This window comes from Eretmochelys imbricata, chromosome 16 (assembly GCF_965152235.1).
Source record: "Eretmochelys imbricata isolate rEreImb1 chromosome 16, rEreImb1.hap1, whole genome shotgun sequence".
NCBI lineage: Eukaryota > Metazoa > Chordata > Testudines > Cheloniidae > Eretmochelys > Eretmochelys imbricata.
Genome location: NC_135587.1, coordinates 18,615,144 through 18,686,622, shown reverse-complemented (window position 1 = coordinate 18,686,622; position 71,479 = coordinate 18,615,144). Strand labels below are relative to the sequence as shown.

Genomic DNA, 71,479 nt, shown 5'->3' with positions numbered 1-71,479 from the left:
CACTCTGTGGATGCCTTTGAAAGAGAGATGCTGTCCCGCAGCCCCATTGCTTAATTCTCAAACTGCTTTCTTCCTTAGTGAAGCAGCAGGGGTTCTGAGGAGCTCTGGTGATCCACTGATTAAAAACTAGAGAACCACTGAGCTACAGATTATTAACCTGGCCACTCTGGAAACCCTGCCCAGGCCCTGCCCTGGCTCTCAAATGAACGGAGTTTGCGGGGGTGTCAGCGTGGCCCCGTGTTTTGCCCATAGTCTGGCTGAATCAGCAGCCTGTGCTGCGTAGAAGCCCTGGGGATGCCGGGCGGGTGTCTGCACTGCCGGACCCATGTGTTGGGATCTTCGACAGCTCCCCCCCCTACAGTGTACCTCAATCATCAGCCTCTTCCCATCACCAGCAGGAGAGCCTGGAGGAGTTAAAACACCCAGCCCCATTAAATTTGGATGCCTCAAGCCCCTAAGCACTGCTAAAAACCCAACCTCCACCACAGCTGCTCTTGGCAAGAATCCACCCAAACCCTGACCGGAGCTCTGGAACCGCAAGGCCCCACGCAGGCTCCACGGCCCAGACCAGGAGCCGTGCTTTGGGCTGGGTTCTTAGACCTGCCCCCGGGCTCATTCTGCTCTCCCCGGGACCCAGGCTGATCCCTGGTGCTCTTTACAGGGTCGCTGGTTCTCAGCGCGGCTCTCCGAAGGAGCCCAGTGAATCAGCTGAAGGAGTCTCTACAGCTGTTGCTGTGAATGCATGTTGAGCATGGCCCCACACTCAGGGGAAGCATTTTCTTCCCCTCCTTGTCACTGATCCCCTCTTAGAAGCTGGAGAAAACGTTTCCTTTCCCTGCCAGCTCTGTCCCGGTTCTCCTGGGCTGGGCACTTCATTGCTGGCTAATGGAGTTGGAAAGGAACAGGATTCACTTGTCATTTACGCTCTTCTTTGGGGAGCAGTGTCAGTGGTGATGGTGTCAGGAACAGCCAGAGCTTTGTGCCTCCCTTTATGGAGATTGAAGCACAGCAGGGAAGCATTCCCCAGGTCTCTTTGGGGCACCGCCTTGTCCTTCGAAATGCTCACCTCATGCAGAGCTGAGGTGCCCAGGACAGAGAAGACCAGCGTGTTAAGGTCACTGATGAGGGCCCTGGCTTGCATGGGGACCTGGTACACAAGAGGGTTAGGATAGGGCAGCCTGCTTCATTCTGTGAGGTGTTGCAGATAGAAAAGCCACGACCCTGTCCCCCGCATCCCCTCATGTGCATAGTGTGCACCCCCAGGCGGCCTGGAGAGAGCAGCACGCTGCCAAAGTAGGGAGGGAGACGCCTTTGGCATCCCCCTATCTCCACACATGACTTCCTGTGCAATTCATTTGCTGCCACAGCTTCCCCTCTTCCCCCATATATGCCCCCTCCCTTGCTTCCTCCTCCTCCCCTCACCCCCAGTCCTCCCATTTGTCTCCCTACTGTTGAGCACAACTGTCTCTGCAGCCCCCCCATGCGATTGTGTGCAATAGGAGGGCCAGTGTGCGCAGCTGTGCCTTAATGTAACTGAGCAGGCTGCCCAAGGCTCATGAGACAATCACTACGATTGAGATATCAGCAGAACTGCAGAGGACCATCATGGCGTGGTGGGAAAGCTCTAATTAGCAACACTCCAAACTCTCAAGCATCAGCATCCCCAACTGGTGGCCAGATGGCCCAGGTAGGCATGAGCAAGACTGGATCAGCGAATGCCAATTAAGTGATCCATTCCTTCCATTCTGTCTTCTCCGCCCTGTTCATTAAACAACTGGCTTTCCTCTAACAGTGCATGAATAACAGCTGTTGCTACTGAGCCACCTATCAGGTCCGCCACCAGCCGTGCTGTTGTGAGCCAGCAAGGAATTGCAAATGACACGATTCCTGCTAGAGAGCTTGAAACTTGTCGGTTTCAGTTTCCTTCCGGCAGGGCTTTAAAAACATTGATTGCTGCCTATTCGCGTGGCATGGAATTGTAGATCCGCAGCCTGCCATTTTTAGGAATATTGGCCCTGAATCTTTTGGAATAATGCAGGCTGAATGTGGACTGAATAATACAGGCTGGAGTTCGCTTGCTACTGCTAATAATCAGCCCTGAATTCTGGCTCTACACTGTCTTGTGTCTATACAGTGACTTTTGATGGCATCACCTGGCTGGCCAGAGCACTTCCCACAGGGGGCATGGACAATAGACTTGCCTGTTCCAGCCACATGTACCTCCCCGTGCTCTGACCTTGATCTACTAGGTCGCCTTGGGCAAGTCATAGAATCATAGGACTGGAAGGGACCTCGAGAGGTCATCTAGTCCAGTCCCCTGCACTCAAGGCAGGACTAAGTATTATTGTCGTTTAATCCCTCTGCAGCCTACTCCCCCCTCTCCCCGCATCTGGACAATAACAATTTCCTCCTCAACATGGTGGGCTTGGAGGTCGTGAGAATGACGTTGTTTGGGCTGGGAGGTAAATTCCTTGCAGTCACCCTGGCAGTCCCAGTGGCTTGGCTAGGCCTAGGTGTGCGAGTACCTGCTCACTAGTGCTGTGAGCCTTTAGTGTTCACACACTGCTCACGCTTTGGTGTCACCCACTCAAGTTTGGTCCTGAGTGGGAAAAGCAGCTGTGTCGAAGTGAGACTTAATGGACAAAAAATAAACTCGACCACATTCCCCAGGGTAGACACAAGGTAGGGCCTTTAGCCCAATTTTAGAAGGCCAAGTTCGTGCCTAGACAGGTGCATGTCTCCTCGGAAAAGTGGTCTGGTTTTGGATGAGCTTAGCTAGATCCCATGAGCTGCGCCTGAGTCATATTCAGACTTTCCCCCAGTCAAGATGAGGCCACAGCTGCTGTCCAGAGCCGCACATCCTGTGTATGGTGATCATGAAAGGCAGATAGCTTTGGTTGCACTCAAACTGCATTAACGTCTTTGTCGCTCGGTGCTTTCTGTGCCTGGGGACAGGCATTGCCAGGCAGGAGATGGGATATTACCTGTAGTGAAGGTTTGCCAAACACTCTCCCTACGCCTCAAGATGAGCAGGAATATTTTAGCCTTGGAAAGGCACTGTAACACACGGTTTAAAATTATTCTAGGTTATGGTGTTTCCCAATAACACAGCTTAGCAACTCATTTTTAAATTAAAGAGAGAGGGTGTTGTTGACCCCCCAGTTATTCCTCCCCCCCCCCCCATGATCACTATAAAAAGGGAGGCCAGATACTTGTGCTGGTATTGTTTTTCCTTTCTGACTTTCACATGCAGTTTGGTGACGGTCTGTTTTCTGTTACCTGTTGGAAAGCTGCCTCTTTCCCCCACCTCAGCAGGACTCTGGATGGGAGACCTGGCCCTGTGGGCTGCTTTGGTTGAAAGCAGCCTTCACAGTTAGAAAAGCACTCATGATTCATGCTGGCCTGCCACGTTCATATCCCAGGTCTGAACTGTGACTTGCGTAGCAGGCAGCCAACTTCCCGTTATTAGGTAGAAGTCATGTTGGTCTGGTTTTCGTGGAAGTTACAGCATTTGGCTCTGAGCTTTCAGGGAGGGGCGGGGATTTGGGGCAGTGGGGTATTCTGATACTTCATTTAATTTAAAAACATGTTGGACAATATAACGAGGTAGCACTCAGGAAATAGCTCCACTTCTTTCCAATAGAGCTAGACAGAGTGCAGGAGATAAAGGTCACCTGCTGAGCTCATGGTGCCACCGCTACGGTGGAGCAGAGGACCGAGACATTCTGAGTGCCAGACGTCTGATATCACGGTTACACCACAGTCCAGAGCTTCTGTGCATAATGCCGCTTTGTACCGAAAAATACATTTTGGCACATACAGTAGCTTGGTTATTTGTTCCCAGTGCTCTGATTAGTGCCTTACTTTCATTCCTATCCTACATGGCATGCAGACAACCGCTTGTGTATGGGTTGAAGCTACATAACAACTCCTAGCCCACCTGGCATCCGTATAACAGCTCTGTTTATGGGTTAAACGACATCGTCTAAGTGTGGTAGGTTGTTATTGCTGCTGGTGGTGGGTTATTTTACGTTTAAAGTAAAATAAGCTCTGAGCTGGAGTAATCGGTAACACAGAACAACCTGTGGGTGTGATCATAAGGATATTCATTAGGAGACTACATAACATCGGAGTTATTTAAAGTTAGGCATCTAAATTACATAATTGGCCCTTTTTCAACCTACATCTCTCACATGGCTACACCGTTCGTAGAAATCCCCCTTCCTTCCAGACAACCCCACCCTGAGCCAAATATGCTTGCACTTGGGGAACTGAGCAGTAGAATTGTCTCCATCAGCACAAGCCAGTGGTTAGTGCCCAGGCTTATGAGTCGGGGGTACAGGTATAACTCCTAGCTTTGCCAAAGACTTACAGTGTGACCCTTGGGCAAGACACTGGCAGCCCAAATTTCAGAAGTGCCTAGTGATTTAGGGCACATCTGTTCTGATACACCTTTCGGCCAGATTTGCAGTGGGGCTTAGCCCCTACAGCTCTTCAAGGTCCAGATTTTCAAAAGAGCTCAGCATGCTAATGGTTAAGCATTGCTTTCATTCCTAGCCCACATAGCATGCACGCCTCAGCTATATTTAGGGGTTGAAACTACAATAATAACAAGCAGGCACTGAGCACTTCTGAAAATCAGGCTCAAGGAGTCTCAGGTAGAGCACCCCAAAAACAGTGGCCATGTCTGAAAATGTTGGCCTTAAAACAAAAACAATATGTGCCTCAGTTTCTCCACCTGGGACAGCAGCGATAACATCAAGGAGGATGCTAGGAGGGCTAGACTGTTAAAGTTTGCAGACTACTGTGAGGTTCTTGGATACCAGGCCCTTGAGAAATAGATACATAAGCAGAAAGGAAGAACTGATGAGAAACATGAAGACAGGAACAATCAGGTTTTAGGCAGCAGGGCTCTTTTCAGATATTCCCAAACTGTTTGCAGAACACGTTTTCTTTCAGGCTTTTCTGCAATTCTTTCTCCACTCCCCCTTCTTCTCTCCCTCCCCCCCAACAAAAAATGTAAATCTTCCCTTGCTGGGCCTTCATGGGAAGAGTTATGAACCAGACACAACCTTCTTCCAAGCAGCCCAGCACAATGGTGATGGTGAATGGCCTAGAGCTGGTGTGTTAGCATTGAGCTCAACTGCCCATTGGAAATGAGCTGCATGCAGACACCTGCGTAAGCCAGCAACGCTGTCGAGGGACAGCCAGCTGGGCGTGGGACTGGTAATGAAAGACACCACGCCATGACTCGGGACAAAAATCAATGGAGCAGTTCAGCTCTTGTGGCACTGTAAATTCAAATGTTTGTTTTCAGCCAGTCAGTCAGTCATGCTTGGGGCTGGCCTGTTGGGTGTCCGCGCTCCAGGCGGCTGGAATCCATCAACAGCGAATACCTGCATGCAGCAGCCAACAGCTCTGTGCCGGTGGGCTTCTCCTACGGAGGCTCAGAGAGTCCATCACGCGTCATCCTGCACTTTCTAAAACTGAATGTTGGCTTTGGCCCCGCTTCATCTGGTGCAGAATAAAGGCGCTGAGTCTAACATTGTGGGGGGGGGGGGGGCTGCATGGGTTGCAAGTCAGGGCAGATTCCAGGAACCAAACCCCACCTTGAAGTGAATGGGAGCCTGGCTTTTGTGGGCAGAGCAGAACCTGTCCCATCATGCAGTGCGACAGGCTAGCCAAGCAAAAGTCTTTGGGGACTGTATCCGCATCGAAACCTGATAGCCCTACCAGGTCATACCAGTGCAGCGGTGTTTTCTGTCACTTATCCTGTCTCCATGTACTTCACACTCAGCCCAGTTTGCTTTTATATGTCTTAGGGCTGGATGGGAGATGGAGCATTCCCCTCCCCCCAAAAAATTATTTTTTGACAACAATGAAAAAAGCTTCATTTTCCTTCTGCATTTTTCCATTACCATTGTTCAGGTGGTTATTGGAAACAGAACCTTTTTTGGTTTTTTGCACCCAAACACAGAGGAATCTCAGCCAGTTGGGCAGAAGGAGCAAAACCTCCCCCCTCCCGCCTCACCAAACAAAGCCAAGCGACTGTGTTAATAACGAACAGTAGCCGTGAAATGTACTCCTTGCTTTTGGCTGGATGCTGCTCATACTCACACCTGAGCCGCCCCATTGACCACAGCCAGACTGCCTGCCTGAGACTGATGGCAAAACTTGACTCCAGGCACCTACTTCAGTGACATCCAAGAGGAGGAGGCGGCTAAGTAGCTGCTGTTGCCTTCCTGGGTCTTGCTGTCTACAAGCACGGCGTTAACTGGCATCTGGCTCAGCACAGTGGTTGTGAAAGCCCCAGCCTCTCCCACTCACCCCTTGCCCAAGCCCTGCTTGCTGCCTTTGACACTGAATTCTCCCTCATCTTTCCCATTCAGTCCCTGTTCAGAACTGAAGGACCTGGTCCAGTGCCCATTGGGGTCAATGGCAAAACTCCCACTGACGTCAATGGGCTCAAAATGACTTTGTCTTTATTCCAGCCCTTTGGCACCTAATGGTTCCAAGGAGACTTTTTCCTCCTCTGACGCTGTGCTCTTTTTTTTTTACTGATGCTGTTTTCTTTGTGCCTGGGGTAATTTCGGTGTTTTTCACGCTGATGTTCAGAGCCATGTTGTGTATTAGCTTTGTAATGGTGGTTGTTTTTCAGCAGTCTTGGGACTTTGCTTTAGACATTCCATTTTTTAAAAATAATTGTTTTCTGTTAATCGTGACTCAGAAAATTTCCTGCTACTCCTGGGTTATTCATGGGGACCAAGCAAGAAGGCAGGTCTGTGGGGGTATAAGGAGGAAATTTGCTCTAGTGTCTGTAAGCTCCTTGGATTCTAGTTCTAACTCTGGTCCTCACTCTGCTGTGACCTTACTATCTGATTCTTTCAGCTGGTTCTTAACCCAGCCTCGGTTTCTGCTAGTGCATGATTGTTCCAACACTGAATATTATGCAAGTGTTAGCGGCTGGCCATCTGACAAGCTGAGCTGCAGGCATACACAGAGGCGGTAGCATGCCAGCCTTTTAATATTTGTGCCTGCAATTCATTGTGAGAGAAAAAATGCAGGCTAAATTATTTGCAGGTGTAAAACTGCACCACAGAACTGGAGACGTGTGTGAAAATCAGGTATTTGTACCCTCTCTGGCCCACTCTATCAATCTATAAACTAGAGCTATTTATCCTTACCTACTTTGCTGGAGCTTGTGAGGATTATTTAATATTTTCAAAGTGCTTTGATGATGAAAAGTGTGCTATACGTGGGACACAGTGTTGTTCTTTCAGCACGGACTCACCCCCTGCGGTTAGAGGGACAGTGTGATCCATGACATTTTGAACGGTGTTATTTTCTCTCTTTGCAGTGGTGTTGGTCCTAGGTTCTGAGGCAGACCAGATGAGTGGGTGAGGTAAAATATTTTATTGGATTCGTTTGTGTTGGTGGAAGGTACAAGCTTTCGCGCTTCACAGAGCTCTTCTTCAGGTCCAGAGAAGGAAATCAATCCTAACAATCTCTCCCAACTTGTATTGAGCTCAGACACACTAAATTCCTCCCACAGGCCTGAAGAGCTTTGTGAAGCTCTGTGGCACCTTCCATCAACAGAAGTTGGACCAATAAAAGACATGATCTCACCCACCTTGTCTCTCTCATATTCTCTCAGCAGGCAGGGTTTTTCCGGCATGTTTTGTACACCTGAGACTGAAATAACATCTGCCCCGATTTCAGCAGACGAGCATTGTTTATTGAGAGAAAAGACATTTTCTTCCATTTGCAAATCCATTAGTTTCTTTTCTTCCTCTTGACTGGAGCCACTCTCAAAATGTGCCAGGACGAGAGGGAACAAGAGAAGGTGTCTTCTGGAGTCTGGGAGCTCATGTGGCCTCTCTCTGGAGTTGGTTTCCGGTTGAATGGCAGCCCACTCTCTCTCCAGAATGAGCGATTGACCAAACAGACCCATGTATCCGGGCCAGAGTCAGAGCAGTTACTGTGTGTCATTAGGTGCTCTACAGTTACTAGCTACAGGAGATTCTCCTACGGCACACTTGCTCTGTGGCCTGTATTTCTGGAACAGGGATCGGGAAGTTCTATCCCGGCTGCTGCTGTGAAGCGCCAAGGTACAGCCCAGAAACAGGGATCTCTCCATGCCAGCAGTTGGACAGTGTCACAATCCCTTAAAAAGTAAAGGAGGACTTGTGGCACCTTAGAGACTAACAAATTTATTTGAGCATGAGCTTTCGTGAGCTACAGCTCACTTCATCGGATGCGTCGATGAAGTGAGCTGTAGCTCATGAAAGCTCATGCTCAAATAAATTTGTTTGTCTCTAAGGTGCCACAAGTCCTCCTTTTCTTTTTGCGAATACAGACTAACACGGCTGCTATTCTAAAACAATCCCTTAACTCGCTCTTGGTAGCTGTTCCCACCTCACAGCCATGGACCAGGCCACGGCTTTCCTTTACGTCAGGCTCTGATCAGTGCCAGAGCCGAGCACCGACCCTGGGTGGAGACAGGCTTGCCAAAGAGGAACAGTGCCTGGGGGAGTCCTGACAAACTGGACAGAGTGTCTGTATTGAGGACAGATTGTCGCCTAGGCCGAGAGCAAGGGGAGCAGATGTGAATGGGGGGAGGACGCATTAGAGAACCCCTGAGCAGAAAGGAGAATGTCCACCTCAGGCCTCGTGGAGTTAACATTCGGCTGCAGGCCTTTCCTCACTCTTGGCAATAAAAGAAAACGCGCTGGGTGGGGGAATGAATTTGGACAGGGAGTGTCTTCAGGCATCCACAGTAGCTCTAGGGCTCCTAATCATACATAATGATGGAGCCATATGGAGTTACATTGTGAGCGGTACCTCACAGCGCCTGTGTTCCTCATACCAGGGCTTCTGCATAGTTTCTCCAAGACCACAGCAGAGCGGCAAAGCACTTCCTTTTACCAGTCTGTTCATTACCACATATGTGAATCTGGGAACCTGTGGAGCGTGAAATTAGGAACAAATGTAAAGGCGGTCTAGACAGGAACTATTCAGCTTGTGGGCCTCCATATGCTGCACTTTTCTGTTCTCCCCCTTCCCCCCTCCACGCCCCCGCTTGCACACAGGAGAGTTTAAAGCTTCCAGGTCTATACTGTTCATCAGACAATATGTTTAAAAAAACAGCAAACTCCAAATGGCCCCAGTTATAACTGAGGGGTGCCTAAGAATTCCAAAGATCCTGACATGTGGGATTTTCCTAGCTACGCTCTATACATGGCTGGCTGCGTGTGGCTTTGTGTTTGAAAGCACAGGACATAGGGGAAGCAGGGCCATGTGCTATCCTTCGTTATTGATTCCATGAGGGAGGGAATGGTTGTTTAATTAATGAGAGGTGAAAGAAAGGGAATCAGCATCAGCATCAAAATACTTAGAATTTACTTGTATTTGGGGAATGTCAAAGCACTTTACAATGGCAGGTTGATAACTTCATCCCCCTTTTAAAGATGGGGAAACTGAGGTCCAGAAAGTTGATGTGCCTGGCCTGAGGTCACCCAGCGAGTCAGCAGCAGAGTCATGGAATAGTCTCCAGACCTCGGGACTCCTGATGCCTTTGCTTCAGCCACAGGACATAGATGTCCTTTCGTGAGTGGATGATATGTGACCATCCCCAATTGATCAGTTACCTTTCCTTCCAGGAGAGAGTGTTCATTGCAAAGCCCAGCCTGTGAGAGCACAAGGGCACAGGCTTCCAGGCAGGGCAATGGAGTGAGCAGGCAGGGAAGGGGTAAGATGGGGAGGATGTTCTGGCAAGTTGGCCATCGCAGGGCATCGCAAGACAATTATTTGGGGCAGGATGACCCCAAGGGTCTGACTCTCCTTCCCCCTCCACCAGTGTCAGTCAGGAAGTCAGTGGAGTTAGACCAGCTTGAAATTGGTGAGAGAAGAATCAGGCCCAGGGTATGCTGAGTTTAGGGACTCTGTGGTCCTTAAAGAGCCCCATGATTATTTCTCATACCTCCTTGTGGGAAGAGAGGCTGTTGGGTGACACAAACTGCATCAGACTTGAAAGGGAAGCAATCAATATATATGCGCACAAGAGATTAAACGAGTCTATAGAATCTTCTGGCATGTCACCAAATTGCTGGGATCTGCCCCTCACTCTTTCTCATCCCCAAATTGGATCTCTGCAGTTTTTCCCCCTTGGGGCACCATGTTTCTGTGTTCCCTGCCCATCCCAAACATCCGTTGAATCAAGAACCGAATTGGGTTCAGTTTTTAAGTACAGCCAATGGCCAAGATTTTCAGAAGGATCTAGTGATTCTGCAGGCCCAACATATGGCACATCTCGGGAACAGCCAAGCACCCACCCTGGGAAAATCAGGCACCTTTAAGGGGCCTCAAACCCCAGAAAGCATGGCACCGAAAACGATGAGCCGCTGTAGAAAACGTTGGCCCCTGTCTCCGAGCCGGTCTGCTCCTGGCAGTGTTTATGCTGCTATTGGCAGTGTGGCAGCCCAAACTGTAAATTAGTCTCTACCCTGAATAAACAATCGCAACGTGACATTTACCCTTTAAAAAGGAATTGTGTTTAAACACTGAACACTCACGTTAGAGGAGACCAATGCCCAGCTGCAGGGAGACTGCCGGGCAAATCCCCCTTTCACTTAGAGTCACACACGGGTTTATGTGGGTGAGAACAAGGGCAAACTTGGCCCTGAGGTTTGACCTGAGGCCATTGCTGCGGGAAAGTCACGAGCTACGCCCCCGTCCTGTGTGCAAGCGGGGATCAGCCACTCCCATGGTAACAATTCCCTCCCCACACTTTCCCAAGGAGCTGAAAGCCTGTTTGTGGGTCTGATGGATCCCCAGTGGCGATGGAGTGAGGACTGGGAAGACAGGGCCCAGAGGTGGGCAGAGGCGATGCTCTGTGCCACATCCAGCTATGCAAAGTGTACCTGAGAAAATGGGATACAACCAGTCTGCTCACTGAGGCGGGCGTGTCCCTGGCCGGGAGGCTGTAATACAGCCGCACTGCCTGGATGGGGAGCCCTGACCTCCTACTGTCCCCATTCTCTTCCCCTTGCATCCACATAGACCCTAGAGACTTGAGGGTGGGCCCGTGACTGTTCCAGGTGGGAGGTGCAGGAGTGGGCATCCAGGCCCTGTGGGGGAGATGTTAGTCTGTGCTCTCCTAACTTGCCACTGCACTCTGCCAGCTCAGCCAGTGGGAGCTGCAGGACTGCCCCCCAGACAGGAAGGGTTGGGACTGAATGGGTGTGTTTAAAATCTAGGCTGGCCCTGTTACTGCTCAGCGTGCCTGCTCAGCTGCGTGAATCTGTGCGTATCTGAGCTAAGCCGTCCTAGCAGCCAGTGGGGCGGGGCAGCAGGGCCTCTGACGGACCCTCCTGTCCCAGTGCTGGTGGAACATAGGCACTCCCAGAGGCATGTGGTCGGGGGGCGGGGGGGGGGCAGGTGCTTGTCAGCGTTCTCCCCTGTTGTGTATTTTGCTGAACGTTAACCAAGGCTGAAAGAGCACTGCGTTCCCTGGGCACGGCGCGCAGAGGGTTGGCCAGGCCGTTCCATCGGGCTGGGGCAGAGGAACTGCTGCTCCAGTTGGACATTCCCCCCTTGAAAGGGAAAACCCTGGGGAAAGCTTTTAAAGTGAGCACGGACCAGAGGGAGAAATTACCAGTGACATGCAATCCACATCAGATTGGCCAGGTTTGGGTCATGGAACCGCCACTCCCCTGCTGAAAAGCCAAGGAGACAGGCAGACTGGCTGCCACACCCTCCTGCTTACTCCACAAGGAGATACATGGACAGGCCCCGGGAGATTGCAACCTTCATGCCCTGCCCATATTGCTAAAGAAGGGGAAGGGCATCCCAGCTAGATTGGAGGGGGCTGGCGATGAGGAACAGCTGCAGCACCCCAATTTACTCCATGCAATGGACATTTTCTGCCATTAGGCTTTAAAGACAATAGACCAATTTCATCCCTGGTGTAATTCCCTTTATTTCACTAGACTTGCACTAGGGATGCCTTTGGCCCTGCGTTCTGGCACTGAAGGCAGCCTCGGGAGCTGGGAATGGAGCTCACAGCTCCTGACTGAACACGCAGCCTTCCACTGTGCCAGACCCGAAGGGTTGTTGATTTTTCAGTGGCACTGGACTGTGCGGGCACATCACAGCTGAATACGGGATTTAGGCTCCCAGGTCACTTTGGTGCTTTTGAGCACGTCCCCCTCAGTGCGTATGCAGGTAACAGAACGTAGGTAGCAGATGACAGAACGAGGAGTAATGGTCTCAAGTTGCAGTGGGGGAGGTTTAGATTGGATATTAGGAAAAACTTTTTCACTAAGAGGGTGGTGAAACACTGGAATGTGTTACCTAGGGAGGTGGTAGAATCTCCTTCCTTTGAGGTTTTTAAGGTCAGGCTTGACAAAGCCCTGGCTGGGATGATTTAACTGGGAATTGGTCCTGCTTCGAGCAGGGGGTTGGACTAGATGACCTTCAGGGGTCCCTTCCAACCCTGATATTCTGTGATTCTGTAAGACGCCCATTCACACCAGTGCGGGATTTCAGGTGCTGGCCCAGCGCTCACCCGGTGGAAGCATCATGCCAGAAGGCCTGCAGCCCCAGCGTAGAGCAGCACTATAAATTACACCCTCTCCTACAGTCCCGTTCAGCACCGGCATAAAATATGACACTGCTTTCTCCAGTCAGTACTTACCAACTTTAGCAGGACTGCACAGACACTGTCGATTTATTTTCTTTGGAACCCCCGCAAATCCTTAACAGATAAAGATAAGGCTGATTTTCCTCTGGTGCTGTAGTAATTTGGGAGATGGGGGGATGGTTTTGTGTTAACCTGCTGCAGGCCAGCTGCGTTAAAGCACTTCTGAAGGAGGTGTTCGGGACAGGCACGCGCTGGGTAGTTTCCACAGTTCAGCCTGTGCCCTGGCCGGCGCTCACAGCACTAGCGGGCTGCTAAAGATTTATAATGATGCCCGCGCCGATGTTATTGCGGGCGAGTGGGCTGACAGAGATGTTCATGTTCTGGGTGGTATGCATGCAAACACGGGGGGGGGGGGCGGGGGGCGCTCTCTGTAACTCCTCTGCCACCCCGAGGATGGCAATGCAGCTACACCAGGGCCAGCCAGAGTAGAATTTGGTCATGTTATAAGTGGAACAACACCTATGGTAAAGCTTGCAGAAGTATTTTTATTCCATATATACAGATATAGATTCGATAAATATATGATACAGGAGGGAGGTGACAGGTTCTCTGCTGATGTCAAATTACCACAGTTCCATTGTCTCCAACAGAGCTGCATCAGTTTACACCAGCTGAGAATTTCACCCAACAGCTGTAAGATGACAGAGGAACTGGTGGCAAGTGTTATCCAACAGTGCTTGACTTCCAGCGGTATCATAGCACTTGATTCTTCCAGTTGGGGTTCAAACCTGGATAGGACTCCAGGAACATTGATGGGTGATGATCTCTCAGCTTTGGGGAGAGCGGTCAAACATCCATGCTAATGCTGCTGTATCTGTCAGCAGCTTTCAGCCCCAGGTTTCTGCTGACCTGCCTGCAAGCCTGGCACGGGGAGACGGACAGCGCAATGATGGGAGATGAAGTGGCTAGGCTGCGCTGGGTGGAGTTCCCACAGGGATGCTTTTATTCCCTCCTGATCGCTCTCCATTGGGACAGCAGGATCGAAACACTGAGCTAGCTGGCTTTTTTGTTTTGTTTAACCCAACGATTACCCTTGGGAGGCTGTTACAAACTGGGCTGTGGCCTTCTTCTGAGCAGGGCCCTGTGCAAGCAAGCCAAGGCCTGGAGCCTGTGCTGAAATTCTCGGCACCTTGGCTTCTCTGTTGCCAGCTGATGCTGTAGAGTGTGCATCTCCGTTGCTCTCACAGGTCAAAGCCCAAGCAGGCTCATGTAATAAACTCAGACCCGTCAGCCTTTTTTTCTCTTGCCAGACCTGTCTCTAAGGTCATAGGCCTGCTGTAGAGCAGATGGCTGAAGGAACCAGGTTTACATGTTTGGCTGCTCCCTGTCCCAAGCTCAGATGTGGGGGTGTCCAATGGAGTGGCTGGAGGAACACCACAATTCGGCTGCCGTAATGGCAGAGGTGCTGTAATGGCAGTAGGAATTCATCACCTCTTGGGACCTATCCCAGGTATCACAGAGCACTACTCCCTGGCCTGGATATGTCCTGTCCCTAGGAAGCTAACGTCTACAGGACAGTTGCCATTGGACCTGCACTACCTGAAAATCTGGGCACCTGCTGAACATATGGGCTACCGAGCATTTGCCGTGCGCTTGAAGGAAGCTGTGGTGGTGGTGTCCCCTTGGGATGAGCTGGGATAACTGACCCGAAGCAAACTCTTGTCCCCACTCACCCAGCAGGGTGAGCCCAGCTCACACCATGTAGCAAACCAGTGTGAGCTCAGCAGCAGAAATAGAGGCCTTGGGGTATTTAAAAGGGGCTTTTACCTTTTTAACAGGCAGGATGCTCTGAACAAGGACTAAAGACTTGACACGGTTCAAGACTGAGACAGCTGCAGACTCTGTGGGGCCACATTGGCCCTTGTACAGCACTTGGCTACAGTCTCCTGACAGAAGGAGAAAGGAAAAAATGGGGGGGAAAGAAAAGCCGCAGGACAGGTTCATTATGATGTTTTATACATGAGGAGCATGAAGCTGATTTGGACAGGGCTCCTGTCAGCTGGTCCAGCCTCCCCACTCTGCCCCCCTGCATGCAGCTTGCTTCCTGCTCCCCGAGGCTCCAGGTACCCAAAGGCTGAGTTGCGTTTTCATTACTCACATGCAGTCAGCTGTTCCAAGGTGCAGCCAGCTGGCCTGGTGCTCTGAGCTGGAGGCATGGGTGGGAGGCTGTCCAGAACTCTGGGGGGGGCAGCGTGTGTGCATATGAGCATGTGTGCGCCAGCCTGTGTCTGTGATGCTGGGGAGGTTCACGTCCAAACCAAACAAACTCTTACTTTCTTCTCACAGCTTTTCAGTCCCGCGGTGGGGTGAGCTGAGTTATAGTTCGGGAGTGCTCAGAAATGGAGATGGGCAGCACCAGCGCTCCTGTGGAGGGTCAGAGCCTGTCACAGCTGACAGGACAGGCCCGAGTCCCACGTTAACCAAGACGATTTGTCTAGGTAACAGGAAAATATTTAGCAGGGCACCCGAATGAGCAGAGTGAAGGAGAGACGCAGTTAGCTCACAGAGACACTGGATTTGCTGTCTCCAAGCCGGTCATTGGTATTAGGCCCAATATCCTGCCTGGCCCTAAACCTGCTTCAGAGGTTGCTGACCCAACCCCGTATTATAAACCTAAGAGCCAGCTCCATAGCCCCGTGGCGATAGTGGGTGTCTTTCCATCAACTTACTGGGCTTCAGATCAGACCCAGAGGCCCTAATTTTGACCCCCCCAGATCCACATGTGGCTCTTTGTGAAGCAGGGGAAGGAGTGGGTCAATGCAAGGGGGTGGACTGCGGCAGGAGCAGAGAGAGGGTGCACCTGTCCCGGGCAGCGTTGCCCCCACCAACTCCACAGTGACCCCACCTAGCCTGAAGCTTTCCAGCAGAACCCCTCATGGTGTGTATGATGGAATACACCCCTGTATTCACACCCTACACACTATTGTAATAATATTAGTACCCAGCAGAGTGGGGAGACCTGACCAGCTGGAGGGGAAAACAAAGGCAGCTCAAACAGGTGAAAAAAATACCAGCAGGGAACAACCTTCCACACCAACTCTTTGTCTCCTAGTTCCCAGCTGGAAATGTTTTTGAAGAGGGGGACTGAAACTATAAAAAGAAAGGGCAGACGCCCCTCTCTCTCCTTTGCCCAGCACCTTCGTTGCAGCTAAGAAGACAAAGGGAATGGCGGTTGGACTTGGGGAGGGGTCATCACCTGAAGTGTACGGTCAGGAAGCAAGTGGTGAGAAATTCTGCTTGAATCGAATACAGTTTAAGTCAGGCACTATTTTATCTTTATTTTTCTTGTAACCATTTCTGACTTGTATGCCTCATTACTTGTACTCAAAATCTATCTCCTTGTAGTTAATAAACTTGTTTTATTGTGTCACCTAATCCCATGTGTTTAGGTTAAAGTGTGTGGGTAACTTCATTTCTCAGGATAAGCTGGTGTGTATTTATTTCTTTAAAGCAATAATGAACTTAATCTTTCTGGGCTGTCTGGGAGCGGGCTGGCCAGTGCAGGACATACAGTTCTGGGGAGCAGGTCCTGCACTGGGAGTGCGTGTGCGGGGTCACCCTGCGGTAGAAGCAAGGCTGGTGAAAACCAGAGTGTGACGGACAGGTTGTAGGGCCTCAAACATGTGAGAGTGGCCTGCGTGGTGGTGGCTGGTTGTGAGCAGTCTGGGTAGGAAGCTACAACAGCTGGTCATTGCCAGGCACCCCAGGTTGCACTGCAGGGGGTGACCCAGCCCCCAGTGGTCTGGATTATACCCTGGTATGTCAGAGAATGAAACACCCTCGGGGGCAGCGGAGTCCGTGGCAGTGGGGAGCCACGAATAGCTGCACACATGTTGCCCATCTAAGAGCCCCACTTACTGGTGTGACAAGGTAAAGGCCACATCCAGCCGCAGGCGCTGACCTTTCTTTTTCCTGCTGCGTGCTCGACCCCCGCTCTGCCCCGATGCTCTGCCCTCACTCTGCCTCTTCCCACCCAGCTCTGCCCCCTCACCTGAGCCCCCGCCCCCCACCTGCCTGCCGCTCGCTCCTCTGCAAACCCTCTCCCCCTAGTGCCTCCCACCAGCTGCTCCCTGATCAGCAGCCACCACTGTGACTGGTGTGTGCTGAGAACCCCCTGTTTTTTCCTGTGGGTTCCTGGTTGGGCGTCTACCATCACATATAGGTCAAGACACATGCTGCCGTGTGTAAGCACCTAATACGGTTTCTAAGAGGTAAAAGTCCAGTCCAAATCCCGTTTAAAGTCAATGATGCAAAGACGTCCCACAGACTTGGATGGATCGTGTTGGCGCCTCTGCATACAGCCATCCATACACACGCAGGCCTCCCGTAGACATCAGTGGGGACAGGAGAGGCCCCGGTGACTATTATGTAACAGAACTCAGACACTCTGATTTCCTTCCCCAGACCTGAAGAAGAGCTCTGTGTAGCTCGGCAGCCTGCACCTTCCACCCACAGAAGATGGTCCTGTAAAAGATATTCCCTTACCCACCTTGGCGCACACTTAACAGAACTGTCATGTTGCATTTCTTGTCCCTTGAGTTTTCTCTCTTTCTCCGTGTTGCTTTGAGAAAGGAAGGGAATTGGATTCAACTGGCAGGATGGCATCAGGAGCAGCTTTCCTCGTCAACCAAACAGAGGAAACATTGAGCCACTGTTCCATGACCAGTTGCCTATTCTGCTCACACCAGTTTCTAAGTCATCTTACAAGTGACACTTTGGTGGGGGGGGGGGGCTAGTGAGTAGCCTAGTGGAAGAAATGGGTGTCCCTGACCTGCTTTCACCTGGTGCTGGACCCGCAAGGTTGTGATATGTGTATAAAGCAGGGCCTGGTAGCTTACAGCTAAAATAGCCTATGCTTTAGTCCAGTGTCAGTCCAGCTCAGTAGCTTGCTCAGTATTTTACCTTTCATTATGCCAGCCCTAAGCCATTGCAGGACTCAGATACCTGCCATTCACACAGCATGTGCGAGAGATCAACTCATCATTAAAAGGGATTTGTGGACACTTTTTGAAAAAAACACCCACACACCAATGCGCGAGGGGAAAAAAGAGTGGTCAAAGGAAATTGGTGATATACTGATGTCAGCCAAATATGCAGACAGGTGCCAGCCCCAGGCTAAATTACAGTCTTTCCATTATTCAAAATGCAGTCAAACCTAGCCATGGCATCAAGGCCTCTCTTGGTAAAAACAGTTCCAAAGCGCTTTGAACAATATGTTCATTTGCACCACAGCAAACTATGAAACGGCCCAGGGGCATCGGGCCCCTTCCCACCCCAAGCCTGGGACACCAAGTCTCAGCATCATTTCTCAAGGCAAAGCCACTCCCTAGAACAGGTGTCTGAATACAACCCCAGGCCTGAAACAATGTGGTATCGGAATCTGGCCTCTCTGGCATTGCTAAATGGTCGCCTCTAATATTATATGTATATAATTGTATCTTTGTATGAGTAGCAAACACACACACACGTTTGTGCGTGCTGGTCATGCGAACGAAAAATTTTATATTCTATGCACAGCACATGCGCATGAATGTACACACATATATGCACTGTTTATACAAAGGCCTGAGTGACATGATTTAATGCATCTATTTTTGCAAACTGAAGCTCTGCAAATGAAATGTGCTATTCCTGAGTGCATCATAGGAGAACATTTAGTAGTTCCAGTTATTTCAAATTAAAATCCACATTATTTTCATATGGAAAATAAATCACAGGCTCGGCGGCAAACTTACACAATTCAAATGCTTTACTGTATAAAGATCTTCCGCTCTCTCTGTACTAGAAGCTATAAATCTTAGCGCAAGCAAGAGCCCATCACGCTAGGTAATATTGCCGTTATAGTGATGGGTACACAGGCTAGACTGTGACTTGTCTGTGGTTTCCTGCTGAGACCACGTTGGTCTAATTACAAGCCAGAAGGGTTTTTTTTCCTTTTCATGGGTCCCGTCTTCTGGGTTGCTGACTAGCCCTCATTGATATTTGAAAGTGGGCCGCACCCTGCAGGATCAGGGCATCTCTTTGAGGGTTTGGCCAAGGGTGACTCTCAAAAATATATCCCCGTTTTGTATAATATAAATATAATCATATTATACATTATGCAACTGTGGTGCATCATCACCATTGACCGCTCAGCTGCTCCACCATATGTGGAAGAGGTAGTGATGGTATCAGCAGGCAAGCATGGCTAGGACCCTGTCACTGCTGGAAAGCTAGCCAGCTCAGTGGCTGCCCTCTTGCAGGTGCCATTTGTTTGGCTCCATAAATGAAGGCCATGTGGCTGCCTTCTCCCCTGGGTCACCAGGCCAACCCCTTGATGCTTTAACTTTCTCGTGTTCTTCAAGATGCCCTGCATCAGCTTGACTTACTTTCCTGCCAGTATGTTTTACACTCCATAATGAAACGGCCCAGTCCTGTAACCCTTAGTCAGCACGGTAGTGCCGCTCACTAGCACTACTGGTGGGTAAGAGTTTGCAGAATCGGATCCTGAATCAGAGCACAGCTGCCGTTGGCATTTTTCTGGGTGACACTCAAGATGCTTACGAAGCTCTCTGCTTTGTGTTGTCCGATGGGCAGTGCTTTATTGCAAGGCTGAGAGGTGGTTTGTTAGAGTCTTTCTTGGGGATTCTCAAAGCTCAATAATTTGCAATGGCGCTCCCAGTTATTAGGGCAAGTCATCACCGTGTGGCTGGATAATCATTATTTTGTTTTAGTAACACGCCAGCTTTTCTGTAAAGGCAGAGACGCCCTGTGCCTGCCGCGAGTGGGGGAGGGCCGCGTGAGGCCAGCCAGCTTCAGCAGTGTTACTGAGTGTGCCCAGTCTGTGTGAGCATGCTCAGTACAAGCCAAGCAGCAAATCTGGAGGGCCACATGATCCCCCCCGCCCAACCCTCCAATGTGTCACCTCTGTGTAACAGTCAACAACGTCCGTGCCAGTGTTATCAGGCTAGACTGTGCAACTGTTACACTGGTGCACACTTATGCAATTGTGCAGGCCTTTGGAAATTAACAGCGCGCCAGCTCTTTGTCTGAGACGTAATTCATGAGGGAACATTTTTTTAAACACATTAGACTTAGGGGAAGATTAAAATACATTAGCCTGGACCTGAAAAATATTTTTTGCTTCCTTTGCAAATGAGTCCCACGCTCTGCTGAAACGTAGTGACGCAAAGCCAAAGGCCCTGCATTTTGTTCAGCAGACCCACAGGAACGGGAAGCTTCCATTGTGTGTCTAGTGCGTTTTATATTTTACGGCACTGCGATAAATGCTCTTACCTGCACGACCCCCTTGACATCAATGGCCTAACTGAGCAGAGAATGTTGCTCTTTGTCTCATTACATGGAGTTAAACAGCCCAGAGAATCAGTCGACTTTTCCCTAGGCTCCAAGTCATAGACACTTTTTTCCCACCTGTTGGCTGCAGTGACACACATTAAATCTTACATCTACTGGGTGGATACTTTTTGCAGCCTCCCTTCATACATCTGTCAGGTGGCACTTAGCTGGACTCAGGGCGATGGGTGATACCAGCTCCATCATGTTCCGCCTACTAGCTGCTGCCAAGGCAACATCATAGTGAAACAAGTAGATTTACACAGATTGGTTCCAGATGGATTTTTACAGGCCTTTGTTCCAGTTGTTTGGCTTCAGGAAAGGCAGCCTGCAGGCCTGCCCCTCAACCCTGATAATGGGCCTGATCCTGAGGCCCACCCACTAACCCCAGAAAAGTCAAGTAGTCAAATCGTGCAGTTCCATTAACTTAGCTGGGAGTTTTGCTGGAGGAAAGACTTCAGGATTTACTCTACCGAGCTGTGTGTACTTAAGGAACAGCAGGCTTAAGCCTGGTGTGTGTATGTCAGCCAGAACACAAATAAGCAGTGGGCCATGTACTTCTGTGTTAGTATGCCTTCCTACCACGTACAGGCACCAGACAGACAAACAGCTGGCTGCACAAAAGTGGGCAAAGTGGAAGACGCATTCCGGCCATGCTGGCGATCCTTTGCTAGCTTGAATCGCCAGATAGTGCACGCATGGTCAGAGGCTTGATGGTCTTGTGTCAAAGATGAGTGCACAGGAAACTGTACAGAACTTGGTCTAGAGGCTTCAGATGGTGCTGTTCTCTCTGCTGGCATTTGACTTTGTTATTGCAGGAACTCTAGGTGCTTCAGCCCATTACACAGGGCTGGGTTAAGGTAATCAAGGGGCCACAGGCACAGGAGACATGAGGGGCCCCTGTAGCCCATGCCTATGGGACTGTAGCTCAGAGACCCCCTTGGCCAAAAGCACAGCCCTGCCCCAGAGCCACCCACACACCACCTGGCTCACAAAGCCAGAGGTCACATGAGCTACAGTTCAAGGAGTTTACCTCGGGCCCGTAGCTCAGGGAAACACAAGTGAGCTGTGACTTGTGGCCCTTAAGTCACAGCCATGATTGAGCCTTCTCCAGCAAGTGCTAGCTGTCAACATGCCTACTTGCTGCAGTCCCTAGTGGCCCAGTATCCACATGGTTAAAAAAAACCCACTAGCAAATTCAGGATTAAGCTGCCTCAGCATGGGCAGGCCGGGCAACGTTCGAGGGGCGACTGGCCACCGCGCAACCTGCCCCATTGGCACACTAGCACAGCATGGGGTGGTGCTGCATGCTGGGCTCCTGCACCAAAGACAGGCATAACCCACCAGAGCTGGGGTTTCAGTCGGGCTTAGCCCCCTGCATGCCCCTGGGGCACAGTGAGTCCTGTTAGGTGCTGAGCTGCCCCCCTCCCCCTGGTTTTGCTTGGTTGCAGTAGAAATGTGGATGAGGCCACTGCCCATTCACCTTGTGTTTGAAAGTCTGTTCTGTCTTCCAGGTTGTTAATGGAGAAGAGGTCGAATGACAGCCGGGACCGTGGTCATCACAGGTGGAATATTAGCGACTGTCATTTTGCTTTGCATTATAGCGGTTCTCTGCTATTGTAGGCTTCAGGTACTCCTCGCGGGGTTGCACGTCAGCCCATGCTTCTTTGTTTCAACGTGACTGAGACCAGTTTGTACAAGGGCTGCCCGGCCGGAGAGGCAGCTGCAAAGTGAGGGGCAGGAGAAGGAAAATGAGATTGAAGGGGCTTTTGGTGAGAACCAAAGGGGACAGGAACTGCTGCTGAAGGGCGAACGGGGCTGGTCCTTGACTCTGAGGCCAAGTTCATTCCTGCTGGACTCCGGTCACTGAAGTGTTTGGAGCTACACAAGGTGCTGTGCCTCTGCAGGCTCCCTTGCAAAATTATCAACCGTGAACATAGACAAGGCCCTGCCCCAGGGAGCCGACAGCTGAGCACAGCAGGAATGAGTGTGGGTTGAAGTGTTTATTGGCCCTTGTGAGTCAGACTCTCAGCCCTTTAAGTTCTGGCCCTTCACTAAATTGGCTCAGACTTTATGTCGTGGTGGGGGGAGGGGCTCAGTTTCTAAGGTGATGGAGCCTGGCGCTGGAAAGTCCCTGTTCAGCCCTCTCTGGCCCCTCCCTTGCTAACGGAGGCTGTGCCCTACAGCGCAGTCAGTCGTGTTTTATCCAGAATACAGAGCAAGACATGGGGCCTGGGACTGAATGACCCTGAACTTTGGGAATGTCCAAAATCCAAACTCAAATCCAGCGCAGGATGTTGCAAATGGCCCATCTTTTTCTCGTAGGTTGAACCAAAGCTGCCCTGAAAACGTTGATAGGTTCCAAATCCATGTGCAAATCCATTACTGTTTAGACTGACGCGGCTGTAGGCTTGAGTTCCTTTTAAGTGATCAATGGCTTCCTGTTTCCTTGGCTTTTCAGTATTACTGCTGCAAGAAGGAGGAATCTGAAGAGGATGAGGAGGAGCCAGATTTTGCCGTGCATTCCCACATCCCTCCACTTCACAGCAACCGCAATGTAATGCTGACCAATGGGCCTTCGCTCTACTCCTCCTCCTCCTCACCCTTCAGCAAACAGCACTCCCAGTGCAGGACTGTCTGCCCCAGTTGTTCCCACTATGAGCCACCTACCTTCTTTCTGCAGCAGCCGGAAGAGATCCACAATGGAGGAGACCGGGTCAGCTACAAGACCATCAGCCAGGAAGATATTGAACTGCCGGTGAACGTGACCAACCTGCAAGCTCTGAACCCCAACCGGCTGTCAGCCATGCGAGAAGCTTTCTCGCGCAGTCGGAGCATAAGCACCGACGTCTGAGTGGCTGGAGCCCCGCACCGGTGGGCTGCCCAGCAAATGACCACTCAGTGTGAGGCTTTTTCTATGCCGTTGTGGCTTTTAACAACGGTGAAACTTTTAAAATCCATGGAAGTGTTTTAAAATTATGAATGTATTTATACAGTAGATAGGTATATAAATATATTAAATTGCTAGATAAAGGGTAAGCAAAAAAAAAACAAAAAACCAGAGAGAGATGGTTGTAGAGGTTGCAGCTTGTATGGGTAGGTTTTCTAGAGCTGTACATTGAAAATGTTTTCTTTTTATACTGAGGAGATTTTGATATTGTGCAGCCTTTCCTACACCTAAAAAGGCCCCTCCATACCCATCACCGACAATTGCTATGGGGTAGTTTGCAATCTTAAAGGCAGGTTTCCTGCAATGGCTGACAAAGTGGAAGAGCATTGCACAGGTAAATAGGACTCAACAGCCTCCCTTTGTTGATGAAATTCACCCCCCACAGGGGACCTGCCACCAGGTCTCTGCACCGCGGACGGCCTCAAAGCAGGACCAACTGGGACTTTGTCATGCATAGTCTTGTGCAGTTTCTCTCTAGATAGGGGTGAATGTCATAGATCAGCTTAATTTACTGGTTAGTAAATCCTCACAGTTATCCATGATCTTTCTATGAAGCCAGCGCTCTCTGTCTCCCTCTTTTTGGTCACAAGTGCTGAAGGGAAGTGCCTTGAGGTTAAGGATTCACAACTATTGTAAAGTCTCTTCCTTTAGTGGAGGTCTCCAGAGCTGAAATGTATCAGGCATCTGTAATCTATGGAAAGTATTTTTTGAAATAGCACATGCAAGAACTTTCAGGTTTTTTGTGTAACGGGAGAACAGTGCACTGAGCAGGTTTGTTATTGCAAATATTACCAAAAAACCCCAACAATGCCACACACTCTTTCTAAACTAGGGAAATGAGGGCTAAACAGAAATAAAGAGGACATTTTATTTGTTCCGTCTGGAAATTTGTCACATTTTAGACTTAAAACAAAGCAACAGTCACATTCTCAATTACAAGTCACTGACAACTCTCAGCTAAATAGGACTGCTAATTTGCAGTGGTAGCCAAGGCCATGTACGGCCCAGAACGGGGCTGCTGCACAGTCATTCATGGCCAGGGCACGGCCTCGATTAGCTGTTTCCCCGTTCTCTTCTCCTTATGTGGCTTTGCACAGGGATTGCTCTGGAAGAGGCTTTGTCCGAGTTTTCAAGGTCATGCTCACCGCAAAAAGTAAAAATGCACCATTGTTTTCTTCTGTTTTGATAATAGTTCAAACCCTGCCAAACTGTTGTAATGCTAAAAGCCAGAGACCTAGACCCCAGCGGGTCTAAACACAATCTCTGACCTGGCTTAGGTAGTTTAACATGGGGAGGAGGTGAACTGCTGCCTGTATGCACTGAAATTAGGCTCAGGCTTGTAATTTCTTGATGCTGAGAATCCATAAGCACCAAATTCTCTGGAAGCTTTAGAGGGCAGTTGACTGCTATTTTGGCATAGTAAGGCACTTCCCTGGCTAAAGCACGACAGGGATCATTTTATTCATTTAAATAGCAAACCATCTACAATTTCTTTAGAAGAAGAAGGAAACAGCAGTGACAGAACCATATCAAAAGGTCCTTTGCAACTCACTCCCTCAAGGCTTGTTTTTCTGGTGCATACAATTTGTTCTATGAACTATCTCCTTTGTAATGGCACTGTACGTTAGTCAGGCTAAAAGCATTGCTCTGTCATTGTGGAACGACTCGTTCAGCTACAGAGCAGGGACTGGCTGCAAATAGACTCTGATGATCTCGGCACCATGCTCTGGTTCAGGTTTCTTCATTACAGACATGCTCTCGGCAAGGAAAGCGGTTGTTTATAACCACTGTATGCCGCCTAACTGGAAATTATACTTTTGACCTTGAGCTTTTTTAATTCCGTGGGAGACCTTTTAAAGTACACGTCATTCTTTAGGACTTAATAGCTTAGAACATCTTGGGTTTTTTTGTCTTGGTTTGTAACAAGTTAAATATGCTGGATTTATTCCTTACTGAGCTCCCTAAGTGGGGACGCATTGCTGTAAATGTGCTCATTGGGAATGGCGTTCCGTCTTCTAAGTGATCTGGTGTAACAGCAGCTGCTTCTACAGGTCTCTTCCGTTGTACGAGTCTTATTCAAGTTTGTTTCAAATGCATTTAGCTTTTGGATTCTTTGCATTTCCTGTAGCTGTACTTATAGCTCCATCTTTCCTCTTTTTTTCCAGTAGATCTTTGAAACTAAGCAAGTGATATCATCTGTTTCACTAAACCTTCACCTGGTGAACTGTTGTACAGGGATTCTGGACTCACTGAGAAAAAAAAAGCAAATAAAAAAATAAACGACTCTTTGCCATGATTTCAGAGGCTGAGCTTTTTTTTATTGGTGGCGTTTGGAATCACGTTGCCTTGTGTTAATCACGTTGTCTCCTAGAGGAGGGATTTTTCCAGAAGTGCTCCGGATTGGCCCCCTCTGCTCCCTGTCGATGTCAGTGGGAGTCTTTGCCATTGGTGGCAATGGAAGCAAAGTTAAGCCAACACACAGCTATTTTGGAAACCCTGCCCTATTCCTATAGCTTATCAAACATTTCTCTTTGCAAATTTATGGCTGGCAAGAAGTGACAGAAGCTATTCATAAAATCATGCCCTTCATTTATTCAGTGACTTAGGTACAAAGTACTGCCCTAGTCCTGGAAGATGCGCCATGGAGGCGACTTATCCAGAGTCGTATGATTATTACTTCTTAGTTGTATTTACCATAACGGCTAGGAGTCCCAGTCATGGCATGGTGCTGTGTGAACAGAGGACAAAAAGACAGTCCCTGCCCCGAAGAGTTTACACCCCATTGACTTCAATAGGTCTACTCCCATAGTAAAATAAGTTTGATGCTTGTTTGCAGGATCAGGCCCTACATTTACAGTGACACCTATCCAATACCTCTTCTTCAGCGCCAATATCCAGGGACAGACACATGCTAAAAATTCAAGAATAAAACTAGATACCACCATAAATATGACAATTTTATTAAAATATACATACGAGTACAAATTAATGATTATAGGGATAAAGTTCACTGTTTGTAAACAAATATATTAAAAAGAGCACGTCTTTTTTGTGATATAAAGTGCAGTTATGTTTCATTATTATATACAATATGTCAGCATTATGATTTTTATAAGGCCTATGAAACTAAAGTTTGATTATAAGATAAAATTCTCTGAAAAAGTATACACCTACATATTACAAAAGGCTTTGGCTTGTGCTCATTTAGGGAATGAAATTCAGCTCCCAAACATAAAGGAAATTAAGGCTAGAAAGCAGGTTACTGGATCCTCTGCTAAGGCAAACATGATGGTGCTTTAATTTCACATGGTTGACACATTGACGTTCTCAATTTGAAACTCGTGCAGAAAACAAAGAAAAGACCTTTTAAAACAAGTGACTGTTTGGAATTAAGAGTGAATCAAATATACAAGATTCTATGTACAGCTTTTGATAATCACATGCTACCAATGTACAGTAGTAACGAAGCTTTCATGCCAGCTTCGAAACAAAATGTTGGTGCCCTTTCCCTCCGTTATGAGGAATCAGAATAGCCGTTTTGCAGTGGTGGAAGAAAACATCCTTCCCGCAAGTTTGCGGCACATTTAACTCTTACTAATGCCAGTATGATGAGCTATCGATAAGTGGTTAAATCAAACCCGGGAGCATCAACCTGGTGTATGTTACGTCCCCTGCCAAATGCTGGATGCTCAAAATGAGTCTACCCTTAATTCCTTCTGTCTCCAAGTGCTGAAGTCATTAGGCTAATCTTTCCACTAGGAGTGGGGAGCCCTGCAGGACCTGCAGCAGGCTTTGCTGTAATACCAGTGGCTGCAGAGATTCACTTTGATTGCCAAAGCACAGTTCGTTCCAGCTTGGTCCTGACAGCTGTCATCTAGAGAAGAGAAACACATATTGACCCTCAGATGAGTGAGGTCAGAAGGCAACAGTATGAAAAAAGTTACAGTCTATGTTATTAGCTCATCTCTTCCCACGCTGTTTAACTCCTTGCCTCCTTGGAGGTTTTATTGCTCTGCCACCAAGACCCCACTGTGCCCGGCGCAGTACAGACACGTCACATAAAGACAGTAATGTATGTGTCAAAATACACATTTGAAATGATCAGGAGTGCAGCAGTATGATGGTAAAAACCCAGAGTGAGTGACCAGCTGAACAGCAGAAGGAGGCCCGATCCAATTCCATCAGGGTGCAGCTCACATTCGCTCTCAATAAAGGGAGCTGTGGGGAATCTTGGAGCAGGTGGAAGAGTGGACAAAAGAATGGGAAACCTTCCTCCTACAATAAGGCTGCTGAGCGGAGCCAGGACCCATCACTTAGACGGCCGGAAGGACTTGCTGGTGCACAAGCATCCCACCTAATTGCTGTTTTTTTTAGCAATACTTTGCTCCTCCATGCTGCCTTCTGTCCCAGGGTCACTAAGCACCTTACAAACCTCATGACAGCGAGCAGGCATCACTTTCCCCGGGTGACAGATGGGGGAGATGGATTACCAGTGGTCACACGGCAAGTCCATGGCAGAGTCAGGCACAGAACCCAAATATGACTTCCAGGTGTGTGCTTTATCTGCAGGACTATTCTTGTTCCCAAATCCTATTAGTGAATTAGAACTACATGCTCACTAACGCTCCTGGTTTCTTTGAACCACCAGACTGCACTCAGATAATGAGATAGTTACAAATCCCCCAGTACATTAGGAGACCAAAATCATTAAAATAATGGCACAGCTGAAACTTACTCGAACATTAGTGGGAATTCACAGAGAAGCGCGCTACCAGAGTTAGCTTGTGCACAGATAGCTTTTGTCTTCAGGCCAGAGTTTTATTCCTCTGAAAGACACCCCTTACCGTAACATGGCCATCTGCAGGAATAGCATGTGTGAGGCCAGCTCATCCGGACACTGATGGCACCTGCCACCATTACGTGTTTGCTGGGCTGAATGCAGATTTTTTTTTCAGTTGGAAAAAATACAATATAATAATACTACTCATATATAGCTTGGGCTTCTGATTTAACTGATAACCCTCTATAAAACACCCCGGCTACGAAAAAATGAAACTGGTATTTAACCAATAAACACCTGAAAACTACTGGAAACGGTGACTCGGCTTTTGTTGACCTCACCCCTTTCCCAGTGCAGTTTGTTTATAAAGGGGCTGTCTCTGCACCCTAGCTTGTATCTAAGGGCTTGTCTACAGGGGTGTGAGTGCTAAAGTGTGCTAATGTGTTATGCATTAATTGGTCCATGTAGACCCTGATGGTGCACTTTAATGTAGTGTTGTTTGTATATACAAACAGAAAGCACCGAAACCCCCCAATTATTGGCTATCTACAGTACACTCAAAAATAGCTAAAACGAGCCCCCCCCCCCACAAATTAAATTAATAAAGCCAGAAAAACCCTATAGACAGCGCCATTTGTCAGTAAATTTCAAAGCACTTTCCAAAGGTCAGTGTCATTTATCCACATTTTACAGATAGGGAAACTGAGGCACAGAAAGTTGCCGTGACTTGCCCAACGTCACCCAGCAGCCTGGTGCAGAGCGAAGTCCCTGTCCTGTGCTCTGCCCAAAAAGCCAAACTGTCTCTGCTGCATCTTATTGCACAGTAGTTAGCGTTCCTCATGAATAAAGATACATGCATAGGTCTCCAATCACTGTGCAAACAATACACATACAGTGCCACTGAAAAGCAGCCATCTCTGGGGTGGAGGGCAGCTACGAGGCATACAACAAGTGCACCGAGCGCTGTGTAACGATGAGGGGAAGTAACATGTTGGCCAGATTTCTGCTCTTACAAAACGTGCCGCAGGAGTGGAGTGGAGGGTGTTCAGCACCTCGGAGGATCAATGCACCTAAGAAGTAGTAGTGTGAAAATGGCTTATTCCCGTTTAGCTTAAGTCCCTTCCCACACAACATACGCGAACCGATACAAGCCACTCCTATAGCAGACTGTCTCCACAGGGGTTATACCGGTATAACTATACCTGTGTAACCATATGGGTTTAGCTTGTATACAGGTATAGTCTGTATAAATGGTAAAACTTTCCCACGTAGACAAGGCCTTAGTCTAGCTCCTGTTCCTTACTGGCTTGCACTGAAAACACAGCCCCAAACCGTGTCTTGGCAAGACGATCTGGATTCTTTCTCCTCACCTGGTGGCTCAGTAGGGCAGGGCTGCAGGTCACAGGTTTGTTTACCAACAGGCTTCACAAGCGGGTCACAGCCACGAACAATATCTGTGCCCTGGTAGCACTTCACATCTCGCATTCTCACGCCAACGCCGCAGGTTTTGGTGCACTGGTGAACAGAGCGAGACAGAGATATTGTTGGCAGAGGCAGCAGGCCTCCGAGGGCTGTGCACAGAAATCCTCGATTAGAAACTGACGAGCCCTGGTTTTGGGGTGCACAGAGACTCATTGCTCCTCTTTCAGATAGAATCAAGTAACCCCGTCACGGTGAAACAGTTTCCTTTTGAATCAAACCTTTGGTGGCTGCAAAACCAATCCAAAAACCTTCCCGACTTCCCTCAGCACAGCATAGACATCCCCCCGCCATGCAGAGCCAGGCACCACTCATGTCCCACATCGGCAGCATCTAGGCCTTGCTTTGACCCTCCACACGGGGTGAGTTTCACTCCTGGGGCTGGTGTAGCCAAGGGGAGCCACTTAGCATGCTGGGTGACACCCAGCCCCAACGTCCCAGCCCCTTAGTTTTTTGGGGGCTTTCAGACGAAACAGCGCCCACCGCTCAGTGTGCCTAGTGCAGATGTTGCAAAGCCAATGCCACCCTGAGTACAGCCTGTCTCTGTTTACTGACGTTCGGATGCATTGTCACGCTGGAATTGCAGTGGGGGCTGCTGTATTGATTCCAGACTACACCAATGACTGGTTTTAAAAACTAAACTCAGCAAGCTGTCTGGACCTCTGAAGGAAAGGGCTCTAGTATAATGATAGGGACCTGTGGTTATTGATTTGCCTTTGAAGCACCGCACACACCTACTGTGCTGTGTAAATAATGATAATGACAAAACACATCTTGCTAGGCAGGACAGAGGCTCATCTGCAGCAACTGGGCCAGGAACCAGACCCAGCTTTTGGGGTCTGGATTCCGGCCACTGACTGCTAGACAAGAGTTTCCCTACAGCTGCCCCGTCATGCAGTCGGAACCAGAGTCCGGTCCAGTGTTGAGTTGTCACGCAGTTAGGGAGTTGACTTGTTACACGATTCCCTGGGATATATTTAGGGATTTTGTACATGTCATGCCCCAGAAATAGCCCCGGTGACGGGTGCACCCTCATTCACCAGAGGACAGGCTGTAGCAGGGCAAAGCTTCTCAGCAGTGACCCCCTACCAATGTGCCTCAAGCCAGCTCTGCAAGGACTATCTTTAGGCAGAGAGATCAGCTCCTCCTCTATGCACCATTCAGGCCGTGCCCTCGCTTTGCAGAGAGGCAAGGGGGAATTCATACTAGCAGTAGCGACATGGGGACGCAGATAGCTCCCCACTGGGAACTGCCCCAAAACTATCGACAAAGAGATAAGGTGGGTGAGATCGTATCTTTTATTGGACCAATGCCCATTCATGGAAGGGCCACGCTCTCTCTGTGAAGCTCAAAAGCTCGCTCCTTCCGCCAACAGAAGTTGGTCCAGTTAGAGAGATTACCTCACCCCACCTTCTCTCTCTCATCTCCTGGGACCAGCATGACTGCAACACGGCAAGCAAAACCAGCAATGCTTTCCCCTCTACAACACAGGGAAATCTTTGCCTATTCCACTGATCCATCGGCAGAGCACACTCCGGGAAGTGTTTTCCTGCTCCCAGCACCCTGTGCTGACCCCAATTCTCCTAGCCCCACTCGCTGCCAGTATCTCCCCCCTCCCTTTTACAGCCCCCCCCCCCCCCGTCCCATTACACAATTACTGCGGCTGCCCCTGCAGACTAAGCCAGACTCCTACAAGCGATTGCAAAAATAAAACAACCCAAACCCAAACACTTCCTTTCACTGCTGTTCTCCAAAAGCACAGCAAGTACTGATTATGATTTAGTTGGGGGTTGGTCCTGCTCTGAGCAGGGGGTTGGACTAGATGATCTCCTGAGGTCCCTTCCAACCCTGATCTTCTAGGATTCTGTGATTCTATCCTGGCAGGGCCGGCACTCTGCCCCGAGCTGCTAAGACAACAAAAGGCTGCCTTGGCACCAGTAGCCAACTCCTAATCAGCTCTTGGCAAGCACACCACACCTCGCTGGCTGATCCATCGCTGGCTGTGCCATGTGAGCTAAACTGGAACAGTTCATTTTGTGCACCGTCTTCCTAAGGGCATTTACATCTAGCGTGCAGGCTTCGCTGTGCCAGACAGAGCAGGGAAAGGATCTGGCTCTTTCGTAGTGGGGGTAGGGCTGGGAGAGGGGGGCGAGTTTTCCAAGGATTGCTGTGTTGATGAGGTGTCACTCATTCACAGTGCACATATTAAACAGTCTTGCAAAGGAATGGGACTCCCCTCACCCCCACATCTTTGCAGAGAGGGTGGATGTAGCGCCCATGAAAGGCTCCAGATTGACAGCCCTGGAGATTGGCATCCTATGAACATAACAGCCATGTGATCAAACCCACTGGGCCATCGGCAGAGTGAGCGTTTGAAAACATTTTAGCACTCCAGAAACAGCAGTTTCCATGCTCGCTGCACAGGAAGGGCCACATCGGTGGAGGAAACGATCGCCTCTTCCCCCGGTCAGGAAAGCCGCTGGGCTCTGCTGAGGTTTCCCACCAGAGTGCCCATTAGGAATGATGTTACTGAGAGCTCGGCTACTGCTTCCCAGCTGCAGAGCTCATGGCACTTTACAAAGGTGCACAAGTACCATTGTCCTCATTTTACTGATAGGGAAACTGAGGCACAGAATGGGGAAATAACCTGCCTAAGCTAAGGCAGAAGAGGCAGGAACAGAACCCAGGTCTCTTGACTCATAATCTGGTGCCCTGTCCACTGGACTCTCCTGCTTCTCACCAGGATGCTGCTGCCTCCCATCTATTAGTCCCCTGCTCCAATCAGAGCACCTGCTGCCCCAGAACACACCCTAGACCTCAGCAATCCCAGTTCCTACAGGCTGCACCTTACCTCAGACCAGGGAGTCGTGTACCACTTGAAACAAGGACGCTCAAAGCAGGTGGTTTCTTCTATGGGTTTCTTGGTGACGTCACAGTCTGTGGGGCTCCGTGTTTTGATTTTTCCGTTGACAATCTCCAGGCACAGCACGATCCTCTTCTTCACGCCCCGGCCGCACGTGGTGTTGCACTGCCAAGGACGGAAGCCAGACAGAGAGAGAGCCCAAAATGAAGCGTCGGAGAGACGCCCAATGTAGTGTGACCTCAGGCAGAAAAGCTTGGGCTGGTCTCACTCCTGGCCTCCAAGGGACCGAGTTCTCCTTGTGCTGCTCCACAGGCATATTCCCCACAGCCGCAAGGAAAATACCCCCAAATGGCCACCAGTCTGTCCAGGATCCCACGCAGGCCCTCCACCACCCACTGCCAACACCACAGGGGAGCAGGGGGTCACACCAGTGACCTCCCAAAGTCCTAGCAATGAGGCACTTGAGATCTCTAGCATTATCCCCTTTTGGGGAGCCTGAGGCCCAGACAGGGGACATAATTCATAGCAAGTCAAAGTGGGGAACAGACCCAGGAGTCAAGACCCCCTTCAGCACCCTCCCTCCTGAGGCTCATTCCCTCATATGAATGGGACGGCCGCATCCATCGGTTGGAACAGGCAAATCTCGAGGTGGGTTGGCTCTTACCCTTTCCCAGTCCTGTGCCAGCCAATGGGAAGGGCAGTTCTTGTCCCCGCAGGGGTGGATAGCAAGCGGCTTGGTCTCCAGGTTGCACTGGGATTCTGGCACCACACGGCCATCGCTGGTTTTACAGTACACGTGCCTGATCATCCTCCCCTGCCCGCAGCTGCCACTGCACTGAAACAAAAAGAGCAGAGAGGTGCTGGTGAGTAATGGGAGGGTACAAACACCCCACATTCCTGCGAGCAGCCCCATGCCTCCCCAATCCCTTCTTCAAACACATGGCTGTTGGGAAGCCCTCCATGAGACCCTCATCGTGACGGGGCCATAGCGGAATGGGTGGGATTCCTGTGTGTCTCAATCTGACTTCAGGTGTAAGTCCCTTGGGGCGGGGACCATGTGTGTGTGTTTTTGACTGGGCAAACTCAGCTGCATTATGGGCAGCTCTTAACAATATGGAATGAGTTACCCCAGGCTAACTAGGAACTGACCCAACCCTGGAATTTGACTAAGCCTCACAAATTGCTGCGGTCTTTGTTCCCCCCAGCACGTTTTGAAAGTCAGTGACCCTTTAAGGTCACAAGATGGGCACCCAAAACAAACAAAAAAGATCACAACATCTTGGCCAAAGAGATTAGGTGACTTGCCCATGGTCACACGGGGGTCTGTGGCAGAGCCAGCTATTGGACCCAGAGACCCAGCCCAGAGCCTTAACCACAAGACCATCCTTCCTTACAAAACCAATCCCCTGCATTGATTGCTGGTGATCTCAGCCAAGAAACAACATATGCCCCCGAGTTAGGGGTCCCCATATATGATGGAGGTAGCCATTTATTTTTAAACGTAAGGACATTGATGGCATATGACCATGATGGGCTGGCCCTTGCCACCCATGCTCACAGAGCAGCACACAATGGGACTAGTCAGGAAGCAAGGCAGACTACAGCACAAAATGAGGGACCTGGTTGCCAATGCATCCCTGGCAAATGGAGTTTGGTCACCCCTAAACTCAAGTCTCACTGGCAGAGGAGAGGATATAAGGGGCATATAGAAAGCCCAGCGTTTTGCCTGCATTAGAGGAAACAGGTGGCAGCTTTCAAAGAGACCATGAAAAATAAGGTAAATGGTTATAAATATAGCCCCTGGATTTAAATAAAAGGAACCCCCCCCCCGACAGGTATTGTCTTGAGCTATATTTTAAACACCGAGCATTCCCATGTGCTTTTGTTGCAGTTCTTTAAGGAGATGCGCTACATCTCACAGTGTAGCCCATCGCCATGGAGACCACTTATTTTTAGACAATGCCAATGAATCAAAATCCATGTAAAAATAGCTCGGGAACAAACACACAGTACCTTTTTTTTAAGAAAGTTTTTTTTCTGGGGGATAGGGTGGAGGGTTGTTTTGAATCGCATGAACTTTGGCAATGTCAAGCAAAGATTATACCCAAGGCTAAGAGACCCTGTCACCTTCATGCACAGGATGGTAAATGCTAAAGTCCTCTAACAGTCAAATCACAGGGAACTTTGCCTGAGGAAGAACCGAGCAGGGAATTTCACGATCGGATCCATCTGCATGGGGAGACCTCTGTGCTGCAACCGGCAAAACAAGGGTGTGATCCTTAGAGATGTTCTTTAACCTGAGCCTGCATCAAACCACTCCTAAACTAAGAGGAAGTTTGGTGCTGGTTCCAGATCTGAATCAGAACTTTGCAGCGGGACCACCTCCAGTTTTAACGATGGGCTTAACTTGTGCATGGAGGTGGCGGACGTCTCAGCAGTGGACCCCCTAACTTAACTGGAAAAATCACATCAAAGCTATGGAAAGGTCTGGGGCGGAGAGAAAGCAAAAACAGGCACAATGAGCCTTGAATCTGTGGATCAAATTTTCAGCTAGCTACAAGCCATGCTCCAAGTTTGCACATCCACTTTTGCACACCCAACTGACTGTAAACTCAAAAGAGGGCCATGCTTTTCTGCACTTGTACACTGGAGATTCCTGCACCCCAGGGCTTATGTGCTGGGGAGGCCTCATGTGGAATAAGCGATCTCCCAACTAAGAGCCTCACCAGTGTAAGACTGAGCAGAGGAAGATATGTTGGCTGCCAGGTGGGGAGGTGATGAGTCTATGTCACTTAAATAGTCACCCTACTGCCCCTGGATCTACTGATTAAGCAAGCAAACCACTTCCCTGAAATGACCATTGATCTACGAGTTGTAAGACACCCAGGAGCTCTCAACCAACAGGATGGGAAACCTTGTCTATTGCTTGGTCTCTCTCACACTCCACATCATTTCAGCTATGGTCACCACGTCACTTCCTCCGGTCAATCTCACGAACAGACCAGCCTGAGTGTAGATAGGGACACACTCCCTTTGCACTCACGCCGAGGAAGAGAACAGTCTAAAATAACAGCAGCAAAGATGCTCCTCTCCTTCCAAAACCCTCCCGTATGAATTCGTCTTTTACTTAGAGTTGCAGTGGAACCAAACAATAGATCTGAGCTCGGAGCCTGACAGGTTCTCACTCACTCAGACACAACCGAGACAGAGAGAGTGTAAGAGCACAGCTAGCTTGCCTATATACGATGGACCAAACCATGTAAGATAGACGCTGCTCGCCACTGCTCTTAAAGGACAATCATTCTGGGGAGAAAGAACTGGAGATTATTACTACAAAGCATCTCTATGTCACTTGACCACCTGACTGAATAGTACCAGGGTGAATACTACCCCCCAAAAGGGTACTGAAAATGGTGAATTCTCTTTGCTGCTATCTGCAAGCCCTTTGATTGGCCTCCACTGTGAGCTAGTTTTTGGTCAGAAGAATGAGGCCACTTCACTGCCACTTGCACAAATGCCTGTCCACATAAAATTTCACATCTGGAGCATCCGCACCGCCATCTGCAAAGGACTGAGCGGGCTTCAGTGTCAACTAACTGGAGAGCAGAAACTGCACCAGGTGACTTCGGTACCAGTCAATCACACAGGGTGAACAGCTTATTCAGGGACACAGAATTTTTGAGCAACCCATAGGCTGAAATAGGTTTGCCCAAACTGAACCACGCTGAATAATACACACCCATTCAGCTCCCAGGGCTGAGTTCTGTTCTCAGTTACGTAGGTCAATGGGAGGGCCCTTGTGGAATAGAGGTTAGAATTTGGACCAAAGTCTGCAAAGTTTGCAAAGAAAGGAGGCTGGCGTCACTGAATAATCGTTTACCTGGCTCTTGTTTGCTGCATGTTCAGGGAAGGGAGGATGCCAAAGTAAAGGCAGGATGAAGTGAAGGTCCCCTATTCATTGTCAAGGGGTTTCCATGACAAAAATCACTCGGATCGGCTTCTGCAGGGGTTTGGTTTTCATGTGCGGTTTGCTAGTTTTGTACATTTGAGCCGGCAGAGGAAAAAAATACCTTGTGCGGCGACTACTCGTCCTTCCAGCTTTGGCACATCTCAGGGGCAGGCCAAACCGTCTGCCATTCACTCCCACCCAAGGAAGTGCTGTGAGGAACAGCCTGGCTGCGCACTCTCACGCTTCCCTTGGCGGACCCTGCCCCCTCTAGGAGTGAGTCTGCACAAGAGCCACATAAAGGGCTCATAAATTCCTTTGTTTTTTGGAACAGAGCTGCTCAGCTGTTTATTCAAGCAAGACGCTGCGGGACAGGGAGATGGATAGAGTTTTCCACCCACCCCGCAGTGGCTCTAAGCCCACTGGCTGCCTCTCATCCTCTGAACAGCAGCCGATAACAGCAGGTGTCAGTGTAGTTGCAGTTAGTGGGAAGCGTTGTAAATAAGGGCCTCAACAGACCTGGAAATCGTTCAGCCACATGGACCTAACAAAGGCAGGAAGAGGCTGGGAATGTGGGCCAGTCTGTTGGCCTTGGGACCTGCGCTTCCACACAGGACTCCTGGGGTCTCTCCTTCCAGACCAGGAGGGCCCGAGGGCAAAACAAATCATTTGTGGATTGCAAAATTTGAGCTGGCAGCCTTTCCTCCCCCAAGCCCAGGACTGTGATGACAGCCGTAATCACCTCCCTTCACACACTCCATCTCCCTTTAATGGACTGGTTCACAGAAGATGGTGCAAGAACTCTACCGCCAGTATTTTGCTCACGTTGGAGATGAGGGTGTTCCTGGAAGCCTGCATGTCCCTGCCAAGCCCAGATCTCCGAACTATAACAAGTTCAATGTAATCTCCATACAGTGGGAAGCCGTGCCAGGTCAGCTTAACTGAGAGTTTTCAGATGGCAAGAATATTTGCTGCAGCCCCACTAATTCACAGACCCTGACACAAAAGGAGCATTTGGGTTTCGGAGCTCTCTGCTCTTTTCTTTGCTAATGCTGGAGACGCTGCTTCTCAGCGCTCGGGAATTTTACTGCCCTGATTCACTACTTCTTGCTGCATGGGACACGGCTGTATTTGGAGTTGCACCACTCACATAATTTCAGTGTGTGCTACCAAACGGGGAGGGACTGTTCTTCTCAGGCTCGCTGCTGCTCTCCAAGCCATTAAAACACTGGGTGTCCCCCCATCTCCTCCCTTCACTCTCTCTCTCGGGGCATGCTGGGCTAGGAGGAGCACTTCAAGGGAAAGGATGCTCAGCCATTGGGTGGAGAGGTTTACAAGTGACTCCTCCATCACTGATGGATTCTGAATGCTTGTACCCTGCCCTCCCCAGCCAGAAAGGTGGCAGCAGGGGAAGCATTTCCAGTGCTGAGTGCCTTACCATCCTCATGACATTAATCCTCCCAGCACGCAGGTGAGGAAAGGATTACACTGGCAGCGTACTGCTGCTGAGCAGCAGCATAGTCTAGTGGTTAGAGGAGAGGATTGGGAATCAGGAGAGCAGGGCTTTTGTTCTGCTTTGCTCACAGCTCATCACTTTGCCACCATGTACCTCAGGTTCCTCATCTGTAAAATGTAGCTAATGATGCCTGAGCCCTTGTAAAGTGCTTTGGGGCCCTAGATGGCAAATGCAAAGTGTTACTAAGCCATCCTGCCATCCGGGAAACGGGCACAGAAGGAAAGCTGTATCCCTGCTGTCAGGCCACTGATGACTAGCCCAAGGTTGCCTAGAAGGTCACTGACTGCACTGGTTATAGACCCCGGGGGTCCAGATTCCTGCTCTCCTGTTGTAACCATTAGACCTCACAACTCTTGTCAGGATATTAGGGGCGGGAAGGGGAAACTCTCCCCATTGCCCTGTCTGAACCAAACTCTGTCCCCACGTAGCTTCACAGAGGTCACTGGGGTTGGCTGCGCAGCTGAAAGCAGAATTTGGCCTGTGAACTGTAAATGACATAATAGAGCCTGGCCTACAATGGTCTCCTTCTCCCCTCAAACTGCTCACAAACAGCTAATATGAACAACGAACTAGGATCCACTGTTCCTTTCCTTCCCAACCCTCCCCCCGCAGAGGTCACTCACCGGTCCCCAGTCAGACACGGTCCATTGCCGGTCACAGGGGGGCCCAGTGCAGTTCTTCTCAGCCGGCGGCTTGGTGTTCATATCACACAGCTTCTCATCTTCCGAGCACCGGATGTCCCTGGTCACCACGCTCCTCTCGCCACACCTGGCCGAACACTAGTGGGGCACAGAATGAAACAGGACTGGGTCAGCAGAGTCCATAGACAGCCCCGGCCATGCAACGCAGCTGGTTTCTGCTCTCGCCCTCCTGACAGGGATGGGGCACACGTGGCCGAGGCAGCAGCCAAAGCATCTGGTTTAAGGTGTGATTTATGTTGGCCTTTTTTAATTTCTTAACATGAAACTTTCTAAAAATGCAGGGAAAACATTTGTATTATTCTGCTTGTAAAATATTAGATGGCAAAACCAGCCCTGGGCTGCATGGGCAGACAAGTTCGAATGCACAGGAAGGGTTACATCTTGCCTTCGTGCTAAGCACAGGCAGGGCTGGGAGTGGCCCATCTCCTCTCCACGGTACACACATACGCTCCAGAGCACTTGGGAGCTCTCAGACAGCTATGCACCTAACTTACTGGCCCCGTGCAAAATATCTTCAAGGGGGCAAGGTGTTTGGGTTAGAGGGCACGGCCAGCCATCCAGTCCACTAGCTGGCTACAGTTCAGGGAAGCACTTTGCTCTTGTTCAGGAGGACCAGCAAAGAATGCACTAAAAGACCTCCCTCTGCCCAGTCTTAATATCCTTCTCCCACTCAGAGTGGCCAGTTCTGCTCTCAGTTCCATCAGTGCAACCCCATCCCATACATACTCATGCGGCTCCCTTCCTATTAATGTACATGTAGCGGAGAGCGAGATTTGGCTTGAAGGCCGACATTTTCCATAAGTGGCCACAGGGTGCAAGCGGCTCCATTTTCTAGGCGCCCAGTGGGGATGCTTTGGGCCTGATTTTCGGAGAGGCTGTGCACTCACACTTCCATCTGGAGCCATGGATGTCAAGGGGGTCGTGCAGGTAAGAGCATTTATCGCAATGCCATCAAATATAAAACGCACTAGAAACACAATGGAAGCTTCCCGTTCCTGTGGGTCTGCCGAACAAAATGCAGGGCCTTTAGCTCAGAAGAGCTACTCTGGGAGACGTCTCAGCAATCTGTCCCCAACACATGCTGGAGCAGTAGATAGAATTCTATAACACACACCACTTTGGTTTGCTAAGCCCGTCAAACTACAACGTCAGAACATGCTCAGGAAGCTTTCTCCATTAAACTGGAAAAGTCAAAACATCCTACAAAATGAAAGAGCCCACCAGACTTTCCACTACAGAGAAAAACCTACTTACCACTGGCATTCAGTGTAAAGATGGCCTTTAAAATATCAGTAAGAGGCATTTCAAGTGTCTCCTGGGAGAAAAGAGGTCAAATCGTCTGCTGGCGTAAACTGGCACAGCTCCATTGAAGTCAGTGGAGCTGGACCAGTTTGCAACAGCAGAGAATTTGGCCTGGATTTGTGCTTGTTCTTGCTTAGAAAGGGGCCTGGATTAATTTGTGAGCAATAACGTATCTATGCCTAAGGAAAGCCAAAACTCATACTTCAGGGCACAAGCTAATCAGCCCCCAGGTCAGGCAGGAAATTATTCCCCACCCCACATGCAGCAATGCATCATTGTCCAGCTGTGTTATGGGGCTGCTTAGACATCCTCTGACACATGAGTTATCAGCCACTGAACAAGGCAGGATATCTGACTCACTGATCAGCTGTCTGAACTGGAAGGGTAAACTCCTGTGTTTCCTTAGCATCCTTGAGCAATTTGGCTTTGCTGTTTCTCGCTCCTGTGGAGAGGGACCAGTACTGTGACTTCAAGATTTAAAAGTTGAAGAAAAACCTTAAGAGTTAGGGATTGTTTTCCATCAGCGTGTGTGAGCATGACTGCACTCTTGCACGTGTGTTTTACACATTTACTGAAAACCCATTCTAGATCCCGATCTCTATTACTTGGGTGTAAACCCATGAAAACTCCACTGAAGTCAATGCAGTTATTCCAGATTTACCCTGAGATCAAAATCTGTCCCTGGGCCCCCAAAGAAAGGACCCTGGTTTTATCATTTAAAGAGTTTTATGTTAGAAAGTTAAATACTGGAATGCTGGCAGAGATTCTCTGGCACACAGCAGGATGGAGTGGTTGTAAATGGATTCAAAAGATCTCTACTGGAGGAGACAGAAAAGGATCTATGAAGCCTAGAGACTGACCCATCTTGAGAATGACTTCACAGCTAAAAACATTCCCAAATGCCTCTGCCATGTCACAAAGGTTTTTACATGTACACTGACAAACTCAGACGAGAGAATAACTGTTCCACATTAGATATATCACAGAAATATTTTCCAAATGGTTTAGCGATGTGCTTACAGAAGAATTCTGAACGTTTAATGTTCCTCCTAGTGCAGTGAAATCTGATGGGAAGAAGAGATGGCTCTAAGAAAATATCATTGTTTATGAGATGCAGCCTCCTCTCCACACATATTTTTCAGGCACTCAGAAATGTATTAGGCACAATTGTTTTTCAGATTTCACTGTGCCAGGTAAGAAGCGGGATTTGCAGGAGCTGTTCTCCTAGTGGAAAAGGACAGGCAGGGAGTGGCATGAGCAAATGCAGAACCAAACCTCACCACCCTTTTCATTAGTCAGCACACAGGAAGGTCAGGAAAGATGAAGAAAAGACAGGTGTCAATCACGCTAAGGTTCTAAGGTTTTGGTCTGACCCAGTATGGCCGTTCTTATGTTTTTATATCCCCTAGCCACTGTGCAGTTGAACAAGATTCCTGTGGGAGAAAAGTCCTCTTGTTTAAGAACCAGACTCAAAAATCTAAAACTCTGGCTAGGAGCAGATATGTTCTCAGGCTTGACCCAAATTCCCCGGAGTTCAAGAAGTTCAGAGGTCTGGAGACCAGGTCTGAGGCCATCTCTGGCTAGAGGTGTGCCAAGGAGAGACATAATCATCTCCATTGGTGAGCTAGAGGGAGCTTGTGGGGATTTACACAAGCCAAGTCCTGTGAGGTGCAGCGGGCACTGTGGAAACATCCCCATCCCAAGACCCTGTTTGCATCATGGCCTCATTCAAATGTGAACGCTGGCACACCACTGGGAGCAGGTCTAGGAGACAGTAGTTAAAACACTAGGGGCTGGCACATGGGAATACTCTTGCCATTGCTAGCACCAGCAGGGCCACCCCGGGGGTTGGTTTTAAGAACAATGCTAAGATAGTCCTGGCTTATGTGCGTCTGTGTGGAAGTCAGTGGATTTGCATCTTAGTTTTCAGCTCTGCCTCCCCTTATCTTGGGATCTGGAAGCAAGGAGAACTTGGCAATCATGTATATCACGTGGGGGCTGATGCCTAGCCACTGCTGCCTGCTGTCTCTCCACGGGCTGCCAGCACTTCTGGGAATTTACCTCTGACCACTCAGACATTTCCCACTGAGGCCCACATGCTGGGTTCTTGCAGATTTTGCGTTCGTCCGGCCGGGTAATATCAGCAGATTCGCACAGATCGCTATAGACAGAGCTGTCGAAACCAGGAGAGATCATCTTCCAGCATCGGACGATGCGAAACTGATATCCTTCCCCACAGGTGCGGGAACACTCACTCCAGCTACTCGTCTCCCACCTGCAAGGAAGTGAGAGAGATTCTAACTGGAGTATTCACATTCTGAATGGGAGATGTGCAGGAGGTGTGAGCGTAATACTGGATTAGGAAAACGGTATTATGTGAAGGTTATCGGAGCTCAGCAATGGTTCTTCAAAGCTGTCAGTGACCCTGTAAGTAGTAAATCTGGTACGGAGATTGTTGCAATAGGCACATTCTGCAACGAGGCTGTAAACGACTCAGATATCTCCATACAAGGTAGGATTAGGTGTTGCTGTGCATCAATCTACTAATATTTCACCCTGGAGACCTGAGTTCACATGAACTGTAAGATGCACAGACACTACCGTAACAGATGCCAGAACAAAACCCTGAGATAGAGAGCCAGATAGTTCCATGTGAAAATGACCTTTGTGGTCTCAGTCTAGCCCTAAAAGGACATACATCCAGAGCACATTTCCACACAGTTGGCAGATTCACTTCAGAAGTTTTAAGATAAATGCATTACTGTTGCTGACCAAGGCATCCATGTCTAGACTGTGAAGGGAAGCGTGTGCATTGCCCACCTATACCCGGCATCGATGTCATATCCTTGCCTTCAAAAGCACCAATAATCACCCCAAATTTAAAGAAAATACTTAAAGAAATGTCTAAAATGGGAGAAATAAACTGATCACACAGCTCATTATTAAACAAGCTTTGGGATTTATCCCTGGAAGTCAATAGGAGGTGGGGATACCACAGAATCTCCAAGGACTGAACCCTCTTATTTTGCCCTGGGGTACACTTAAAAGAGCTGCCTAGGTTACATGCTCCCTTACCCAATACCAGAGAGTACCCTTACAGCGTTCAAAAACCACAGTAGGCCTAATGTGCCACATTTACCCCAGGTTTAATTCCACTGACATCAGAAGTCAGTGCTTAGCTAATCTGTTTGATTGGTTATATAAACACATGCATAAGACAGGGCTGTATCAAGCAGTGAGTATAGTGCAGTTACGATGCTATAGACAGAGCTATATATGACGAAACATGCTTTGTTTTGAATGTAAAAATCAACCCATTAGGAAAGTGAGGGGGAAAGAAGTGGTTCTTGAGCAGCAGTTTTCAGCTGATGGGTCACGATGCCCAGGGCAGGGGGTCACGAAGGCAACCAAGAGGTCTCATGGTGTTGCGAAACTCTCACCCTTCCCCTCTCCCCCCACCCCCACCGTTATCCTTCAAGGTCAAGAATTCTCAATCGACCTCTTGAATCACACACGCAAAGCAATTATCTAGGCTTAACACTGAGACATTTTTACCCCGGCTTTTATAGTAAATATAGATGGGGTCGCAAAAGGTTTTGAGGGTGGCCAACCTGAAAAGGTCAAGCAATATGGATCTAGAGCATTGACCTCTCCGAGCAAAAAGGTCGCTGTGCTTGGTACACACTCCAGGGGCCACACGTTTGCTTCTGGACGTAAGCTCCAAATAAGGATTTGGGTGCCATGAGCGGGGCAGCTCTAAAAAGTCATTGCACACATCAAAGTGCCACCTACATTCAGAGGAGACACTAAAGCATTTAGCAAGACTTGGGCACAGTGGGGTGGGTGAATGTGGCCAGCCTCAATATCCTGGGTCCAGAGAGATTTTCACATTGGAAAAGGGGAGTGTACCCGCACACTCCCAAACACACACACACACACCTTTCCAATACAATAAACCCGGCACCCATTGCCAAAATGCTAAACTTCCCCTTTCCATGCGTTCGCAGGTTTATGCAGACCCTTGACACGGCTCTAGCCTAGCTTTGTGTTACTTCAGCAACAAGGCACTATTACAGAACATGCATCGCACAGTTTTGCTTCTTTTCACTTTGTGCCGGCTGTAGTACAACAAGTAACGTTTCTTTCCCTGCCTGGTTTAGCCCTTTTCTCTTTGGCAGGCACCGATCTATCCCACCCATAACTTGCGTTTCTAGCGAACCTTGAAAAGAACAAACCTTTTACAAAATGCAATCAGAGATGGACCTGAGCCACAAAGTTTGAATCTGGATTGGTATCTCAACTTCCCCAAAATGGAAAGATCTTTGGATTTGGGGTTCCATTGCAGAGGCGGATCCGAACCATGCAGTTCATATCAGGAACTGGGTCAGAGTCTGAACTGTCCCAGAGTTTGGGGGATCAAACCCAGGGTTCTCATTTAGACCCAGCGCTGTTGCTGATGCATCTCAGTGAGCATGAGCATGATCGCTGATGCTAGCAACGCTCTGGGAATGTAACACTTGTTGGCTGATTCCCCTTCCCCTTACAAGAGTGGAGAATGAAATTGGTCTAGGTTCTACGTCAACAGTAGCTGTTGTTTGGGAGCAAGGTTGAGTCCTGCCATGCGAGTCACTGCTGGGAAAGGTGCAGGAGGGGAAGAGGGATCAGGAAGCCTCCTCCCCTTACACTCTCAGCCAGGCAAGGCCCTTACGCAGTGCTCCAACAGGCTCTAACTTCCCAGCCTATCCACCATGTCACCACAGGGGCAAGGCCTGTGGTGCAAGAGGTTTGTCCCGCTCCTGACTAATGCAAACATCCAAGCATCAATAAAGCATGTTTCAACCTAACTCACTGTGAAGAATCTGTCTCTGACCCAAAGAGTTCTTCTTCCCCTTGTTGTGCTGGCCTGGGCAGGAGATAGATTTGGTAATTAAAGATGGGCCCAAACCAAACCCCAGATCTAAACACCCCGGGAACTTTGGGGAGGTTCTGAACCTGGTGGCTTGGCCCAATCACTGCTCAGAACCTAGAAGAGAATCCCCACCAGCTCCAAATAATTCTAAGGAAGACAAAATGTATGGCCCCGTGAAGAACTCCTTACTGATATAGTACCTTGGCTGGCATTCTCTTCCAGCACAGAACTCATGGACAGGCTCGGGACGGGTCATGGCATCACAGTACGTATCATCCACTTCGATCCCATCATAACGAACACACATTGCATATGTGGACATCACTCCTATTTTTAAAAAAAATACACACACACAAAATGCATGCTTGGTGATTTTTACACCCAAACTGTTTGTGAGCTGCATGTTCCAAAATGTCTTTCCAAATTAAAATTGAAGGGCCATGACCTGAGCTGACAGTCATCAGGGATGCTGGTGGCAGAAAGAGGATGGGATTGGGTGGGGGGTGGAACAATGGAGAGTTCTTCCTGCCTGTACGGAGCAGGGTGGCCCTGGGGATACCTGGGGTAGTACATTTTGAAGTTCTCCTTAGTGCTGTTCCAAGGCGGAACATCATGACACCCCAACCAGGACTTGCGACCAATGCTAGCATAGGTGCAAGATGTTCAGGGTGTCTCACCATTGCCGCCATAGGCCTGCAAGCATGTTAGCGGCGTCCCTCCTCCTGGTTCTCAAAGGAGTTTTAGATTTTATTCTGTCCAGTTCTTGTGTGGGTGCACCATGGGGCTGGGGAAGAGGTTCCCATCTCCCTCCACCCAGTACATCGACATAATTCATGCCACAATTGTGCCTTACTGCCTGCAGGATGTACAGTGCACTTGGCCTAGTACTGGTTCTTACATGATTATTAAAAGAGGAATCTGACCCTCCTCCCCTGTTTAAGCACAGAAAGCAGAATGTCATCATGCTGGGACTTTTTCCCCTGCAGCCTTGTTAGCCAGAATAAATATTGTTCAGTCCTTTCTGGGACATGGCTTGGGACCAAGAGACTAATCTGTCTACAGGTACCAAGAATTCCAGCTCTCCCAGCCAGGTTTCTGAAACTAAAAGAAACCTACCAACTCCTGACACTGCAGCACTCCTCTGCGACATGTCAACAGAAAAAGGTGAGGATCAAGGAGTGGTTTGCATAGGACATTCCCCACTGGCTTCAGTTTGGGTCAGGTTGAAAGCCTGCCTCAGCTAGGAGACGGCTGTTCAGTAGGAATCACAGAGCTCAAGGACATACTTGAACTTTGTGGGTTTCAGGATTCTGAACTGAAGAACAGTTGTCCACGTTCCTGGTCCCTATACATTTCATAGCAGTGCCAGCAGGTCAAGCCAACCACTCTGGCATGCTTACAAGAAGATCTGTGCATTCATTCCCTTAAAAAGTCTCCCTCCGAAGATTTTATTCCCCTCTTTTTTTCTGCCCTAATTCCAAAAGCAATGAAGTATCCAGCTTATTTTAACTACTGTGCTATGTATGGAATGATATAGGCAAACCCACTATCAGATGATCATTTTACCTATATGCATATTTCAAGGCAAGTCATGGATTTGTCACAGGCCAGACTTATTAGCAACATTACTCCCCTCCCCTCTAATCACTGAAACGCGGAGATCAAGTCATTTGAAACTGTGCCTTGAGAGGGAAATAGGGGAAAATACGGTGGCCAGATTCTGATCTCATTGATATCAATGGAGTTACTCCAGATTTCCACCCATGTAACTGAGATCAGACTCCAGATCAGGAAAGAGAGAAACAAAACAAACTCAAACAACTTTGTTTTCTGCCACAGTTGTACAGTTTCTCTGTCAGAAAGAAACCGAGCTTTACAGTTTAAAAAGAAAAAAAAAATGCTAGCCACATGGGTTTCAATCATTCCACTGGCATAGTGGCTCAATTCAAGAAGCCACTATGCTAAAACTTGGTGCAAGCTTTATGGTCCTACAAGGCACCATACTCCACAGTGTAGCCCTGCTGGGCTAGTAAATTAAGAAAACGTTAATCGGTACGTAAAAGGGAACTTTTTAAAAACCAAAACGTGCTATGCAGGGTCTGCCTGTATCCATTTAGAAGTGTTAAAAGCACATGGTTAGGATTGGTTTGAAAGTGACACATTGCAAGGAATGAGCTGACAGTGGAGTGGAGATGGGTACAATTTTCAAAAATCCCTAAATGACTTAGAAGCCTAGTGCCAATGGGAATTTGGCTCCTAAGTCACCGATGCTCTTTTGAAAATGTTGCCCGCTGGTTCCTGACAGGGCCTGATTTTCCTCTCCCCTGCATTTACCCTGCGCAGAGTGAATTAAAAGTACAATCAAGTCAGAAAGCGGCTCTCTGTGGACACAGGGCTCCTCTGCACAAATCTGATTGCAGGATCTGGGCTTTAGCGGATCAGGGCAACTTCACCTGAGGTTTGATCCAAAGGCCATTCACTTCAGTGGGCCTCGGATCAGGCCCCTAAACATTACCTAGGTCTCCCCATCTCTAACGAACATAAAAGCGACTCACTCAGTGGGTGATCTCAGTACTTCTGCAGAGGTTGAATTTGGCTGCTTCTGATAACTACCTGTAGTGCATGTAGAGCTGCAGGGTTCGTGGGAGGAAAGCTTCCACCTGTACATGTCAGCAGCACTCACACCTTGGCCCTTTCTTAACAACTTCAATCTGTTTCTAGCAATAAGCAAAAAAAAAAAAAAAAAAAAAAGCATTTACAAGGAGAGCCTCGATACGTCACATCAAACACTCAAACTGATTCGGTTGTGGTTTGGTTGGGTTTGGGGGGATTTTGTTTCGGTTTTGGGGGGTTTTGTTTGGTATGGTTTGGTTGGTTGTTTTTTGGTTTTTACAACATACCTGTCCTGATCCCCAAGTAGAATCCCCAGCCTGGTTAGAGGCAGAGCTTCCACTGTCTAGAAATAGAGAGAATGGGATAAAAATACCCACAAGTAGAAACAGTTCAGAATTTAACAAAGTTTGCATTTTCTGCTCAAATACACCTGACCCTAAACATACAGTAATTAAAGGTGCAGTATCTCCTTCCTGGTGATATCGGCATGAAATAAAAATATGCCATGCTAATTGCTACTGCTCAGATATGGTACCACAAACATTCCCTACACAGACTTGAGATTTTCAAATCCCATAAACTTACTGTTTTTGAAAATCTAAATGCTGAATAGTACTTTGCTCAGACTGCTTTTCAAAACAAACCTTGGTTTTTAAACATACAGGCATTCCAAGTTCATATTTGCCTCTGTGTCACTCTTGCTCAATTATTTCTATAACGTACATCTTTTAGGACACTATATTCACACATGTAATGCCATTGGTAAAGGAATTATGAATTTCTCCTGGTATACATACAAGCATTTACAAAACCAAGAATCACAACCTCATTGCATAGCTATATAATGTAACATTCTAATGCGTCAGGGATACTGCACCTTTACAACAATCAAATCTTAAATACTTTGTTTAAACCCTTGAAATTGCTATCGTGTTTTAGAATTGTATGTAAGGTTCTATCCTGATCTCCAGCTGTCTCGGGCCTAGCAAGATATGCAGCTTGTGTGATTTCTAGGCAGCAGAAGCTCTGAAATTGCCTTATTTATGATTCATAGGAAAAGTTCACGTCCATTCTGTCACATAAAAGCTTTAAAAGGACACTGTTGAGTATTTTTATCGTCTCCCTTTCAGACGTACCCTCCTTCCATTGTTAGTAATGACCTCTTAGAAGAATTAAAAATAATCTCATTTTCCCCACTGATTTTGCCTCTGTCATTTTGGCAAACAGTCACTTCCTGTGTTTGAAATGGAGCTGAAATTAACATGGCTATTTTTGTTTAAAAATCACAACCGTGGCTGGCTATAAATAGTGCTTTATCTCACCCAAACAGCTTTGGACCAGCATCACCCACTGATGTCAACGCAGTCCCAACAACTGTCTTCTTACTAACTACTGCTGTAGAGCCAGCGGGGGGAGGCACAAAATGATGATTTTCCATAGGACCCATAAAAATGGTGATCAGCGTCTGTTCTTTTTACGTTTTTAAAATGTATCTCGAGAAAGAGAGCACCGCCTAAATACTTCAGGCCATATTGTTTTCTCAGTCACACCAGTGTGATTCCAAAATAACTCCAATGATGGGGGATCCCTTTGGATTTTCACCCATGTCACTGAATTCATTGACTTCAAAAGGGTTATCCTACCGGGGGTTCTCAAACTTCATTGAGCTGTGACCCCCTTCTGACAACAAAAATGACTACATGACCCCAGGAAGGAGGACCGAATCCTGAGCCCACCCAAGCCCTGCTGCCCTGACTACATGACCCCAGGAAGCAAGGGGGGCAAAGACTGAGCCCCATCGCTCTGGGCAGGGGAGCCAAAACCAAAGCACCCGAGGAAGGGGGCCTGTAACCTGAGCCCCACCACCCAGGGCTGAAGGCCTCAGGCTTTGCCTGTGGCCCTGGGCCCCAGTAAGTTTAATGCTAGCCCTGGTGACCCCATTAAAACAGGGTCCCAACCCACAGTTTGAGAACCGCTGCTCTAGACTGAAACTGGAATAACTGAGTGAAGAATTTGACCTTTGGAATATGTATGGCATTACTCCCTTCTTCCTAATCTTCCTACACACACACACAAAATAGGCTTGTATCACATTTGGAGATTAGAACCCCTTCCCCCTCAACAGTGTCCCTTTAATGTATGTGATTGGAACTCAAAGAGCTTCTTCTACAAGTAAGGATGTTGCAGAAACAACTTCTAGATAAATTAGACATTTTGTCATATGGTCACAGTTAGTTCTCTTCCCATTTAGAGCGCAGACATAACTACTGTTTTGTTTTCTTCTAAATGCAAACGGCAGTGAGTCGTTATACAACCAGGCTGGTTTTTTTTAAAATTATGCTGATTATTATGGGTTGCGCTAAGATCACCCATTTTCCTCCCCCTCCGAGCTTTTGTGTCCATGTTTCTGAAGCAAGCAACAACAACAAAAATTAGCACCACCCCCTTTTCTGCAACAGGCCAGGCGCACCCATATTGGCTTTATACTGAGCTGTTTTCCTGGGGCCATAGAAGCAAACATCTCTTTCTGGTAGAAATTGCCATTCTGGAATCTGCTATTGTTTTGGCTGCCGGATTCAAGCAAGGGTCTCTGCAGCAGAAGAATAACCCTCACAACTACAAGTGAATGCAGAGGCTCAATATTCAAAGAGTTTGGACTCATATTTTTTGCTTTCTAGTCCAGATTTTTACACCAGTGCAAAGTGAGTGTGAAGTAGATTAACCTCAGTAACCATTCCAATTTAACAGCATTTTGCACCAACTTTGCACTTGTGTACTTGACTGTACAAGAAGCAGATCAATGGGGAGTCAGGACCAAGATGTTATCAGCCAGCAGATATGGGTCTGATCCTGCTGCCATTGAAGTCAGTGAGATAGGGCCCATTGAGAATCAGATACCTGTGTATTTTGTGGGTACAAATGGAATAATATGGATTAGTTCCATATTTTTTTACCTTCTCTTCCAAAAGAAAATCAGAACAGTTACAGGCCAAATTCTGCTCTCAGTTCCAACAGCGTAACCCTTTCAGCTTCAGCAGAGAGCAGAATTCAGTGCAGAGGGCCACAAGTTGCCCCTGGGAAAATCCACATATGGTTTGCCAATAACCTGTGTTTTCACTTGCAGACTTCACTAGGAAAGAAGTGTGGTTTTAAGATGTGTTAAAATCCTCATGCAGACAAGGCAGTTTTAGTTTTAACACATTAACTGGGGGAGGTGAACACCAGAGGGAGCTTGCGTTTACCTGGACCAGCAACACCTATTAAAACTACAGTTGTCTGGTCAATATGTGAACATGTGGTCTAGTGAACATGTTAAAAATACACTTTTTCTCTGAGTGTAGGCATGGCCACAGAGTTCCCTCTGCTTTGCTCTATCGGGAGAGTGGGTTTCCCAACCCACATGGAATTGGCAGAGGTCTCCATCCTCTGAGCCTGCAGATGAACCAAGATCTCAGGAAAAACACAGAAGATGGGAGCACATCTGTAAGGAACTTGGTATCTGCCCAGTTGTTCTCTTGGTTCCTTCCTCCCCTATAGCTGCACCCTTCCTAAGCAAGCCATGTTACCATGCGATCCAGGATCAAAACTCCCCCTAAGGAGTAGTCAGTCCTGGGTCAACTGTCTAGAATTCCACCTGGATCTGAGGGGAGCAGGCTGCAGAGAGCCACTGCTTCCTGCTTCCTCTTGTCACTGCCCTCTACTGTGGAGCCCGATGGAGTGGCTTTCAATTGCCAGTGACTCGACAGCCTAGCTGTTGATCTCCATCCACTGCAGGTTTGGGGCCCATCCCTCCACATTCTCCTCCAATCTGTACCCAAGTGATGAAAAGCTTTCAAGGCTCCAGCAGTTTTACAACAACAAAATTCCAATTTGCCTTCTGCCAGCTTTCCTTAGCATCTCCAGAAACTGACCCCCTAGATCATACGCTTTATCTGTTCAATCCACCGTCCTCTGGGCTGGGGATTTATGCAGTACATGATGTGCCGAGATGCACTGGAGTGTGGTCTGGCCTTTTCTGGCAGAACTCGCTCGGGCGCGTACAAACACACACACCCACAGAGGCGCTATATTTGGAAGAACAAGTTGCCGATTATGTCATAAGTACCCTTTGAACAACCACGCTGGAGAACAATGTTTCAGTGAAGTGTGTACAAAAAATTTTTTTTAAATGAAGCACATGCCGGTTTTTCACTGCCTGCTTCCTAATGAGAGTGCTTGGGGCCAGTGTCTCAGCTGTGTGGATTCAGGTCCGCACTGCCCTGGGGGCACAAAGCTGCCCTACCTCCAGCTTAGCTGGGCCTTTGTGGCACTCCTAAGCCACCCCTCCACACCTGGCTGCCAGCACACAGGGTGTGGCTGCTGACCGTTTGGCATGGCTGTGACATCCCTGTGCCCTGACAATCGATGGCTGCCGAAATGGCCCTAGGGGACCACTGGTAACTGGCAAGGTTGAAAGTCAGCCCAGTGCAGAGCCAGACAATAACTAGTGGGACAGTTGCGAATGACATCTTTCTACACTCCCAGCATGCACCGAGCCCAATTCAGCCACCACGCAGAATTGGGGCCTTTCAATGCCCAGATATAAACACCCAATCTGAGAAAACAATAACTCGTTTAAACCATCAGTGACTATTTTGATCTGAAAATTAGCATTTTGCTTCAGTTCAATGGGAGTGGGGGAAAGGGAACATTTTAATAGAGGAGCTTCTAGGAAAACTGTGATATGGGCACCCTGTTCAACAGGATTAACCCTTACTAACCCTGTCTTTGTCAGGGGCTGGAGGGGAGAATAGACAGTGCATTTTAGTAAGTTCCTTGTGTCACTGGGGGCTTTCACAGCTAATATGCAGAATTCTCTATTTTAGGTGCCTATATGGCCTCCTATCTGAATGCCTTGCAATCTTTAATGCATTTAAAATTCACAGCACCCTTGGGAGGCAGGGCAGTGCTATCACCCCCATTTTACAGATGGGGAACTGAGCCACAGAGGGACTAAGAGACTGGCCCAAGATCCCATAAGAAGTCAGCAGTAGACGGGGGAACAGAACTTGACCTCTCAAGTTGTAGGTGTGCACCATAACCACTGGGCCATCCACTCCCTCCAAATCGTTCATCTTTAAATTATAGGCCACTGATGCTAAGTGACGCTAGTCCTGGTTTGCAGAAAGTGCTCCCAAAACACTCGCGCTTTCCTAGGCAGCGCAGGAGAAAGTCCTTGCAAAGCGTTTCCTATGCCAAATACTGAATAAAGCTGACAGGCTTAACACCTAATGTACCTCAGCAGTGTTTTAAAGCTCTTAGCAGGGAGCTCGCTGGCATGTTTGTTTGTTTTAATGGTTATTTCTTGGGCCTAACTATATTGACATAAAGATTGCAATCCCACAGAGCACTTCAATTGTGCCTTCAATCCACAGACCTACAGCCACTTCGAAAGGTCAGTATCATTAGCCCCAATTTACGGGTGGGGAAGCCGAGGCAGAGAGAGATGAAGTGACTTGCCCAAAGTCACACAGTAAATCAATGGCCGGACCAAGAACAGACGCCAAGGCTGACTGTGTCTCCCGAGGGCGCAGCACAGAGGGCACAATTGAGTAGGAGAGCAGGCAAAGGTTGTTTGAATCCACTTCTTGCCCTTGGGATTCTGGACTGCTCCAGGAGCCGAAACAGCCTCTGGGATAAATCTGAACTGCCCTGGAGGTATTCGAATTGATGGCAGCATCCTGAGCGCTGCCTGTTGGCTGCTTTGCAGTCCAGAATAGCCCAGAATCTCTCTAGCTGCGTGTGCTACAGATGCCCTCTTCTGTTCCGACGCACCCTCTCGTGTTCCTGACCCTATCCCCAGCAGCCCCTGCACCAGTGGTTGTGAGGGGGAATGCAGGACCTCTTACGACTGCCTTATGGTGGCCTTGTGATCAAGAAATTCACCCCTTTGGCCCCTTGCTCTACAGTTCCAGCCCCAATGCACCCCTAGGGCAGGGGACAGCATCTGCCGCCAGATCTCCCAGCACAGAGTAACTGTGAATAAGGCAGTGTGCTCACTAGGACAGGTGCTAATTTTACAGTAAATTATACTGTTTCTCTGTACTGTCAGCCCCAAAGATAACTATTTGATAGGGGGGGAAATGGCTGAAGATCCATAATTTAGTCCTTACAGGGAATTCCTTTCTTAGTAAACTACTTAACAAGGGGAACTGTGTGTCCCTAGATCCCCGTTAATCCATGCCCTGCCTGTCTGTACATATAATTGTTAAATACACTCTATGCCTTGTTTAACAACCAATAACATTTCATAGTAGAGTCAACAGAAAACACCAAGTCAAGGGGCTTTGTAGTTCATGCCTCATATTTGACCTAGCTCAAAATAAGCAGCTGGTAGGTAGTGTTTCCGTATGCTTAATAAATATCAACTAACACCACTGCTTCTTCAGCAATTAAATCAAATCAAAGAAACAAACCAACCTATTTTTGTAGGGCCTGCACAAAAGCTGTTATCCTCCCCCCTCTGGCTCTCGAGCAATAGTTAACTAACAGAGGTGATTCCCCGAAGCTACTGTCTACACATTCCTGCTGGCATCAATAACAATGCTGGTGGATGACAATCAACCACAAGTACACAAAAAGGAGCCATACCAACTTCTGCTGCATTAGAAATACAAGGAAAGGGGAGCAGGGGAAAATAAGCGTTGGTCAAATAAGAGCACTCAAAATTAGTAGGAAAAGAGGTTTTATTATGTTCAGTCCTCTAATGAAATGCGACAATAGACAGAGAGCAATAAGCTATAAAAATACAGTGGCCAATGTCCCTTTAATGTGGACAGTGACTTTTTTATCTTGTTAAGGTGTCAATTCTTTTCCCTCCCCTGACAGCATTTTTGAATTTTGCTTGCAAATTAACCTCTTGCAGAAACCTTTTAAAGGACATCTTCATCCTACTTACCTTACAGATCAGAATGTGTAACCTGGACTGCCCTAAGTGCAATGCATGTGAGAGAACAGCACAGAAATCAATGGGATTGAATATTATTAAAAACGCGTCCCCTACCTGGCTTTGTGGGTTCTGTTCCCTTGGGGGCTGGTCAGGGTAACGGTAGAATTCGAGAACTGAGTCTCTGATGAAGTGTTGATTATTTTGTCGCTGCTCAGCTCCATGTAGGTGCCGTTGATGCTGTACGTCATCACCCCTTCGTTGTCTTCGTAGTCAACGTAAAGGCTGTCTATGTGCGAGCCCACGGAGTTGATTGGGTCCCCTGGGGCAAAGATGCTGTTCATGGTCATGTTCCGAACTAATTCTTTCGAGTCCGAGGTTTTGTCCAGAAGCTTGTCAGTGATTGCATTTTCTGACAGGAACTCCGTGGAGGTGAATCGCGAGTCAAAGTCTCTGTCATCTCTGTCTGTCAGGTAAGCAGACCTGGTTGCATTTGAATCTGGATTGGAGCAAAGCGGGGGATGGAACAACAACCACAAAATAAACTCAACAAGGGAGATGGGAGAAGCAGAAAGTGCAGGCGATGGGTCTGTGCAGCTGGGTCAAGGGACAGCGGGAGTGGCTGGTGGTATCTGTGGCAGTTGTTCACAGGCAGTTAGGCCCTGTGGATCACACTTACTCACACTGGAGGACTGGGAGTTCATAGCTGCCAGGTTCTGAAGAGCTTCTCCAGTTACATGTGTCACAGGAAAGAGCTTTTGCTAAAGGAAAATTGTGGTTTTGCTTCACTCCCCACTACTTCAGACGTTCTGTCCAGCACTGAGAAGACAGAATATGCCACAGCTTTCCCTGTCCTCCCACAACCAGGGGCTGCGGGCTGGGTTGGGTGAGGCGCTGGGGTAGCGGGAGAGCAGGGAGATGGTGCTGGGTTCGGTGGGGGCAGGCTAGGAGGGTGTAGAGGGGAGCTGGGTGGAGATGGGTTGGGTAGGGACGGGGGATGCTGGGAGGGGTGAGTGTAGGTGCTGGATGGGGGCTGCTGGGTTGGGTGGGTGTAGGAGGGTGCTGGGTGGGAGTGGATTGGATGGGGGATGAGGAGTGCTGGGTTGGGTGGCTTAGGGAGGTACTGGGTTGAGTGGAGGAGGTTTGGGTGCTGGGTGGGGGTAGGGGGTTCTATGTGGGGGTGAGTTGGGTGGGAGGTGAGGGGTGCTGGGTTGGGTGGGTGTAGGAGGGTACTAGGAGTAGGGGGTGCTGAGCGGGTGAGTTGAGTGGGAGGCAAGGGGTGCTGTGTTGGGTGGGGGTAGAGGGGTTCTGGGTGGGTGTAGGGAGGACCTGGGGGGTAGGGGTGCTGGGGTGGCTGAGTTGGATGGGAGGTGAGGGGTGCTGGGTTGGGTGGGTTAGGGGTGTCCTGGGTGGGGGCGGATTGGATGAGGGATGAGGAGTCCTGGGTTGAGTGGGAGATGAGGGGTGCTGGGTTGGGTGGGGATAGGGGGTTCTGGGTGGGTTGTAAGGAGGTGCTGGGTTGAATGGAGGAGGTTTGGGTGCTGGGTTGAGGTGAGTTGGGTGGGAGGTGAGGGGTGCTGGGTTGGGTGGGGGTGAGTTGGGTGGGAGGTGAGGGGTGCTGGGTTGGCTGGGTGTAGGGGTGTGCTGGGTGGGGGAGGATTGGATGAGGGATGAGGAGTCCTGGGTTGAGTGGGAGATGAGGGGTGCTGGGTTGGGTGGGGATAGGGGGTTCTGGGTGGGTTGTAAGGAGGTGCTGGGTTGAATGGAGGAGGTTTGGGTGCTGGGTTGAGGTGAGTTGGGTGGGAGGTGAGGGGTGCTGGGTTGGCTGGGTGTAGGGGTGTGCTGGGTGGGGGAGGATTGGATGAGGGATGAGGAGTCCTGGGTTGAGTGGGAGATGAGGGGTGCTGGGTTTGGTGGGGGTAGGGGGTTCTGGGTGGGTGTAAGGAGGTGCTGGGTTGAATGGAGGAGGTTTGGGTGCTGGGTTGGGGTGAGTTGGGTGGGAGGTGAGGGGTGCTGGGTTGGGTGGGTGTAGGGGGTTCTGGGTGGGTGTAAGGAGGTGCTGAGTTGGGTGGGAGGTGAGGGGTGCGGGGTTGGCTGGGTGTAGGGGGGTGCTGGGTGGGGGCGGATTGGATGAGGGATGAGGAGTCCTGGGTTGAGCGGGAGATGAGGGGTGCTGGGTTGGGTGGGGGTAGGGGGTTCTGGGTGGGTGAAAGGAGGTGCTGGGTTGAATGGAGGAGGTTTGGGTGCTGGGTTGGGGTGAGTTGGGTGGGAGGTGAGGGGTGCTGGGTTGGGTGGGGGTGAGTTGGGTGGGAGGTGAGGGGTGCTGGGTTGGGTGGGTGTAGGGGGGTGCTGGGTGGGGGCGGATTGGATGAGAGATGAGGAGTCCTGGGTTGAGTGGGAGATGAGGGGTGCTGGGTTGGGTGGGGGTAGGGGGTTCTGGGTGGGTGAAAGGAGGTGCTGGGTTGAATGGAGGAGGTTTGGGTGCTGGGTTGGGGTGAGTTGGGTGGGAGGTGAGGGGTGCTGGGTTGGGTGGGTGTAGGGGGGTGCTGGGTGGGGGCGGATTGGATGAGGGATGAGGAGTCCTGGGTTGAGTGGGAGATGAGAGGTGCTGGGTTGGGTGGGGGTAGGGGGTTCTGGGTGGGTGAAAGGAGGTGCTGGGTTGAATGGAGGAGGTTTGGGTGCTGGGTGGGGGTGAGTTGGGTGGGAGGCGAGAGGTGCTGGGCTGGGTGGGGGTTCTGGGTGGGTGTAGGGGGGTGTTGGGTTGAGGGCTGGGGGAAGAACCTAGTGGAGCTGCGTCCTGAGCATTGGGAAGAGGGAGATAGAAAGGCAGACTGCAAAGCAAATACCGCCATGGCTCCCTGCAGCTGGGATGTGCAACTGCAGCCATCCCTACGGCCCCAACAGAAACCAGCGCCCTCCGGGCAAAGAGGATGGATAGACAGAGACATTTTTACGAGTTCTCCCAGGATTTCAAAAAAATTAACCAAGGAAGCAGAATTCGTCTCATCAAAAACTCGGAAAAGCGGCATTGCAAAGTCCAGGCCTCCTCCTTACCTTTGGGTTGTTTGCCCTTCAGTTTCGGTTCACAGTCAATTGCTTCTGCTCTTTCATAAACTTCATTGGTTTCCTGACCTTTGCTCAAGTTCAGGTCTTCCTCAGTGTCCTGCCTTCCAAACACCTGGTTTGCCAAATCTATCCTTTCCCTGGAGAGTTTGCCGAAGTAGCTTGCATTGCGCTGGCTAAACCCCAAAGGCACTTCTCCATCAAACTCTCTGCTTTCCTCGCTCTCGGATTCAGAAAAGGTGTAGTAGATAGGCTGAATAACTTTTGAATGTGGCTTCCTTAGAAGAGTATATTCAAATGTTATGGATGGGTTCTTGCCATTTTGGTTCCATACCTAAACAAAGCAAATTAAATTACTGTTAACCAAGATGTAATGTATATTTGGCATAGAATTCTACACTTTGCCTTATTGTCTCCAAAGGCTGTTGGTTAGTATCTATCCATTTTTAATGTGCCTTTTGCCATATCGCTAGGGAATCAGTTCATATCATAGATCTGTTGTAACTGGCACCACAGCAATTTATCATAAATTATTTGGCAGTGTTGCTCAGTGGATACAGCATTAGATTGGGAAATCTAGGTCCTAGTCCTAGCTCTTCCACTGACTGACCGTAAGGACTTGGGCAAGCCACTTATCCCCTCTGTGCCTCATTCATCCAGTCTGTATAATGAGGATAATGCTACTTTACAATTTTTTTCTCTCAAGTGCTTGGCAATCTTTACATGAAAGGTGTGAGGAAAGACTTTGGTAATTATGAATCATTCTGAAAAAATCGTCAGCTGCCCACAGGCAATTGGCCAACAGAAAACAAAACTGAGTTTCCCAATGAATTATGTGCTATGAATTGGTCATCCAGCAATTCTGATCATTGTAAAACCCGTGGAGGTGGGGGGAATTCACCCTTGTGCAGAGGGCTGGCACAAAGGCAGTGCACATTTTAAGTCTCACTTAAACCTGAGGGGTTGAATAAAAAGCTGCACAGACCTTGAAATCCATCATAATTATTACCATCATCCCTTCTGGAAAAAAAGAAAAGAAAAGAAACATCTGGTAATGCGGTGCTAGAGAAAATTCTCAAGGCACCTGCAGTCCCATGGCTATTTACTAATAATTTCCCTGGGATATAAAGGGGTTTCCAGTGTCTTCAATGCAAGCCATGTATAGGGAACCCAGGATAGAATTTGGCTCAGAGGGTGAAATTCACCCCGTAAAGAGGCCCGTTGCACTATTTAAGGCATGCCTGGTTGGTGTGCAGGCTCTCTGCATAAGGATGAATTTCTTTCCTTTCCTTGCAGTGGAACCCATAATAGCAGTATCTGATGAAGTGAGCTGTAGCTCACGAAAGCTCATGCTAAAATAAATTGGTTAGTCTCTAAGGTGCCACAAGGACTCCTTTTCTTTTTGCGAATACAGACTAACACAGCTGTTACTCTGAAAGCAGTAATATTGTGTTTTAAGATTTGGGTAGTTTTTTGTTTGATGGCCCAATTGTCTTCCCCTTTTCAGTTGACTGAGATACTAATGCCAAGCAGAAGAATAGACAAACTCCCCCACCCCCGCCCCTGCCCATGCCCAGGCTTGTCATCCATCCAGAATGATAATTTAATAAACCAGCATTCATTATTTAAAGCCAGATCTGCATCTGAAAGGCTCCCGTGTTCTCTCTGAACTGGTGATGCCAGTAAAACAACGTGTTAGTCAGCAACACGGAGCCAGGCTCACCCCCAAGATGCAACCTTTATCCTCTTTCCCTGCTGGAAGTAAGTTTACTGAGCGGGTGTTTATCCATGGGAAGGGGAAACTACAAATTCCCCAGGGAGCCATTGAATCAATGCGACTCTCAGCTGTCCTGACCCCACCGCATCAAGGGCCTGCTCTGCCCACTTTGAGAGCTGCAATGTAAAGTGGAAGTCGCAGGCTGCTTGCACCTCTGCTCCCTGTGGCCTTACCCATCCAATCCCAGGGGAGAATCTGGCCTGGAGAACCTTGGTTCTCACCTGCCTCACCTCTCCTTGTTTGCCATGTTCAAACAGTCTCCTCCCTGAATTACATTTTTGCCACAGCTAGAAAACTCAGTGAGGACATGGCCACATTAGCAGCAAAGAAGCTGCTCTGCAGTCATGGAACAGCTGCTGTTTTATGGCCTGGGGAGAGGAAAACTTCCTCCCAAGCCTTGTGGACAGTGTTCAAATGATAGGGTGGAAATACGAGGGCCCTGACTGTCAAGTGGCTTGCTTTAATTTAAACATTTTCGAGAAGTCAGGGAGCTTCCCAACCCCCACCTGTAATTCAAGAACCACCTGTAAAGCTCCCCAGCATGTAGCTCAGCTACTGGCTGCATCCAGAGGATTTGACCACTGGTACGAATGTGGTTACGAAACACACAAGAGGAAAAAAATCAGTAGAATTCAACTGTTCTCTTCCTGTAATTTCTATCCCTGCAAATATAAAAAGCCAGAGCACACCATTATATTCAAGCCTTGATTAGTCGGCCCCTGGGCGACGATATATTCTATGCCAGTCTCATAAACATCCATAGGCCTTCTGTACTTGAACACCGTTCCTGCAATGTTGAAGTTCTTTGGGCTGTCGACTTTGTAATTCCCATTGAAAAAATAGTACCCAGCTTCATCTGCAACAGCTTAAAAAGACAGAGAGAGCAGGTAACCAGCTTCATTGAATGCAAAAGAAATATGCAGTCACAGAAATATAGGGCTGGAAGGGACCTCAAGAGGTCATCTAGTCTAGTCCCCTGCGCCAAGGCAGGACCAAGTCTACCTAGATTATCCCTGACGGGTGTTTATCTAACCTGTTCTTTAAAACTTCCCAAGGACAGGGATTCCACAACCTCCCTTGTAACCTTTTTCCAGTACGTAACTATCTTTATAGTTAGAAAGTTTTTCCTACTATCTAACCTAAATCTCCCTTGCTTCAGATTAAGCTGATTACGTCTTAATCATTGCTATTTGCTTCCCATACAAAGTTCAAGTATCTTTATTTCCTGGATGATGATAATACCTGACATTTACTTAGGTTATTACATTTGTTTTATAATAATATCCTAAAACATCATTAATATCATAATGAACATTTATTTTATAATAATAAATAAATAATAATACCACCTATCTCACAGATAATGCTTTTCATCCATAGACCTCAAAGTGCTTTACAACAGTCAGCATCATGAGTATCATAATAAGTTTATTGCCATTGTTACTTTATTTCCACATCAGTATTTTGTGCACATGTGTGCGAGACTGTAAAAAGCAAGGATTGTCGTTTATTACATGTTTGTACAGGGCCTCCTACAACGGGGCCCAACCTGAATGTGGCCTTTTGGCCCCAATATACATGTTAAAATAATAAAGGTTTCACATGCTGTAGACAAACGGGTGGGGTTTCATGACTCAGTGCACCAGGAGTTCCATTTTTTAGAAAATGAAACAGATTATCCTTCTCTTGGCACATGGAAATCTTGCCACCTAAGCCATGGTTCTAATAACCATGGAGCTTGAAGGCAGCATCAGAACTTGACACTAGCTGAAGCATATGTGTGAGTTACTTGAGCAGAGTCAATTTGCCCACACCATCCAATTCCTGTACCTATCTGAAACCTGGATTCAGTCATGGGCATTAGCCACCTTCCACCACAATATCAACGAGGCAAACGTCTAAATCATATTTGCTTTTTACTGAGGGCATGCTGTAGCCAATGTACTTTCACTGAGATGCAGAAGTTCCATGGGATCAAGAGAGAAATGAAGGTGCACAGAAATTATTTGAGATCAAGGATGTGCATCTGGTACAATTCTCTGCAACAACAGTAATATACATTGTTCAACAGATCAGAGTTAAAGCAACTAAAATGTTGCACTGCCTGGGCCAGATTCTCAGCGGGAGTAAATCAGTGTAGCTCCATTGACTTCAACAGAGCTATGACGAGTTACACCAGTTGAGGATTTGGTCCATGTCTGCAAATGTATTCTCAACAAATGCGTTTACTTGCAAAGAAAAAATATAAATACGCACGCACGCACGCACACAAACACACACACTCACAATTTTCAGCTAAGTACCAAGAGGTTATACACACCCAAAACATCTGCCGATTTTTTCCGTTCTACTATCTGGATATCTCTGGCTCCAGCAGGAATGTGTGTTACCAGGGAATAGCCTATGGAAAACTATACATTAATGAAAGGAAAACCTTATAACCAATAATATGAACAAAGATGAGTTCAAGAATCAAGATCGGTCACTTTTCAGGAAAGATGGCTTTCTGAACATTTGATCCTTCCCAATTACATTTTTTTAAATGATAGCCGTTAATAACCGTCACATTACTCCTAACTTCCATCCATATAAGGTAGCTTTCCTGCCTCTTTTTCTGGGGGTGAAAACCTCCATAGCAGTAAACTGACGTAAATTCATCAACTTCAACAGAGCAACGTCAGTTTGCACCAGTTGAGGATCTGGCCCATAATCTCTGAATAAGAGTCTGTCTACGCTGCAGTCGGAGGTCTGACTACAGCACATGTACACATATGCAAGCTATCTTTGGTCTAGTTAGCTTAAATAACAATAGCAATGATGACATGGCAGCACAGGGACCCTGGGTATGCAGTCAAGTGACTGTCCCATGCTGCTGCAGCTTCCCTGCTAGTGTTATTCAAGATGACTAGATCAAAGCTAGATTGGGTATGTCTACACATGCTGCAGTCACACCTGGTTGCAGTGGCGACAGACCCAAAGGCACATTTTACTGGACCTTCACACACTGAGACTGATCTTGAAAACTATTTGTAAACCAGCACCCGTTTGTCTTATAATGTAGCTCCAATTGTGTTGATTGCACTAAGAAAAATACTAACAGTATTTCTGAACCCACAGTTTGTGTCCTACTGTTCATCCCATTTACATTTCTCATGCAATTAAATCAGAATAATGTTATGATCAATAATAAGATTTACAGTTATACATACTTAGAAAAGGAAAGTCAAATTATATTCATCAGTGTGTAAAACGATCCTCATATTGGTCAGGAAGAAATTATTCTTCCATATAGATCTGGGCATACTTGTCTATGAATATTATAGGGGAGGGGGTTATACCTTATTTAGAAGCATCAAGTACTGATCGTTAGGGATGCCATTTGCTGTGGGATTAGGGCAGCAGTTGCTCCTCACCCACATCCCTGACCTTGGTTTGTACCACCCCAGACTTTTCATAAATCTGTATGTTCCACCCTCCCGCACTGACTTTCCAAGCTATAATACAATCTCATGTAACATTCTCCATGCTAACACAACTTTACCACCCGCCAGAATTCTTCTGAAAAGACACCCCTGCTGACCACAACTGGAATCAGGATATTGGGCTAAATGAACCAGTTATCTGATCCAGTATGGAAAAAATCCCAGGTTCCTAGAATTATTTTCTTGAAATAGTCTGAAATATGATCTTGAAAACGGCCTCAGAAGTACAGAACTGCTATCTTGCGATGTGGAGAAGGACAAGGAAAAGGTAGATTAGAAGGGGGAAAGCCTCAAAGGTATTAAGGGTAATATCTGAGTGTTTGAGATCTTCATAACTGCATCTAAAGTCTGTAGGTTGCAGATCAAATACAACGAACTGTTGTGAGAAGGCCTATTTGAAAACTTTTATTAGCTACAGCAGCTAGCCTGGTAGTTGGACCATGGTGCATTTCTTGGCTGGTCACTCAGGAGCCACCATTATTTAGGATGACAAGCCTGATTCTCCTCTCTCTTACATTGATCTGATACCAGTGTAACTACTGGATCACATCCTCAGCAGGTGTAAATTGGTGTAGCTCCACTGAAGTCAATAGAGCTGTGCTGATTCACACCAACTGAGGATGTCAACCATTGATTTTAATGGAGTTATTCCTAATTTTCACTGGCGTAAGTGAAAGAAGAATTAGGCTCTAACACTTTATGATATATTAACTCTGGGAATCCTAATTTTTCAAAAATATCCTAGCTTCCCATTGTTGTAAAGCATTTATTCTTAGCTTTAGTGGTAACTAGAAATAAGACCTTAAAACTGAGATTGGTCCATTGTATAACTCTGCTGCTCCAAGATTCAGTGCAATGAGGCTCAGATTTTGGATCAATGTAATTCTCAATCCTTGCTAGGTTACCTGTATCCTTTAAAAGAAGGGTTTCCCCTGTCCTAAAACATAAGAGTGACAGTTTTAAAAAAAGACAGAACATGAAAAAAGGAAAGAACCCCAGAAAACAACAAGGCATTTGGTAGTATTTTGAAACTGAAACTAATGTACCAAAAAAGCTATGTTAAAAGACATACGCTATAAATATGGGGAAAGGTAAAGTCTTACCAAGATGAGAATTTCCTTTTCTGTAACTCCCAGTGACATGAGTGCAGCTACTCCCATCCCCTTGGCAAACCCCACATTTATCCAACATGTGGGTGGAAAATAGAATCCCATCACATCCAATTGGCTAGAAAAATGGTAAATAGAGTATTGAGGGCCAGGCAAATATTGCACCCATGGTAATTTTCTGAATGCTACTGACAATATTTTTGCTATAATGTTTAACAACCTCACATTTTCCAGACACGCAAACCCCTCGGAAATCAGTGTATTTGCAGGATGTTCCATCCCGAGCCTGAACCATTAACTGTCTCTGACCATCCACAGTGGTGCAATGGAGGTCACAGGGCTTGCTAGAAATGTGAACATAGTCATCTAAGGGGAAAGGATATAAACATAGATTCAAAACAGGAGAAACACAATCATTCATCCTACCAATGTCAACTAATGTCTGCTAAGAGAGATAACAACATCAATGGGATGATGAACTGCACGGTTAGCCACATTTCAGGAGCTACCATCTCCAGGGTTTGGAAACTAGATTAGGGATTGCAGTTCTGATAGCGTGACAGGCACAGCATTGCAAATCCTTGCACTGGGAAGTGGTCCTTACCTCCTGCTTAAGTCATACCATGCACTAATGTTATCAATTATATATACATTATGGCTGAGAATTTTCAAAGCTGCTTAGAGGATGGGCATCTCCAAGGCAGCTTTGAAAAATCTATGTATTTATAAACTATAGAGCTAACATCAATCCATGGGATTACTTGCAGGAGTAAGGACTACTCACCTGTGTAAGGGGTTGCAGTATAATACAAAAGTGTGCTTTAATATATCTATATATGATATATAGCTATGTCATACATATACACGTTATATATCTAATAACTATATATTAATATATTCTTTTATATCTATGGAGATTAAATAGGTAGACTAGAGAAGAGATAAAATCAGATTTACAGCTGTATATGGACAAGCACAGCAAACTGTTTGACAAGTTTTAATTTGAATTTGTTAATGAATTAATTTGGGCTGTATGCACCCCCACTCCCGATCCCCAGCTGCATTTGCTTTCCACAGATATTCAGGTGGCTAAATCCACTGACAGGAACATTCACTGAAACAAACTGCAAATTCATGTTTGCTCCAGCAACCTGATTCTAAGAGTTACACACAACTAGTCAGGGAACAGAAATATACCAGCTGACCTATATGTCCCATTAAAACAGCATGAATTTCAAAATACCCTTTTCCGAATCTCACAACGAGCTGCTTGCCTACCAGCTACAGATCAAGAATTATTCACTGAAACTATTGGGTGAATAATTTCCAGTAGTGAATATATTTGTGGAAATTTCCACCTGGCCACAGGAAAGAGGCAAAACTGGACAAAGAAATTATTGATTATGAATAATTTATCCACCTTCATATTATGGGCCAAATTCTACCAGACAGGCCTGACCTGGGCAGGGGTTCGGGTGCATCATGGACTTGTATCACTGCAGGCAGGACAAAGAGAAGGCATGAGGCACGACTGCTCCCTGCTATGTACAGAAGGTCTGCAGGCTGCACCTTCTTTTTGGATGGTGCATCTTGCTCCACTCCTAATGTAAAAGGATGGGCAGGTTCCTGGCTCCACCTCCTCCCTGCCTCCATTAGGGTGATGCAAGCATTCCCAATGCTCCCCTGAATGTCCCTGGCTTTTGCACAGACTGACACAAGGGTTCTCCTGGCACCCGCAGACAAGGCCCAATCATGATGGGTAACATTTTCAAAAGCGCCTTGGGACCCAAACTCCCATTTTCAAAAGAGACTTAGACCCAGGTTGTTGACAGTATTTAGGTGTTGCCGTGTTCAGTGTTGCAATGCCAATGAGATTTAGACTCCTAAATCAGTGAGGCATTGCAATGCTGAGCACAACAACAACTAAATACCTTTAAAAATCTGAGCCTTAGGCACATGAGGCCAGATTATCAAAGATCATTTTCAAAGCTATCCAAACAACTGAAGATGCAGACAGGGACTTCGTGGAATTTTCAGAAGTGCCTAACTTTCACTGAAGTCAATGGGAGTTAATGCCTAGATGCTTTTGAAAATCCCACTCAGTCCTATCTGCATCTGTAGGTGCCTAAATACCTTTAAAAATCTGGTCCTTAGGAGCCAAAGTCTGATGGAAAAATCTATAGCTAAGTGCCTGAGTCATTTCTGAACATGGGATTTAGGCTCCAAGGCCACATAGGCAATTTAAAAAGTTTTATCCTATGTAACCATTGAATTGACTCGTTTCATTTCAGTGACACTAGATAAAACAGAGAGCTATTTACAGAGGTGATGTCTGTGTGTGAGACCAAATGTCACTGAAATGAAATGAGTCAATTCCATGGCCACACTGAACTCTTCATTGGACATTTAGCTTGCGCAAACCAGCTTCTTTAACACTCAAGCCTGCAAGTCCAAACTCACCGAAGTCAATGGGAGTTTTGCCCGAGAGAGGACTGCAGGATCCAGCCTTTGAGCTAATTTGTAATTTTTTTTAAAAAAAGTGCTTTGTGGCTGCAGAATGCTCCTTTGAGCCTGGGCAGGTGGTGTCCCTGAGTCTTCCTGAAGGATATAGCATTGTAACTATCAAAATATTTTGGCTAAGTGCTATAGAACACACAAAGCATGTCTTGTTACCAGGATATAAAGGTTTCCATTGATACGTTCTTCCGTTATACACATGGGAGTTAAATGATGAACACTGTTCCTCTCGAAAGCTCCTTCCGGTAGGAGGGCACTCCTAGAATGGGATACATTAATATCCTGATGAAAACAAAACGCAGGAAAGGTTTCTGGCACACCTCAACCGGCCGCTTCCACAATTAGCATTGCACAGCCTGCTCCAGGCCATGGAGCCTGGCTGCTACCTATGTCTTAAAGGGCCTAATACTGCAAAGGGCTGAGAGCCTTCTGCAAGGTAGCTCAGCTCCTTCTGCTCCCACCATAGTTGTCATCAGAGCACCTGACACACAGCAACGCTGGTGCAGGGGGAGGTGGGAGACTGTGCAGGCACTGATTGAAACTTTCTCTGTGGTCCCACAATCCGGGGGCAAGGAAAGAGGCAGTTCCACCAAACAAAATCCCCACTTAAGGGGGGCAGCTGCTACCACCACCCACGGGCTATAACTGGCTAAGATGCTGAGCTGGATTCTGTTTCCAGCTCTTCTACAGACTCACTCTGCGAATGAGGCCAAGTCACTTCATCTTTCTGTGCCTCAATCCCCCTGTCTGTCAAATGGGGGACAATGCTGCTTCCCTACCACAAAGGGGTCCTGTGGGGTGTTCAGATATTGCAGTAATGGGAGCCATCGAAAGCCAAGAATCAAAATACAGTCACTTGGTTTTGGATATGTGACAAGATGAACGCCTGTCAGTTTCCCAGCTACCCAGAAATACTGTTGTGTTAATCTAAAAAGACAGGCAGCTTCCTGGCTCCACCTCCTCCCTGCCTCCATTAGGGTGATGCAAGCACTCCCAATGCTCCCCTGAATGTCCCCTGAATCCAGGGATCAGGATTAAAAATATATTATTTGGAACATTTCCCATGAAAAAAGAATATTCTTACTTGTACTTTGCAGAGCTGATATCTTTTGGATGTCCCAGTGCAAGTTTTATTAGCAAGCCCACTCACTGACTTTCTTCTGAATAAAGAAATGTTGGTTAGACATGGGGTTATAATCTTTGACAAATAAAATCTACATTCCCTGTTTTTTGTAGGGGTTCCCGTAAATAGTGGCAATGCCTTAAACCATGATCCCATTGAAGTCAATGACAAAGGTGCCATTTACTTCAATTATTATCATTGCTTATTAAGTTTATTACAGCAGTGCCCAGAGGCTCCAGTGTGCTGGGGCCCCATTGTGTGAGGTGCTATGAACATTTACTAAAAAAGAAGTCAGGCCTTGCCCCAAAGGCAATCTAGTTCAGTGGGTGCTTCTACTTAACTGTTAAGTTACACTTCAAGCCATCACAGAATTTTTGTTATTTACTCTATTTAGACATGAAATGTGGTAGATAGATAGATAGATAGATAGATAGATTCTGTGAAGCATTTGGAGATTTTGGGGATGAAAGCAAGATCTGATTTTTATATTTTGCACTTCATCGCTCGCAATTTCAGAAGGGTTCAGCACCCACACCCGGGTTTTCAAAAGTGTTCAGCTCCCTTTGGGCACCCAAATCAGCGGCCAGGCTCTCAAAAGAGCTCAGCACACTGAGTACACCTTGAACGGTGATAGATAGACAGACAGATCTTTTGTGGGAGTATATGCTTTAGTCAACACAAGTTATTGAGCACATACAGGAATAACTTCATGAAATTCCCTGATTTATGTTATACAGGAGGTGAGACTGGATGATCTAATGGTCCCTTATGGCTCTAAAATCTATGACTCTATTAATTTAGTGGCTTGAGAGGAATGAGATGGTGGTTTTAGCCCAACTCCTAGAAGACAAACATCCACATCATAAAAACACCCAGTCTCACTGGCACTGACAGACACCCTGTTTGGTTGCATGAGCAGACAGGCCGCAGGGTCATTGAATGGACAGAGCGAGGCGACAGCCTTCTCATCCTCGGAGGGGGCCCTTCCTGCTCAGGACTGGAGCACAATGGCAGGAAGCTCGTGAGTGCGTCTCTGTTCTGTGGACAGACAGAGATGTTCATTCTCCAGGGCTTTCAATCCAGCACATTTCACGAATGACACGTTTGCTATGGTGTAATTTACTGGACCAAATTCACCTCTGGGATATGAAGGCTAACGTCCACAGATTTCAGTGGGGTTGCCAGAATGTGACCGAGAGCAGAATTTTGTGCAGTTTGCCTAACAGGTCAGGTAGATGGTATTACAATCTTCTACCCACGTAGTACATGTGTGTCACTTAATTATTTTGACAGTACCTCTGCCGGAGGCAATGCCTCTCCTGGGATTTGACACCTCCCCCACAGGTTCTCGTGCATGCTGTCCATTTAGTCCATTCCCCCCACCAGTATGCCGTGACATCTGCTCCTTCCTCAAGGCTGTTGGACGTCTGCGCGTTATCCTATTCGCAATGCCAGGCATTCATGTTCAGAAGAGAAGAGGCGTTAAACATTTACACAGCTGAGTTAGCTTGACTAGGGAGTTCTGCACTCAGTGATACCAGGCCCCAAGACAGCAGACCCCGCTCAGGGCCAAAACTGGATTGGCGGGGGCAAAGTCCAAGCGAGAGGGCTTTGAGTGGGGGAAAGGTGAGCGTATTAGAGGAATGGGATCACCCTCCAACTGCGGAACAGGGCATAGAGCCCCTAAACAGTCTGCCTGTAGAAATCTTGGGGTTTTCTATAGCACCCATCACCATAGTATCCAAGCATAATGGTAGCAGTAACTGCGGCCTGCCGTGCCGCTCCGCTATGTGGTGGATCCATGCAGCTCACAGGCCATGTTCTCCTCAACCCACCCCATGCTGCACACTCGTGCACAGAATCACAGCGCAAAGGGGATGAGGAGTCTACGTGAGTGGCTTCTCCATGGCATGGACCCCTATACACAGAAGAGACACAGCATTTCCCACTACACCGGGGGTAGAGCTGTGCAGGAACTGGAAGTGCCGTCTCGTGGGAAATTCCACAATTTCAAAATATGTTTTTGTTCCAAATTGGAATGAAACGTCAACATTCGGAAACTCCCATGACATGGCATTTTCTGCAAAAATGTTTCAGGTCAGTCTAACCATTTCATTTTGATTTTTACTTTATTATAATAAATATAATATAATATATAAATTTCAGAATGCAAAGGTAATTTTGAAACAAAAAATCAAAACAAAACATTTCAATAAGGTTGAAATTAAATGTTTTGACCCCATTAAAATGAATCATTTTGATTTTTTTAATGAAATTTTGTTGACATCGACGCATTCCTACAAAACATTTTTGTGGAATCAGCATTTTCCAATGGAAAACTGTTCTGTCAGAAAATTTTCAACCAGCTCTAATCCGGGGCCTTATGCAACTTCTACGCCTTCCCCACCCACTTCCCAGGGAAACGGAAAAACCCAGAAGCATGGTTTTCCCATTCAGTCCTCACTCAGTCAGAATTCCCATTAACTTAAAATGGGAAGTATGATGGAGACAGGAGGGGCCCCCAAAACCTCCCAGATGAAGACAGTACCCTTAACTCTTCAGTACATTCTGATCCTTGGTCCCCACTGAATTCAAACGCAGGATGTTGAAGAGTTAGGTTGACCAACGGGTATGGAATGGCTTCCACACAAGGAGAGACTAAAAGGATTAGGGTTGTTCATCTTCAAATAGAGACCACTAAGGGGGGATATGACAGAGATCTACAAAGTCATGAATGATGTGGGGAAAAAAGTGTTATTTACTCTTTCCCACAATACAAAAACCAGGGGTCACCCAATGACATGAATAGGCAGCAGGTATAATATAAACAAGAGGAAGTACTTTTTCACACAACACACAACTAACCTGTGGAACTCATTGCCGTGGGATGTTGTGAAGGTCAAAAGTATAACTGGGTTCAAAAAAGAATAGGTAAGTTCATGGAGGATAGGTCCACCAATGGCTATTAGCTAAGATAAGGATGGGACCCCACGCTCCAGGGCAACTGTAAACTTCCGATTACCAGAAGCTGTGCGTTAGAAGGCAGGAGTGGATCACTCCAGCTGGCCAGTTGTGTGTACTCCCCCTGACATTCTGGTACTGGCCCCTGTCAGAGACAGGGTACTGAACTAGCAGGACCATTGGTCTGACCCAGTATAGCAATTCTTCAGTTTAATTACAAAAGCAAAGGAAACAGCACCTTCCAAACCCAAAGCAAAACCCTCGCCTGCCTTGTGTGGGTGCATGGGTGGTGAAGTAGAAGAGAGAACAGAAAATCTCTTCCCAACCATCTCCCTGGATGTTACAAAGGCTGGGGATGCACTTAATGGATCCTGTTTCGGTGCATGGCCTGACACTTTGGGAGATGTTCCCAGGGCCCAGCTTTCCTTTGATGACACTGCTGTTAGCAGGTGCCAGGGTGATGCACACTGCTTCCATCAGGGTGCAGCAGGCGGGAATGCTATCAATGGCTCTGCCACCATTCCTGCCCATCCACACCCATCCCTATGCTGGCTCTGGGATTTTAATGTATTGCCATTACCACTCTGCACATGCATAGCAAGAGTCTTTCTCAATAAACATAGGATTTATCATCTCCATGGGGCTAGAAGATTAATTTTTCATTGGGGGGGGTTATGTTTCCATCCACTCTCCTGGCTATGGAGTTCAATAAATTCTGTGTTTCTTGAGCAAGGATAAGGACGTTCTATGAAAAGGAATCAAAAAATCTAGCAACTGAACAAGAACCGGGGAGAAGGAACTGTTCCACCTAACGAACATGCAAAATTATGTGTCATTTTCTGTAAACACTGGGGATAAGGTGAGATCCCTCTTAATGAGATCCAAGTTTCAGAAGGAAAACCTGCCAATGGAATAACTAACGCATATGTTCAAGAGTCTTTGCTTGCAGATTCTAAAACACAGCGTCAAAACAAGACTTGTGTGCTGGAGAATACCTGGGCTTAATGGGACATGCCTATTTCCTTTTGGGAGCTCAGAAACCAGTCTGCCAGGTAAACATGGAGCTATCCTTTCAGCACCAGCATTTTACCTGCCAAGTTGCTACACTTACCTGAGATATCACAAAGGCAATGTTTCCTACAAAGAGGACAATGGCCAGGGTCCCCTTCAGGTGAGAACTTTCACAGATGAAGATGCTGCTCCAGCGCCATTTAATTATTTTCATTCTGTAAAGCAACAGGCCCAAATGTATGCCATTCAAAATGCTGGTGTAATTTCATTAACGGCAGATTTTTAGCGATGCGATCAATATTACAGTGTCAGAGCCACTGCACTTTGGGATAGATAGAAGGCACAGCGTCAACTATCCTGTTTTATTGTGTTATCACCAATAGGCAAAATAACAGTGATCATAAACAAAAATAGGGGTTT

The 71,479-nt window shown here is 47.8% G+C and overlaps 2 protein-coding genes across 2 annotated transcripts; one reads left to right on the top strand and one right to left on the bottom strand.

The window, feature by feature from the left end:
- The first annotated feature begins 21,569 nt into the window (after positions 1–21,569).
- On the top strand, positions 21,570–22,886 carry FAM163B (family with sequence similarity 163 member B). Its single transcript, XM_077836263.1, has 2 exons — positions 21,570–21,662; positions 22,494–22,886. The coding sequence occupies exons 1-2, from the start codon at positions 21,570–21,572 to the stop codon at positions 22,884–22,886; spliced, it is 486 nt and encodes a 161-aa protein (XP_077692389.1).
- Positions 22,887–26,737: 3,851 nt separating this feature from the next.
- ADAMTSL2 (ADAMTS like 2) lies at positions 26,738–71,273 on the bottom strand. The gene is made up of 16 exons (XM_077836087.1): positions 71,160–71,273; positions 68,384–68,526; positions 67,049–67,124; positions 66,121–66,223; positions 63,668–63,813; positions 63,442–63,565; positions 61,177–61,257; positions 59,546–59,721; positions 57,071–57,413; positions 54,134–54,515; positions 41,631–41,844; positions 38,190–38,345; positions 32,769–32,939; positions 32,093–32,269; positions 29,133–29,277; positions 26,738–26,856 (listed from the first exon to the last, which is right to left on the bottom strand). Exons 1-16 carry the CDS (start codon positions 71,271–71,273, stop codon positions 26,738–26,740), a joined length of 2,670 nt encoding a protein of 889 aa, XP_077692213.1.
- Between the last annotated feature and the right edge of the window lie 206 nt (positions 71,274–71,479).

Bases quoted from the DNA above. Each gene is read 5' to 3' on its own strand.
- FAM163B (XM_077836263.1), top strand. From the start codon at position 21,570: ATGACAGCCGGGACCGTGGTCATCACAGGTGGAATATTAGCGACTGTC. The intron at 21,663-22,493 runs GTACTCCTCGCG...TTGGCTTTTCAG, and splicing joins TCTGCTATTGTAGGCTTCAG to TATTACTGCTGCAAGAAGGA.
- ADAMTSL2 (XM_077836087.1), bottom strand. From the start codon at position 71,273: ATGAAAATAATTAAATGGCGCTGGAGCAGCATCTTCATCTGTGAAAGT. The intron at 66,224-67,048 runs GTAAGAATATTC...ATCCCATTCTAG, and splicing joins ATCAGCTCTGCAAAGTACAA to GAGTGCCCTCCTACCGGAAG. The intron at 32,940-38,189 runs GTGAGTGACCTC...TTTTTGTTTCAG, and splicing joins CCGTGTCTGACTGGGGACCG to TGCAGTGGCAGCTGCGGGCA.